Here is a 72,089-nt window from a genome sequence, read left to right as displayed (position 1 = left end):
TCTGGGTCACATCACCAGGTAAGCCACCAAGAACAGTAGAGATACTAGCTTAAGGTCAAAGAAATCTGAAAAGGATAGTAGAGCAGGGAAACAGTGAGTATCAGTTGTAGCCTATAGACCAACTACAGTGGTGGGAGCTATAGTTCCTCTCATTAATTTTACAGGATTAAGAGCCCCCAGAAACCTGAAAGATCTGCTCCCAAATTTCATACAAAGATATGTTTCTGAGTGGCACAAGGGGTGGACTCTTATGCATGCTGTGACTGTTACCTATCCCCTTTGGGGATGAAGGACTTACTCTTCCACCTTCTGGGAGGGCTTCATATAGAGGTCCTTCAACAGTCAGCCCTAACCTGGAGATGCGTGTTAAAGAGATCTGCTTCACCCAAGGCAAATTCACTTCTCAGCTGGCTCACATTCAATGATTAACCAATGTGAGAGTCTAAAGCTGAATTCCTCACCCCAACTCATGACAACTCTGAAGGACCATTCAAGATTCAGATCTCTCGATGGGATTCACTGAGGCCTTTGTGGAGACCCCAACACAGTCCACTTTCTCCTTTCTCCAATCCTGCTTCCTCTCCCTTCTTTCCATAAGTGTTAGTTCCAGGAGCACCTTTAATAAATCTCCTGAATGATAACCTTTATCATAGAATCTGCTTCCAGAGAACTCACCCTATGACCGATACTAACTGTGGGACATGAAAACTCAGCCAGTCTCAGAGAAACAGGAAAAAGGAGAAAAAAAAAATGGAACCTAGAGTTAGTAATCTACTGGAAGAAGAAAGTAGAGTAGCCAAGGAAGTAAGTCAATCTGGGAATTGTTCCCCTACATTATAACAGCTCAAAATTTATACCAAGGAAGATTCCACTTAAGAGTTAAGAATAGGGCTTCCCTGGTGGCGCAGTTGTTAAGAATCTGCCTGCCAATGCAGGGGACACGTGTTCAAGCCCTGGTCTGGGAAGTTCCCACACGCCACGGAACAACGAATCCCGCGAGCCACAACTACAGAAGCCTGCGTGCCTAGAGCCCATGCTCCACAACAAGAGAAGCCACCACAATGAGAAGCCCACGCACCGCAACAAAGAGTAGCCCCCACTTGCTGCACCTAGAGAAAGCACACACACAACAAGGAAGACCCAATGCAGCCAAAAATAAATAAATAAATAAAAATAATAATAAAATAAATAAATAAATTTAAAACAAAAAAAAGATTTAAGAATAACAAGAAAGCATTTTTCCATCTTCTCCCTTCTTGTTACACTGAATAAGAGTTCATTGGGAGTGTTGGGAAAATGACGGAGTCTTATCTCACACCTGATTGCCCATATATTCATCTAACTATCTGCCTGAGAGATAAAACAAAACAAAACACCAATTCTGTGTTGTACCAAGAGGAAAAAGAATGCACAATCCAACACTGTGCTATTAAAAAAATAATTAGAAATAGTTCCAGTCATTTCCCCTAAGTGTGTGTGTGTGTAAAAAAAAAAAAAAAACTAAACTAAAACAGATTACATCTTGAGGCAATATTAAATGTATAAATATAATAAATTTTCCAATTTCTCTGTAAGTGAAAATAATTCTAACTATCCTACAGAAAGCTCTTACTTGATGGACATTAATCTCAACTAAGCAATAATGATTTGTGCTGTAGGGAACTCTGGCTATCATGAATGTGTTTGCTCATTAAATTCCCATGAATGCTGTGAAGTTTATTTTAGATTGCATTTGGATTCCAGTGAAATAAATTATAGCATATTAATATGGAAAACGAAGTTTATTTTCTCTAAAAAGTTTACTTGTTTGGTACAAAAAATATTCTACAATTCAGCTAATAAAATTTTATTGTAAACTACAGACTAAGAATTTTAAGGAGATTTTCTTTCTTCATATTTTCCATTTGGTATTCCAAATAACCTTGTCAAGACAGAATAGTTTAATTATTAAAAAGTTAATTGAATCTAAAATTTATAAAGTAATTAAGAATTGAATAAGCTTCCCACGTGAGACTCTGAGAAAAATACCACATAAAATTTGACTTGCATTTTCTGTGGTGTGTTAGAAGATGTAAAAGACAAAATATATAATGTTTTTTAATATGTGGGCATTTGTATCCATGGTGTTCAAGCCCAGGAGACATATTTGCATGCTCCTCTATATATTTAGTTTTGCAGGAAGTGATTCTTGGGAAATGGTAGAGATACTGTAAGGGTGACAAAGATTGTTTTACACTATAAACTTGTATCACAGGGTATCAGAAGTAATTAAAGGGGATACTATATATAAGATATCTGACACAGGTCAATAGTCAATAAAGAGTGATTGGTGTTATTATGGTCAAAGTAAGGAATATCTTGAATGGAGAAGAGGGCTTTTTTTTCTTACAAGAACACATTAGATTTAATTTTAAAAAGTTAGTTTAGCTACTTGGCTTCTGCTTACGGAAAGATGGAAAGAACAAAACTCCCACTATTTTGACAAAAATAATAAAAGATAACTTACAGGTGGTGCAGTGGTTGAGAGTCCACCTGCCAATGCAGGGGACACGGGTTCATGTCCCGGTCAGGGAAGATCCCACATACTGCAGAGTGGCTGGGCCCATGAGCCATGGCTGCTGAGCCTGCGCATCCGGAGCCTGTGCTCCGCAATGGGAGAGGCCACAACAGTGAGAGGCCTGTGTACCACAAAAAATAAATTAATTAATTAATTTTTAAAAATAAAAGATAACTTACAAATTCACAACTTTTCTCAAAGAGCTTAGGTCACAGGTCAACAAACTAAGCTGAAATCTAAGGGAAAGTCAGGTGCCTCAAATGAGTGATTAGACATGAGCACTTGCTTACTGGTGCACCTGCCACTGGACACCAGCATGAAGAATTTAGCTAAAATTTTAATAAAATACTAATGGCAAAGTGTAAGTGATTGAGAGAATATTGAATTCCTGGAAACAGAAGATAAAAGAGGAATTTGTACCCACTCACAGCCATGGATCTTACTAGACACTCACAGGAACAGCTGGGGACAGGGCAACTACAATCATGCAGGCTTAGGGGAGAGGAGCAAACAGCCATGGGCAGAAGGGCACATTGCTCATCTGCAACCTTGTCTACCCCTGCTATAGATCAACCTTTGGGAGAAGGGCGAAAACACTGTCCTTTCAGCCCCTGGTGAACAACCATTGCAGTTAGGGAAAGGGAAGAGTAAAATACTCTCTGTCCCTGGGGGAGGGGCAGGAATATATGTTGGGCAAAGATTTGCAGCTGGAGACGGGACAGAACCACTGAGAAGACCCACCCTCAAGACCCAGCTATACAGCACCTGTCTAAGGCTCAAGTTAATCAGAACAACAGAGAACAACCCCTCTACCATCACCACTTATTGCACGAAGTTAACAGGAGTCAAGTATCGATTAACAGTGGTTTACTACTGGGAGGGGGGTAAAAGCATGGAGAGAAATCCCCTCTGATGCACAGGGCAGAGAAGACTTAAAGCTGGGAGTGGAAAAGACATCAAGAAAATACCTCAGAAAACCAGCCCTACTCAAACACAAGGTAATGCTAGAGAAATTTGAAGCATGTGGTGCACTGAGGATAACCATAGAAACAAACAAAAAAAACAAACCCAGATCAACTACTGATTAGATTTCCTAACTACTCCAAGAAAAGTCCACAGAAGAAATGGGGTTACAAATTATTTACCTCTATCTCTACTGTCCTGAATAGAATGTCAAGTTTCATCAAAAAAATCACAAGATGTGCAAAGAATCAAGAAAACAAAAACACATTGTTGAGAGGCAAAGCGATCATCAGGACAAGATTCAGCTATGACACAGATACTGGAATCATTAGACACAGAATTTTTTTTTTATTAAAGTATTCTTTTTTAGAAGATTGGTTAAAGATGGCGGAGTAGAAGGACGTGCTCTCACTCCCTCTTGCGAGAGCACCAGAATCACAACTAACTGCTGAACAATCATTGACAGGAAGACACTGGAACTCACCAGAAAAGATACCCCACATCCAAAGACAAAGGAAAAGCCAAAATGAGATGGGAGGAGAAGTGCAATCACAATAAAATCAAATCCCATATATGTTGGGTGGGTGATTCACAGACTGGAGAACACTTATACCACAGAAGTCCACCCACTGGAGTGAAGGTTCTGAGACCCACGTCAGGCTTCCCAACCTGGGGGTCCGGCAACAGGAGGAGGAATTCCTAGAGAATCAGACTTTGAAGGCTAGCGGGATTTGATTGCAGGACTTTGACAGGACAGGGGAAACAGAGACTCCACTCTTGGAGGGCACACACAAAGTAGTGTGCTCATCAGGACACAGGGGAAGGAGCAGTGACCCCACAGTAGGCTGAATCAGACCTACCTGCTAGTGTTGGAGAGTCTCCTGCAGAGGTGGGTGTGGCTGTGGCTCATCATGAGGACAAGGACATTGGCAGCAGAAGTTCTGGGTAGTACTCCTTGGAGTGAGCCCTCCCAGAGTCCACCATTAACCTTACCAAAGAGCCCAGGTAGGCTGCAGTGTTGGGTCACCTCAGGTCAAACAACCAACAGGGAGGGAACCCAGCCCCACCCATCAGCAGACAAGCAGATTAAAGTTTTACTGAGCTCTGCCCACCAGAGAAAAACACAGCTCTACCCACCACCAGTCCCTCCCATCAGGAAACTCGCACAAGCCCCTTAGATAGCTACATCCACCAGAGGGCAGACAGCAGAAGCAAGAAGAACTATAGTTCTGCACCCTGTAGAACAAAAACCACATTCAGAGAAAGATAGACAAGATGAAAAGGCAGAGGGCTATGTACCAGATGAAGGAACAAGATAAAACCCCAGAAAAACAACTAAATGAAGTGGAGGTAGGCAACCTTCCAGAAAAAGAATTCACAATAATGATAGTGAAGATGATCCAGGACCTCAGAAAAAGAATGGAGGCAAAGATCGAGAAGATGCAAGAAATGTTTAACAAAGACCTAGAAGAATTAAAGAACAAACACCTAGAAGAATTAAAGAACAAACAAACAGAGATGAACAATACAATCACTGAAATGAAAAATACACTAGAAGGAATCAATAGCAGAAGGACTGAGGCAGAAGAACGGATAAGTGACCTGGAAGAGGGAATGGTGGAATTCACTGCGGCAGAATAGAATAAAGAAAAAAGAGTGAGAAAAAAAAATGAAGAAAGCCTAAGAGGCCTCAGGGACAACATTAAATACAACAACATTCACATTACAAGGATCCCAGAAGGAGACGAGAGAGAGAAAGGACCCAAGAAAATAGTTGAAGAGATTATAGTCAAAAACTTCCCTAACATGGGAAAGGAAATAGCTAATCAAGTCCAGGAAGTGCAGAGAGTCCCAGGCAGGATAAAACCAAGGAGAAACATGCCGAGACACATAGTAATTGAACTGACAACAATTAAAGACAAAGAAAAATTATTGAAAACAACAAGGGAAAAATGATAAATAGCATACTAGGGAACTCCCATAAGGTTAACAGCTGATTTCTCAGCAGAAACTCTAAAAGCCAGAAGGGAGTGGCATGACATATTTAAAGTGATGAAAGGGAAGAACCTACAACAAAGATTACTCTGCCTGGCAAGGATCTCATTCAGATATGACAGAGAAATCAAAAGCTTTACAGACAAGCAAAAGCTAAGAGAATTCAGCACCACCAAAACAGCTCTACACAAATGCTAAAGGAACTTCTCTAAGTGGGAAACACAACAGAAGAAGAGGACCTACAAAAACAAACATATAACAATTAAGAAAATGGTAATAGAAATATACATATTGATAATTACCTTAAACGTGACCCATATATATGTTGTCTATAAGAGACCCACTTCAGACCTAGGGACACATACAAACTGAAAGTGAGGGGATGGAAAAAGATATTCTATGCAAATGGAAATCAAAAGAAAGCTGGAGTAGCAATACTGATATCAGATAAAATAGACTTTAAAATAAAGAATATTACAAGAGACAAGGAAGGACACTATGTAATGATAAAGGGATCAATCCAAGAAGAAGATATAACAATTATAAACATATATGCACCCAACATAGGAGCACCACAATACATAAGGCAACTGCTAACAGCAATAAAAGAGAAAATTGATAGTAACACAATAATAGTGGGGGACTTTAACACCTCACTTACACCAATGGACAGATCATCCAAACAGAAAATTAATAAGGAAAGACAAGCTTTAAATGACACAATAGACCAGATAGATTTAATTGATATTTATAGGACATTCCATCCAAAAACAGCAGATTACACTTTCTTCTCAAGTGCACACAGAAATTCAATTCTACAGGATAGGTCACAACTTGGGTCACAAATCAAGCCTCAGTAAGTTTTTAATAAATTGAAATCATATCAAGCATCTTTTCTGTCCATAATGCTATGAGACTAGAAATAAATTACAGGGGAAAAACTTAAAAAACACAAACACATGGGAGCTAAACACTACATTGCTAAATAACTAAGAGATCACTGAAGAAATCAAAGAGGAAATTAAAAAATACCTAGAGACAAATGACAATGAAAACATGACAATCCAAAACATATGGGACGCAGGAAAAGCAGTTCTAAGAGGGAAGTTTATAGCAATACAAGCCTACCTCAAGAAACAAGAAAAGTCTCCAATATAATCTAACCTTACACCTAAAGGAACTAGAGAAAGAAGAACAAACAAAACCCAATGTTAGTAGAAGGAAAGAACTCATAAAGATGAGAGCTGAAATAAATGAAATAGAAACAAAGAAAACAATAGCAAAGATCAATAAAACTAAGTGCTGGTTCTTTGAGAAAATAAACAAAATTGATAAACCATTAGCCAGACTCATCAAGAAAAAGAGGGAGAGGACTCAAATCAATAAAATTAGAAATGAAAAAGGAGAAGTTACAATGGACACTGCAGAAATACAAAGCATCCTAAGAGACTACTACAAGCAACTCTATGCCAATAAAATGGACAACCTGGAAGAAACGGACAAATTCTTAGAAAGGTATAACCTTCCAAGACTGAACCAGGAAGATATAGAAAATATGAACAGACAAATCGCAAGCACTGAAATTGAAACTGTGATTAAAAATCTTCCAACAAACAAAAGTCCAGGACCAGATGGCTTCATAGGTGAATTCTATCAAACATTTAGAGAAGAGCTAACATCCATCCTTCTCAAACTCTTCCAAAAAATTGCAGAGGAAGGAACACTCCCAAACTCATTCTATGAGGCCACCATCACCCTGATACCAAAACCAGACAAAGATACTACAAAAAAAGAAAATTACAGACCAATATCACTGATGAATATAGATGCAAAAATCCTCAACAAAATACTAGTGAACAGAATCCAACAACACATTAAAAGGATTATACACCATGATCAAGTGGGATTAATCCCAGGGATGCAAGGATTCTTCAATATATGCAAATCAAGCAATGTGATACACCATATTAACAAATTGAAGGAGAAAAACCATATGATCATCTCAATAGATGCAGAAAAAGCTTTTGAAAAAATTCAACACCGATTTATGATAAAAACTCTCCAGAAAGTGGGCATAGAGGGAACCTACCTCAACATAACAAAGACCATATACAACAAACCCACAGCAAGCATCATTCTCAATGGTGAAAAACTGAAACCATTCCCTCTAAGATCAGGAAGAAGACAAGGATGTCCATGCTCACCACTATTATTCAACAGTTTTGGAAGTCCTAGCCACGGCAATCAGAGAAGAAAAAGAAATTAAAAGAATACAGATTGGAAAAGAAGAAGTAAAACTGCCACGGTTTGCCGATGACATGATACTATACACAGAGATTCCTAAAGAGGCCACCAGAAAACTACTAGAGCTAATCAGTGAATTTTGTAAAGTTGCAGGATACAAAATTAATCCACAGACATTGCTTGCATTCCTATATACTAATGATGAAAAATTTGAAAGAGAAATTAAGGAAACATTCCCATTTACCATTGCAACAAAAAGAATAAAATACCTAGGAATAAACCTACCTAGGGAGACAAAAGACCTGTATGCAAAAAACTATAAGACACTGATGAAAGAAATTAAAGATGATACAAATAGATGGAGAGATATACCATGTTCTTGGATTGGAAGAATCAATATTGTGACAATGACTATATTACCCAAAGCAATCTACAGAGTCAATGCAATCCCTATCAAATTACCAATGGCATTTTTTACAGAACTAAGACAAAAAACCTTAAAATTTGTATGGAGACATGAAAAACCCTGAATAGCCAAAGCAGTATTGTGGGGAAAAAATGGAGCTGGAGGAATAAGACTCCCTGACTTCAAAGTATACTACAAAGCTACAGTAATCAAGACATTATGGTACTGGCACAAAAACAGAAATATAGATCTATGGAACAGGATAGAAAGCCCAGAGATAAACCCGTGCACCTATGGTCAACTAATCTATGACAAAGGAGTCAAGGATATACAATGGAGAAAAGACAGTCTCTTCAATAAGTGATGCTGGGAAAACTGGACAGCTACATGTAAAAGAATAAATTAGAACACACTCTAATGCCATAATACACAAAAATAAACTCAAAATGGATTAGAGACTTCAATGTAAGCCTGGACAGTATAAAACTCTTAGAGGAAAACATAGGAAGAACACTCTTTGACATAAATCACAGCAAGATCTTTTTTGATCCACCTCCTAGAGTAATGGAAATAAAAACAAACAAAAAAATGGGACCTAATGAAACTTAAAAGCTTTTTCAAAGCAAAGGAAACTACCAACCAAAGAAGATCTACAGATGACCAGGAAGCACATGAAAACCTGCTCAACATAACTAATAATTAGAGAAATGCAAATCAAAACTACAATGAGGTATCACTCACACCAGTTAGAATGGGCATGATCTGAAAATCTACAAACAAATGCTGGAGAGGGTGTGGAGAAAAGGGAAGCCTCTTGCACTGTTGGTTGGAATGTAAATTGAATTGATTTACAATGTAAATGTAAATTGATACAGCCACTATGGAGAACAGTATGGAGGTTCCTTAAAAACCTAAAAATACAATTATCATACGACCTGGCAATCCCACTTCTGGGCATATACCCAGAGAAAACCATAATTCAAAAAGACACATGAACCCCAATGTTCATTGCAGCACTGTTTACAATGGCCAGGCCATGGAAGTAACCTAAATGCCCATTGACAGATGAATGGATATAGATGTGGTACATATATACAGCGGAATATTACTCAACCATAAAAAGGAATGAAATTGGGTCATTTGTAGAGACGTGGATGGATCTAGAGACTGTCAGAAACATATGGACACCAAGGGGGGAATGTGGGGGGGAGGGGTGGGATGAATTTGGAGATTGGGATTGACATATATACATTAGTATGTATAAAATGGATGACTAATAAGAACCGGCTGTATAGAAAAATAAAATTAAATTTAAAAAAATAAAATAAAATAAAAAATAAATTAAAAAGTTAAAATAAAAATGTATTCTCTTTTAGATTGCTTATTTGTTTTAAATTAATTAATTTATTTATAAAAATTTCGCTGCCTTTGGTCTTCGTTGCTGCTCGCAGGCTTCTTCTAGCTGTGGCTAGAGGAGGCTAGTCTTCATTGCAGTGTGCAGGCTTCTTATTGCGGTGGCTTCTCTTGTTGTGGAGCATGGGCTTCAGTAGTTGTGGCATGCTGGCTCAGTAGTTGTGGCTTGTGGGCTCTAGAGCGCAGGCTCAGTAGTTGTGGTACATGGGATTAGTTGTTCCACTGCATGTGGGATCTTCCTGGAGCAGGGATGGAACCCGTGTCCCCTGCATTGGTAGGCGGACTCTTAACCACTGCACCACCAGGGAAGTGCTAGACACAGAATTTTAAATAACTACTATTAATAGATTAAGACCTCTAAAAGACAAGATGAACAAAATGGATGATCAGGTGTGTAAATTCAGCAGAGATGAAAACTACAAGAAAGAATCAAATGAGGGCTTCCCTGGTGGCGCAGTGGTTGAGAGTTTGCCTGCTAATGCAGGGGACACAGGTTTGAGCCCTGTTCTGGGAGGATCCCACATGCCGTGGGGCACCTGGGCCCGTGAACCACAACTACTGAGCCTGCGCGTCTGGAGCCTGTGCTCCACAATAAGAGAGGCCGTGATAGTGAGAGGCCCACGCACCGCGATGAAGAGTGGCCCCCGCTTGCCACATCTAGAGAAAGCCCTCGCACAGAAACGAAGACCCTACACAGCAAAAATAAATAAATTAATTAATAAACTCCTACCCCCAACATCTAAAAAAAAAAAAGAATCAAATGAAAATCCTAGAATAAATAAAAAGAGCAAGAAAAATGAGGAATGCCTTTGACAGGAGTATCAGTAGGTGGGCATAATGGAGGAGTTAATCAATAAACTTGAAAATAAGTCAACAAATTTACTCAAAGTGACACACACAAAAAACAGTGAAATTTTTAAAAAGAAGAAAAGATCATCTAAGACCTGTGAGATAATATCAAGTCACCTAATGTATCAATACATGTATTTGGAGCCTCAGAAGGAGAAGAAAGAGAGAACAGGCAGAACAAATATTTGAAAAAATAATGGCTGTGAATTTTCTGAAAATTAATGACAGATACTACACCACAGGTCCCAGGATCTCAGAGGATAAAGATAGGATAAATATCAAAACAAACCAAAAAACAACAAAGAGAAATTGGTGTATTCCTCCAAAACAAAGAGAAAGAAAAAAATCTTTAAAAAGCCAGAGAAAAAAGGCACATCATATATAACATTATAGCAGATATTACACCAGAACCTATGCAAGCCAGAAAACAATAAAGTGACTCTTTAAAGGGCTGATAGAAAAAAAAAAAAAAACTTTCAATGCAAAATTTTTTACACAATGAAAATATATTTCAAAAAGAAGAAAAAAATAAAGCTTTTTTCAGATAAATAAAAGCTGAAAGTACCGTCAATACTATTCAGTACTACAAGAAATGTTAAAGGAAGTTCTGTAGGCAAAGCAATATGATATAAGTCAAAAACTTGGATCTATAAAAAGAAAGGGAGAGTGTTGAAAATGGAATAAGTGAAGATATTATAAAATTCATTTTGATTTTTAACTGCTTTAAAAGAAAACCTCCAAAGCTAAAATAACTAACAAGATATTTTGAGTTGATAGCACATGTACAACCAAATTATATGATGATAATAGTATAAGAAATGGGATGGAGGAATTTGGAGCATACTGTTTGTAAAGTTCTTCTCCACACCTGTATAAGATGATTTGAATGCATGTTCTAATTAAAGATGTATATGTAAACCTGAAGGCAGTCATTACAATTTTTGGAGATGTAAATAATAGAGAAGATTAAATGGAATCCTGAAAATTACATATTGTATAAGCTAAAAGATAGCAGAAAAACAGATAAAATAAAGAAAAAATGGAACTAATAGAAAATAGCAGCAGGATGGTAGATTTTATTCTAACCACTTTAATAATAACATTAATTAAAAACAATCTATACAAGCCAATTACAACACAGATATCAGGTTAGTTGAAAAAGAAAAATTCAACTACATGCTGTCTACAAAAATGCACACTAAATATAAAGACATAGGTTCAAAGCAAAAGGATGAAAAAATTCACACTGTGCAAACACTAATCAAAATAAAGTTGTAAAGCAATATTAATAAATGTTTTATAGAAAGGGGGAAAACTATACAAAAGATTAAGCATTTCTACAATAGTAGTATCTTATAGTTTGGTTGATTACATGTGTAGGTAATTAATTAATTACCTGGAAATTAATAAAGTAGAAAAAACCCAGAAAACTACTTGAGCAATAATGAGGGACATATATAAAATGCAATCTAAGAATTTTGAAGTACCTAATTCTGTTTACAATATGTTTTGAAAGACACAGGTGGTTTCAGGGATTCAGGCAGTGAAACCAGGTAACTCAATCTGCTAGTTGATACCCTCTTCTAAATATTTCCTGCAAATCTTTTTCCAAGAAAGAGGAATGAAAAAATTAGAAACAATAACTTTGAAGATAGTGTAATGAAAAGGAACCTCCAATTGCTAGAAATACAAGTATTTATTGAAGAACTTCACTCTTGAAATAACTTTAAATATAGCATACTGGTATTTCATTGGTAGCACTGTTTGTATTTCACAAGTTTGGGCGTAGTATGTGATTAAATGAATTTGATAATCCAAAATGTGAAACATTAGCGTTACTTAAATACCTGAAAAGAAGGAAGAAGTGGTGATGCTGAAGTTATTTGCATCCGAAAATATTTCAAATATGTTAAATATTTGAAAATAATACAATGTGATAATATAATATATGCTATACTAAAGCTTGGGAAATAAGTGGAGAGTGGAGAATCTTATAGAATATCATCACACAATACTATCTCTGACTGTCAAAACCAGTCATGGCAAAGATAAAACTTGTTTTCCACTTCAGCAAGTGGAATTCCAAGTGACTTTCAAAGTTCAGTCAACAATGTATTATTCCTCCTTCTGGTATATAAGCAGGAACACATGTTAGAACACACACACACGCACACACACGTATCAGAATGTTTTGCTCTTTAAAATTGTGATTCATGGCAGCTAAGTGGTTTTATTCCTGAGAGCAATTCAATTTATATTCCATTTGGCGAAATTCATTTTGAAGTGCTGAAACAAAGCCAGTTTCAGTTTGGACTGCCTCTAAGCAAAGGGAAAAAAATCACAGCTACTTGTAAAGCATATAAGATTGAAAAACAATAAACAACACTAGTTTGCAAGTTTAAAGAAATTTTTTTGCAAACAATCTGGATAATTGGCTCTATTGAAATACCTCCCAAATACAGCACATTCACACTATTTTATTTCGTTCTAATCCTGCAAATAATAATAAAACAGAAATACTATAAGTTAATGCTCTATTGGAATGCTGCTGATGAAGTACACAAACAGTGGCAATGTTCCAAAGGTACATGTGAATTAAAGCCATATGCTTCCACGGAAAAAGAAATAAAACCTTAAGATTTGCTGTCTCTTGTTGTGACTTAGCACAAGCTTGAAGACATACCATGTAATTTTTTATGGGAAACAGTTGCTTATCATTACCTAGATTTCAATTTGGTATTAAATCCTGTAGAAGCATAAAGAAGGACTACTATAGCAAAGATCTAAACTGGAGACAATCTAATATATACCCTTTTAATCCAGTTTCATTCATGAACATTCAATAGATGAAGAGATTTTGGTCTCCAGTGTTATTGATTATCATCAAACATTATTGTTCTTAGGAAAAATGAAAGCTGTCAAAGATAACGAACAGCATAAAATTTGATTCTCTGGAGAGCAAGGCCATCAAGGCATTACATTAGTGTTTATTTCTTTTTTTAAGTGTAAAACAAATACGTAACATTAAGATTGAAAAATACTAATCTTTAGCACCGTTGAGAGATATGACAATAGAAAGGGTTTTTTTTTTTTTTTCCATAACATACTTTTGAAGAAGATGACCTCCAGGAAGTTACAAGGCCTTAAGAGTTAGACCTCATGTCCCCAAATTCTCCCTTTCATGTCACCAGAGTAGAGGCCACAGACTTAGGGATATTGCCCATTTGCCCCAGCAGATGGGATTTCTGAAGTTCAAAAGCTCAACGTTAGGAAAGATTCTGGGGCATTTTGAATTTGGCAGGCTACTACTAATAAATTAATCCAATTTCCAGATTTTGTGCTTTTATTTATGCCTCACTTAACTGAAAACACATAAATTCAGGTTAAGTCTTCAGTGTTCCCCAAATTATTGCTAAAAATCAACTGACATTTCCAATACAGATTTTGTTGTTGTTCTTCAAAGCTATACTTGTATTTCTAGAATTGTTTGCTGTTGTTTTAAGGTGTTTTCACTGGTCTTCTCTATATGAAGGCATTATTAAGTACCATTTAAACATATAATGCTCTCATATATGATAAGTAGATTAATTATGCTTAAATTATTCTGATAATGCCTTCATATAAAATATATAATGTATATAGGTAAAACACCTCTTAATTCTCTATTAAAATATGCTGAAATTTATTACCAAATACATTTTTATTTGGATCTAAGATATTTCTACAGCTCACAAGTGAACAAATATGTCTATAAACACAAGTAAGGCAAATAAAAATAAAATAAATAAAATAGAATATTTTCCCAGCCAAAGACTCTAAACACCAATATATAGCCCAATAAAATAATTAATTATCTTAAAGTTTAGTATAAGAATAACAAATAAGACTGCTTCAAGGAATTTGGCTCAATGATTTATCAAATAAAATAACTCACATTGAATTTCTTATGCAACAATATTTAAGAAGCAATAGTATATTAAATATGCAACAAAGTCCAAAGATATTTTCTACCACTGTGACTTACTAAAGATAAAATTTCTTACATCAAATTTAAGAAGATTTGTTATTTTTTTGTTTTACTAGGATTCTGATTTGTCTAGGTTATTTTAATTTAATTTAAAATAAAGTACTCACTTTATAACTAGCATTATACAGATTTGCTGAGACATATGGGAGCATATGGCATAATACTGTCTACTAAGCTGCCTAATATCAAATTGAGAAAGTCTTGGGTCCCTGAGTTCTTGGTTAGATGATAGATATGTTTACTCATTCCCCCCACCACCAAAAATTGAAAAAAAAAATTATATATATATATATATATATATATATATATAACTGAATACTGCATACAGTGACAAATATCCTAAAATGTGAAGCAAATATTAAAATAAACATTTCAAGCTCTTATGTAAAATTGATCAAAATAAACCTGAAAAAAATAAAATAACCACATAATAATAATATACTATTCAATAACATTATGTTTAAAAACGAAAATACTTTTTGGAATAAAGCTAAGAATCAATTAATTAAACTTAATGCATGTAATTTATGTATATCATTCAGAAATTTCCCTAATTGAAATCAAGTGCTTTCCTTCAAATGATCTTTTTATTAAACTAACAGTATAATGATCTCAACTCATTTGCTGATTTAGAAGGCTAATTGGCTAATTGTATTTGATTCAGTTACTATTTAGCAAATTTTCACTCCCACACTGAACTACCTTCATGGGAGAAGTGCACTTTCCCATTCCATTGATATTGGGCTAGACCACGTGCTTTGGCCATAAAGTATGGGCAGAAGTGACAGTGTGCGTGACAATGTGTGTGACAGTTCTGAGCACTGCTTGTTTCCACTCACCCATCTGGGAGCTTCTAACTTCCACTGTATGAAGCCTATGACTTGGGGAGCCCCTGCCTCCCACTGAGTTTCGCTCAAGCCAATCAACACACACATGAGTGAAAATACTTACTGCTACATGCCTTGAGATTTCTTTTTTAGTTGTTTCTTATGTAGCAACAGCTGACCAGTACACTAACCAGAAAGTGCAGTAATAATTAAGATATCATTCAAAACAACAACAAAATATATAGTGTTTACAAATTAACTTACAGAAGGATATATGAAAACCCAATCAGAAAGAACTTTTTAATGTAAGATCAAAGATGATGCTCTGAATAAATGAACAGCATTACATACTCTTGACTTAAAATTGTAAAGATGTTAATTCATCCCAAATTAAAATGTAAATTCAATATAATCTAAATAAAAATTCCAGTTAAGTTTTCAAGAAACAAGATAAAATTATTGAAATGTTTATAACAAAGAATACCATTCTGGCAATAAATAAATCAACCTTTTAAAAAGATTAAAGAACAGAAAAATATATTAGTTGAAGAAAACAGAGTTTAGAGATATATCATTGTAAATATAACAACATAAGATAGAAATGACATCACACATCAAGGCAGGGAGGACATATTGTTTAGTAGAGTTTGGGAGGGGGTGGAAAGAGTGGATGAAAAGGGCTCCCTGTATGGAGAAAAATAAGATGAGATTCCAATCTAACACTAAATAGAGTGTTATATATGTTATATAGTGTTACACTGCACTCTAGACAAAAAAAATATTGAAGTGAGAAAAGTAAAAATATAGAGTCAATAGAAGGAAACACAGAAGGCCAACATGCACAAAGTGCCATTCAAAATCAACTGTAATCAGAAACATGTATATTAAAACCAGATCTCATTTTAAAATATTATACAGGAAAAAATGAGAAAGCTGGACTATTTCAATTATTGACGAGAATGTGGTAAGATAAGACCCCCATACATTGCTAGTGGAAGGATAGACTGGTACAACCATACTGGAGAGAATCTGTCATTACTTCGGCAAATAAAGTGTAGACACAATCTATGATAGAGTCTTTCTGCTCCTATAAACTTAAAGTACCTCTCATACAAGTAGGTAAAGAGAATTTGCCAGGATATCTACCACAGCATTATGTGTAGCTGGAAGTTAGAGGCAACCCGGCAACTAGGAGAAAATAATAAAATGTCTGGATGAACACATGAGTTTACACAGCAAATAAAAGTAACAGATAGATGTACAGGTTGCAATATGCATGAATATTGAAAACATTGTGCTTAATTGAAAAGAAAATGAGATGTATTTTATAATAACATTTTAAAAAATCAAAATATCTGCACACAAAACACATATTTTGTAAGAACACATACACTGGGGAAAAAAAGGTGTATGTTAGAACACAATAATATGGTCGTTCTAGTTATCTTTGCTGCATAGCCAACCACCCTAAAACTTAGCAGCTAAAAACAACAACAGTCTTTCATCTTGCTCACAGCTCTGTGAGTCAGGATCTCAAAGCATAGCTTAAGTAGGTGACACCTGTGCCTACTTGGTATCCAGAGAGGGCATTAGCGTTATTATATTAGTAGCTGAGACCAAGACCTATTCTTTCACACTTCTGACACCTTGGCAGGGACACTAGAAGTCTTGGCTCAACTGGGATGCTCTCCTGCTAAACTGTACACTCAGAGCCTGTCTACGTGGTTCCTCCAGCAAAGTAATCAGATCATGAGAGCAGTACTCACTCACTGCTGATTATAGAGGAAGAGAAATGGGAGTACAGAATAGAGATAAAAGGGAATATGAACATTAAATAAAAGGGTGTCTAGGGCTTCCCAGGTGGCTCAGTGGTTGAGAGTCCGCCTGCTGATGCAGGGGACACGGGTTCGTGCCCTGGTCCGGGAAGATCCCACATGCCGCGGAGCGGCTAGGCCCTTGAGCCATGGCTGCTGGGCCTGCATGTCCAGAGCCTGCGCTCCGCAGCGGGAGAGGCCACAACAGTGAGAGGCCCGCGTACAGAAAAAAAAAAAAAGGGTGTCTAGAAAAAAAAAGATGATCATGTGCCATGAGCTGAGGGGTATGTGTCTGATATTAAAAAAAAATCGGATTCAGATTTTAAAGGATGGAGAACCCTAAAATGCTGTGTTTGGCTTTAGTCTAATCAGTTCTTTAGGCCCATTCTTTTTTGCCTAAATATTATGACCAGTATTACCTTGGTAATCATAATACATGTTTTAATAGGATAGCATTAGTCAGGATGACAATGTCTCCTTAAATTTTCCAGATTGAAGGAAATATTGCAAAATCTTAATTTATGTTAGATCTGAGTAGTGTTTATATGGGCATATGTGATATGATTTTAATAATTTCCTACTCATTAGAAATATTTCATGATTTAAAAAATAACATCTATCACTACCAAATTGTCACCTGGGAAAAAATTCAATACCAACATTTTCAGTGGGTAAGCAACTTTAAAATTCTGAAGGAAAAATGGCTAATTCAGTTAAAACTGCCTAAATCTAAACAGAGGCACAGCATTTTATAAACAAAAGCAATATGCACACTTATTTTCTTCAGCTTAACATGGAATGCAAACACATACCATTGTTATGGATTTTTTTCTTTGAGAAATAACCGTTTTTTTCTTTTTGAGGAAGATTATAGTTTAAAGATAGCACTCTATAAAACATGATTTCATTGCTGAATCTAGGATTTTGTGTTTAAATGTTAAGAAATTGTAACAAAAGTCTAAAGAAGGCCTTTATTACAATGATAGACAATTTTTAGTCAATCAGAATATATGTATCCAACACCTACTGTATTGAAGGCAATTAAAACAGCCTCTGGAATCTGTAACCAACTAACAATATGATGTTAGGGAATTTACTTATCCTCTTCAAGTCTCTACGTAATAGGAGTTGGGCTACAACATCCTAAGGTCTTTTCCACAAAAAAAGTTTGTTTCACCTTTAATTAAAAAATCGTGGCAGAACTAACAGTAAAATTAAAGGTAGGGCTTCCCTGGTGGCGCAGTGGTTGTGAGTCTGCCTGCCGATGCAGGGGACACGGGTTCGTGCCCTGCGCGTCCAGAGTCTGTGCTCCGCAACGGGAGAGGCCACAACAGTGAGAGGCCCGTGTACCGCAAAAAAATTAATTAATTAACCATTAGTCACAAATTAGATCATCATGTAATAAATGTATATTATCCCAGTGGAGGGTATATAATGTAGGGGAGAGAAGGTAAAAATTGACCTAGAACTTGAAAAATGGTGTATTTGAATAGGTACAGAGGAAGAATACTTAAAGTTAAGTAAATATCATGAGAAAGGCTAAGGAAACAGGAATGAAGAGTTGCCTGGGTAGAGTCAATAAACCAACTTTGAGCAGGCAGAGGATGCAACTGGTAGCTGAATCCTACCTTTGACTTTGTTGGCAAGCACAGTAGTTTTCAAATATTTGCTACTTGCCCACATGTTCAAAAGAGAGAGAGAGAGAGAGAGAGAGAGAGAGAGAGAGAGAGAGACTTTACCTAGCTCTCAAAGTATCTGAAAAAATTAGGCTTAATTCCCACATGTCAAAAATCTGCTGGCACTAAACAGAGGCTGTCCACTCTTAGATGGAGCATTCACTCTGCAGTTGTCCACTATTCCCACCGATTTTTATTACACTCCACAGGTTTTACATATCTATAAACCCTGAGTAGCCCTATAGAAATTTCAATATGTCAAATCCATAGAATAAGTTAATTTTTAAGAAGTTATAGCTATTACAATTGCCAGGCTATAAAATTTGAATTTCATCTTGTGAGATTTTACTATATACATTTTTTTACAAAAGGTTTATGCTTTGAAATATGTTTTTTGAATATTAAAAATAGTTCCAATCATGTCCCTGAAGATGCTAGAATCAAAGAAATCTACTCAGGAATCAGGAAAAGATCGAATCATGAGCCAAGAAGGAATTTGGTTTTAGAAGATCATTGCTTTCTTAGAGGTGGGAGAAAAATTTAACAGAATAGAGTAGTAAAAGGCACATTTGGGATGAGGCTGAATATCAGAGTAGATATAAACTCTATCTACTCATGTTTCTAGATTAGAGATTGGATTTTTCACAAACTACTACTCTGATTGAAACTGAGCAGGACCCTGTGGGGTCCTTTCGGGTACAAATCCTTTCCATGTCCCCAATTTCTTTTTTGTAGGAAATAGGCTTCATTCAGCCTCCTTGACCTTCCCTGAGTTCCAATGGGCAGATTCAAACAGTTGCTAATCAGGGAAGAAATGGAAAGTAGAAACAAGGGAGGAGCAGTCAAGAAACCATAGTGCAGAAATGAGGGAGGGTCCTGGTTCCCCCTCCAGGAATATACCTAATAGAGAATCATTGAGTTCTTTTTTAGGAACCTGCCTGCTCCCAGGCTGAGCATGAGTCCTGGATCATCACCTTGTTACCTCACCACCAATCTATCAGAAGAAAGTCACATACCCTGCAACCTTCACCCCAAATTGTGCCTATAAAAAGCTCTCCCCACAAACCATTGAGGAGTTCAGGGTTTTTGAGCATGAGCCACCTGTTCTCCTTGCTTGCCCCTGCAATAAACCTTTCTCTGCTGCAAACTCCAACATTTAGGTTTGTTTGGCCTCACTGTGCATTGGGCCCACGAACTTGCATTCAATAACATTAGTAGATAGGGTATTTGGGAGGTGACTAGGATTATTAGTGCCCTTATAGAAGAGGTCTGAGAGAGCTCCCTTGTCCCTTCTGCAATGTGAGACTACAACAAGAAACCTAGGACCCAGAAGAGGACCCTCCTTGGACCATGCTGACACCCTAATCTTGGATTTATACCCTCCAGAATTGTGTGAAATAAATGTTTATTGTTTTTAAGCCACCCAATCTGTGGTGTTTTGTTATAGCAGACTGAATGAATTAAGACAACTATTAAATTTTCATCTTCCATAGTAAAAATCAAAAGTTAAGATACAAAACTAATTTTAAAAATTAACATAAGCATATTACTTAGGAATTTAGAGCAAGCACAGCAAATGCAAAAGGAAACAATTAAGAGTTGAAGATGGTCACCTCCAGGGTTACTTCCAGGGAGTGGTAGAGACAGGAGGGGAAAGGAGTAGTGGAGAACGATGGAACAAAGAATAACTTGTTTATTACTAAAAGCTTTATAGAAATATTGTCATTTAATAACATTTATATATGTAACTTTAATAAAATATAAAAGTCATAAAATAAAAATTTATCATATAAGCACTTACATAATTTGGTCAAAAGACCTTATTATCTTCTTGATAATAAGGTCAAAAGACCTTATTATCTTCTTGATGCTGTATGAGCACGTATAACCTTAAAAAGTCTGTACCGCTTTCCCAACACCCTCCACCCCAGAGACCCTCAACTACAGCCAGTTTTCTTTTGTTAAGAAACAAAATTCAACAGAGTAAATCTAATTGGTTTTATTCAACGATTTATGAATCAGCAGTGTCCCATCTAGCAACTAGAAGGGCACTCCAAGGGATTGTACAAAATAGAAGGTTTTTATAGGAAGAAGGGTGGGGTTAGGGAGCTGAAAAGAAAAGAAAGGATTATTTTTAGGCCAGGACATCTTACTTGGGGGGAAAGGACCAGCAAGGGTTTAATCATGCAGATGGTCTCTTCTTCCTCAGGGATGGAGAGGGCCCATGTGACAGATCACCATGTTGGTGCTTACCAGAAAATACGAAAATTGTTGATCAAGATTACATTTCTGAGGAAGGTGAAAACCTTAATTAAGTTAGGTATTAAATCTAGATTTTAATGTGGGCTTTTAGCGCAAGTGACGCCATTGTGGGTCTGTGGTTTTTCTCTTTAATGGGTTAAACATACTATGCCCTTGCATGATTTCATGCCACTACAACATGCTTTTCCTCTCTTATGTCCTTCCCTAATATGCCTGCTGGAGAACTAGTCAATCTTGAAGACCCAGCTCAGAGGGTTTCTTCTTTAGGAATTCCTTTTCTCCTCCCTGACAACCTCTAGAAGCACCCTTTTTATGTAACATGTGTGCTTTGAACTCATAGAAGAGGTGGAACTTTTTTCCCTCTACACTCCTAGGTTCAACAGCTGGGCCCTGAGAACCAAACTGATAAAAGACAGATTAACAAGAGGGGGAAAAAAAAGTTTAGTTATGTGTATATGCATGGGAGTTTCAAAAAGAAATTAGAAAAATGGAGGAGTCCAGATGATTGAGACTAGTACACCATTTTAGGCTACAGAAAGGAAAAGGGGTTTGGGGCTTTGGGGTGGGAGAGGCAAGTTATGGGGAGGTGAGGGGAGAAAATGGGTGGTAAGTAACTGTTGTTATGCAGGTAGGAGCCTCTCAGGTGGTAAGTGTTGTCTCCAAGAGAAGCACTCTTCCTGGTACAGAGAGAGATTTACAAATGGAAACTTATTTTACTACTAATGTAAAGTTCCTTTACAAAAGAGGAAATTTATGCTTTATTTTTAGGCAGTTAGCAGGGAGGTAGAGCTTTTCTTGCACCTGTGGTTTTTAATGACCTTTAGCTCAACATAATCCTTATTCCAAAGTGGCATATTTGGGGTGGCCTATTCTGGTCCTCTTCAAACTCTTGATGCTCCCCCTGACTCAATAGCTGATTCTCCATAGCCATTGTTCTTTAAAATGAGGGAAATGAGTTGAGATGCTGAATGCAAATTCATCACCCCTATTGGACAAACGATTCTAAAAGCATTTCTACACAGAGATTCAAAGCATCCTTTTCACTGTTAAAAGCAGTGTTTGGGGCTTCCCTGGTGGCACAGTGGTTGAGAGTCCGCCTGCCGACGCAGGGGACACGGGTTCGTGCCCCGGTCCGGGAAGATCCCACATGCCGCAGAGCGGCGGGAGAGGCCACAACGAGAGGCCTGCGTGCCGCAAAAAAAAAAAAAAACAGCAGTGTTTGTTTGTTTTAATAGGTAGAAAAAGAAACCGAGCTTTGTTTACGGAAACATAGGAAAATTATTATTATTCTTTGAATATTGCTATGTTAAACCTCTTATTTCCCTACCCATGGGAATTCCCTGGCCATCTAGTGGTTAGGACTCTGTGCTTCCACTGCAGGGGGCATGGGTTCGTCCCTGGTCGGGGAACTAAGATCCCTCAAGCCTACCTGAATTTATTTCATGCTATGGATAACATTTTTTGATTAATCAAAGCCCAATTATCTCACTTAGGAACACATTTATCAAGATTACTAAAAGAAAAATATGTTATTTTAAATCCAGCTATTTTCATTTTTAGCCTGCTGAGTCTAAATGACTTTGTTTCAGTGATGTGCTGATGACAGCTATTTGCTGGTTCAAATTTAAATTTTCTTTGCCTGGGCTATTTAAATTATAATTGGCACTGACAGCCAGTGGTCACAAAGAGACCACGGTTACACAATGTGCATTCTTAGCAACAGAAAAATAATGGGAAAAAATTACTATAGCAGAAACACCAGGGAACAGACTTAATACGGTCTGATGAACATCTAGAATATGCCTTTAATATGACAAAAATTATACCTTGTCTCAATAGCAATATTCATCAGTCTTATTACTCCTACTGGTAAGATGACAACTAAACACTGCAATAATAAGAACAATCTCTGAAGCGTCATTCTTCTTTGTGATGATCTAAATATAATTTATTGATTTTGTTTTTGTTTAGATGGGTTTTGCCAGTACTCACTAAGCACCTAGACTGCTCTGAATATTTTGCATAAGATAAACTTTCAAATATTGCAGTAGAAACTGTCGAGTTTTCTGTTTCCTTTCTCTTTGCCACATACATTTATATTATGCTATTAGTCATTTTAGCTAAATATTCAGTTGTAGTTTGGTATATGCAATCAGCTGTGTAGAATCAAAATTTCTCTATTCATTTTCAAGTGATTCAGATAAATTTAATGGACACAACACATATGTAAAATCAGATTGAAATTTTAAAAATCCTTTACCTCTTGTGAAAATAAAAGTGAAAAAAAGATGAATTAAACTCTAATTGGTGAACTTTGTTTGGGCCAAAGTTATGCCCCTTCATTACAAACTGGCAAACAACTCTACCAGTTCCATATGAAGGGTACCAGAATATGTTACCCCAAAACATGCCTCTTTGGCATATGGATTTTTTGAGCTAAGGGCCATGAAGAAGAGGTGGATGCAGAAAAAGCTCTAAAAACAGTACCTAAGTTTTTCTTCAGTAAAGGAAATTTACATTTGTAAAGGTATCTCTCTCCCTCTCCTAGCCTAGAAGGAGAAGAACTCTTAATAACTTACTAACGGAGAAGGCACCAAGTTAAATCTGCAAAACAAACCTTACTAAAAAACCAGTCTTTACCATACTCTTCCTGGTCACCTTCCCACAACTTGCTTCCTCCATCCAGAAGTTCCAAACCCCTTTTCCTTTGTTTAGCCTAAGACTGTATTTAAGCACAACGCTAACAACCCCTTTGGGTTACTCATCACCACATGCTCCCATGAGTATGTGTAATGCACGTGTTAATAAAATTCTGCTTGTTTTTCTCTTGTTAATCTGTCTTTCAATAGTCTAACTTACAAGGTCCCAGCCAGAGAACCTAAATTGCGTACATGAAAAACATATTTTTTCCCTCGCTTACACATACTCCTAGTTGTTAAAATACACCTCCCTCCAATGTTTGTCCATGCACAATGTCCATGGACAATGTTTGTCCATGTTACATACCCCAGATGCCAAATCACATATCATTAGTACTGAGAATTTACTTTTTGTATTTGGATTCAGGCTAAAGACATACACTTTAGCAAAATAAACCTTGCAAGCTGCTTATGGTCAGGGGACAGATCTTCATTTGTATTCTAAAGTGCCTAGCACGATGCAATAAATACCTGTTAACGACTGTGGTAGCAGTTATCTGAAACATGATTGCAGGATGCATCAGTTAATGAGAATTTGGGGAATTGTTAAAATAGTATTTTTAAAAATAATTATTTTTCCTTAGGACAGTAGTCCTCTCTTATCTGTGGTTTCGCTTTCAGAGGTTTCAGTTACCCCCAGTCAGTTGCAATCCGAAAATATTACGTGAACAGTTTCAGAAATGAACATTTCATACGTTTTAAATAGTGTGTCATCTTAAGTGGTGTGATGAAATCTCTTGCCATCCCATTTCATCCCGCCTGGGATGTGAATCATCCCTTTGTCCAGAGGATCCCACCCATTTTTCACTTAGTAAACATCTCAGGTATCAGATCAACTGTCCAGGTATCACAGTGCTTGTGTTTAAGTAACACTTATTTTACTTAATAATGACCACAAGGTGCAAGATGAGTGATGTTGACAATTTACATATGCCAAAGAGAAGCCATAAAGTGCCTCCTTTAAGTGAAAAGGTGAAAGTTCTCTATCTAGTAAGGAAAGGATAAAAATCATATGTTGAGGTTGCTAAGGTCTATGGTAAGAACAAATTTTCTATCTGTGAAATTGTGGAGGGGAAAAAGAAATGTGCGTTAGTTTTGCTGTCACACCTCAAACTGCAAACGTTACAGTGCAGATAAGTGCTTAGTTAAGACAGAAAAGTTGCCAAATTTGTACAATAAGATATGTTGAGAGAGAGAGAGAGCACATTCACATGATGTTTATTACAGTATATTGTTATCATTGTTCTATTTTATTATTGGTTATTGTCGTTAATCTCTTGCTGCCTCATTCATAAATTAAACTTTATTGTAGGTATGTATGTATAGGAAAAAACATAATATATGTATAGAGTTCAGTACTACCTGCAGTTTCAGGCATCCCCTGGGGGTTTTGGAACGTATGTCCTGTGACTAAGGGGGGGACTGTTGTATTTATTGAATAAATTCTATATTGAGATATATGAATGTTTCTAAGATCAATTTCTCACACAGCGAGATGATACTACAGATTTTTTAAATACAGGCCTACTTATAAAGCTATTTCAGTAGGAGAGTAGAAGGTAGGTTTGTCCAAGACTATGGTTAGAAGGCCATTTCAGGAGGTCAGGACTGAGGAATCAGTCCTGAATTGATTTGTGGTTCCTGGAAATAAAGGAAAGAAGCTTGACAGAAAGGCATACTCACAGGTTATCTGCTAACACAGGCAGAAATTAAGCTATATATTGAACATTAAAGGAAAACAGATTCTTCATTTTGGGTAAAATAATATGTGAGTTTATCTTACTACGTTTCCTTCTAGTTAACATTCTCAAGGACCTAAAATCTCCTATAGTTGCACTTGTAAATGTGGTCCTGTGAATTCTGTCTTTACATGAGATTTAAGTGAATAAGACTCTACTTTGACATTACAAGTTCACTCCCTCCTAATAATATACTATTACTACATTTTGTTTCAGTGAAAGCAGCATTAGGTTAATGCACAATTATGTGAAATGTGTAAGAGATATGGTTCAGTAACTACAACATTTCCAACTTCCATGCTTTGTCGTAGGCAAAGTGAACAAAATAGCAGTAGCATAGCCTCATGTTTAGATGTATTTTTAGATGCAATCATAAATAAAATAATTTCAATACACTAAGAAATAACAAAACATAACTATTAGAAGTCTGGGAACACACCCAAAGAGATACTATCTCTTTAACTTCCCATGTTCATGATTATATAGTCAGAAAATTTTCCAAGAATATATCACACAAAAAAGGTTATTCCATCCATCTTTCTTCTTTTGCAGGCCATTACTTTAAAATGAGCCATTCGCTCTGAATTACAGGTTAGGTTTTGTTTCCTTTTTAATGCCATTTTGATAGTTTAATATCCAGAAAAATAAAAAGGATGATAGATGAAACAGAAAAGATAAAAGACAAGTGCTTTACAAATGCTTTCCCATAATCTGTTTTTGACTAAGGACTTAATAGAGTTTATTTAATTAAATTGGATCAGAGCCTTTATTTAAAGTAACATATAGAGATTTTTAAGATAGATTTGAACTAGGTAATTTAAATAAATTCTGATTTCCCTCACCAAAAATATTTTCCTCACTCACATTTCTCCATTGCGTTCACACACAAACCCTAACTGGCTGACTCTTAGTTTGCTTTTCATAATATATTTTTTATCTTACTTCAATGTAAGTACTCTTTTTTCAGAGACACGGCGGAGCTTATATCCTATTTAAAAGAAAAATCTCATGTGATCACACTCAAGCATTACGCAGGAGAGTAACGTCTCTTAAGAAATGATATTCTCGGGCTTCCCTGGTGGCGCAGCGGTTGAGAATCTGCCTGCTAATGCAGGGAACACGGGTTCGAGCCCTGGTCTGGGAGGATCCCACATGCCGCAGAGCAACTAGGCCCGTGAGCCATGGCCGCTGAGCCTGCGCGTCCAGAGCCTGTGCTCCGCAACAAGAGAGGCCGCAACAGTGAGAGGCCCGTGAACTGCGATGAAGAGTGGCCCCCGCTTGCCACAACTAGAGAAAGCCCTCGCACAGAAACGAAGACCCAACACAGCAAAAATAAATTAATTAATTAATAAAAACTCCTACCCCCAACATCTTAAAAAAAAAAAAAACAAACAGAAATGATATTCTCCCACAAAAGAACAGCCTTAAACCAGTTTATGCTCAGTCTCATCTGTAATTACTTGAGTCACAAGCGTTATACACCCGCTCCCAGCCCCTCTTTCACCTCTTGGTGATTCTATTTAGCAACAGCAAGCTGTTTTCAGGAGGACAAAAGCTCGTTTTAAGGGTTTTATAATTAACAACTGCCTGTTGAGAATATCATTCATAAAATGACAAAATTACCCACCCTTGGGAGTATCTACCATTGCCATGAAATTTTACCCTATCTGTCTGTGCAAAAGGAAAAAAAAGCCTGACTTGTTCATTCATTTAATTAAGATTTAGTGGGCACTTACTATGTGTCAGGTACTATGCTAGGCAAATGAGAAGAAAATGCACATACTAATATCTGAAGCCCAACAGGTCTAACATTAAATCTTGATTCTGATATTTATTAACTGAGTGTGTAATAAGGAATGTGTCTGATCTTTGTCTCTGGTTCTTGGAAGGTAGCCTCTAAACCCTTGGAATTTCCTGAGTGATAGGAGTGTCTCTGTTATTTACGGTAGGCCCCTAGGACCACATCTGAAAGTTTACACTGACCAGGGCCCCTAGAAAGGAAAGTGGATGCTAATGAGATGTCTCAGGTGTGGAGCTGGCCAGGCCAAAAACAAAAAAAGAGAGAGATGGGGTTTTGAGCTACTGTGATATCAGCCTGACCTCTAGAGTGGCTGGATATTGAGTTCAACCATTTGGACAAAGATTCAATCCATCCTGTCTAGATAATGAAGCCTCAATAAAAACTTCTTGGGTTGGCAATATTGCATGCATGTGTTGCCATACATTGATGCCAGGAGGATAGAGCATACCTGATGACTCAGAAGCTTCACATTTGGACCCTTCTCAGTCCCAGATTCCACCCTAGGCATCTGTTTCGTGTGCATCCTTTGCTTGTCATAAACAGGACTGTGAATATCATAGGTTCCAGTGATTTCTGTAAGTCCTAGCAAATTATAGAAACTCTCTGTGGTTTTGGGAAACTGCCAAAGTTGCAGTTGGTGTCAGAAGTCTTCGGAAAAAGTGGTCTAGAGGACTGTACCCTTAACCTCAAGTTTGGCTAATTCCAGGTACTAAGCAAACTTCTTTGGCAACTCTCTTATCTTTTGAAAGTATTTGTCTTCATATCTTTAAAATATGAAAAATATCTTTACTGGGTTGTTGTGAAGATAAAATAGTTAATTCTATAAAGTATTTATCATATGCCTTGCACATAATAGGTGCTCACTTAAGGCTTTAATTATTATTGGATAGGAATTTTTAAAATCCAACATAACACATTATCTTACGAATGAAAGACTCTTACTAAAAATCTCTCTTATAGCACAAAAGCAAAGGATGCAGCAATTTCCATGCATCAGATCTTTGACTTATCTTGTCTGTTTTCAGATATGAGAACTTCATCTGCACACATCTCATCACCAGGGTCAATGACTTGAATATCATTAAGAGTCTTAGACCTATGACTGATGTTTTCATCTTAATTTTTGAGACATTAAAAAAAAAAAAGGCATGAGAATTACAGGACAGACCTCCGGTATCAATATTTAAGATTTAACAAAAAGGTAAATTACTCTGGAAAGTAATAGCTGAGAAACTACTGTGGCAGAATAGAAAATTCAGTAGATCAGAAACACAAGACCTCGCTCTGAGCCTTGATTCAAACAGGATATCTTTAGTACTGCCAGCTCTGTGACACTGGAAATCACCCTTCTCCATCTAAAAATACAACTGTGATGCCAATTATCAGAGCTGAAGTAAATATTAGCTAAAGTGGTGCATATAACAGAGTATCATAAACTCTAATTATGTTTAATTTAAAGTAAATAATTATTGATTTGGACACATAAATATATTCTAATATGAAGGTAAAAATAATTTTGAACAGTGAGAAACCTAATTGCCTGACTCAATAAGAGTAAGAGAATTGGCTAAAATAAAGTTGGCATTGAGACATAAATCCCTACGGTTGTACTGGTGTAATTCAAGGATTAATCCCAGAGTATCAAATTAAAAAAAAAAAATGGCCGGCTACAGGACAAAGGTGCCCACAAACATGTTCTAATTAGTCTGCAGAGTTTAAAAAATTCCTTTTTAATTTTGGTCATATTTGGCCCATATTCCCCTGTGGCAACCGTCAATCAGAAATAAATGCAGTCATGTCCCCTTTAGTTTTCCACTGTTTTCACTCAAGCCGAATTTCTTTATTTATATCACCGACCTAGCGCCTATAGGCATGTGAGCCTCTGACTCATTTCATAGAGTTGAATAACTTGTAGAATCAGGGTCTTTGTGAATGGTAAAGACTAGGAGATAGATGTGAACAAGGAAGACAGAAAGCAAGATGGGATATCCAAGGACCTTTGTTGAGAACAAAATGAGTCATAGGTCAGCGAAAGGCAAAGTAGGCAAGAGAAGGAATTCAAGCGCAAGCACCTAGGAAGCCTTGCAATGCAACGCCGTATTGGCCCAAAGCTCTTGTCATATCTGCAGAAGAGCCCAATAGCCATGAGTTTAGCTTGGCCTTCCAGGAAGCCTCCCAGGAGGACAAAGCTTGGCAGACAGCTGCAGCTGTGATGGGCAGGTCTTGATTACCCTCCATCCCCCAGAGCTGGGAAATGTAACATTTCTGATTTTGCATTTATGAACACATCTATCCACAAGCCCCCACCTCAATTCTTACTGAAATATAGAAAATAATCCCTAAATTATTCTGACGATGGGTGCTTTGACAATCAAGAAAAAATTGAGAATCAGCATGCATACATTAATACAATAAAGGAGGCCAAGAAATCATCCTTTTTATTCAGGATACTGAGTGCTACTGAATTCCTGCTCCTACTTTAGGAAATATTCTAGCCCTCCATCATCTTAGGAAATTATAAGCAAGAGCTTATATTATGATAGAGAGAGAAACGAAGACATGTCAGGTGGGAATAATGGTGACTAAATATATATGATTTTAAACCTGACTGTTAGGGCTGTATTAGGACATGTAGGGAATGGGGTGAGGCACTGTGGTGGTTCTGCTTCCCTCTCACTCACTGCCAGAGAAACGTGGGGAAAGCAGTGTTGAGCTGACTGTGTGTACATAGGCCCAGCTGGCAGATCTGGTTAAAGATCTGTATTTCTGAGGTAGGTGATTCATAACCATAAGGTTATGTTATATTGTAAGAAAAAAGAATAGCAGAGGCCAACATTTGAGTTCCTTCACTCATTTATTCATTAAGTAATTTATCCAAGAAGTATCAGCTGATAAACTAGTACTAATTTGCTATCCATTTTAAGATTTACAAACTTTAAGAAACTTAAAATTCACTAAGAGAGGACAGGTATGACTAAAAATCTATGAAAACTTTTCTTTTCTTTTTTTTTTTCTTTTTGGCTGCGTTGGGTCTTTGTTGCTGAGCACGGGCTTTCTCTAGTTGCAGCCAGCGGGGGCTAGTTTTCGTTGAGGTTCACGGGCTTCTCATTGCGGTGGCTTCTCTTGTTGCAGAGCTCAGGCTGTAGGTGCGTGGGCTTAGTTGCTCCATGGCATGTTGCTCCAGATCTTCCCGGACCAGGGCTCGAAACCATGTCCCCTGCATTGGCAGGTGGATTCTTAAGCACTGCGCCACCAGGGAAGTCCCTATGTAAGCTTTTTGTAATAAATATCTAAAGAGCATTGCTGGCAATAAGTGTTATAAATTTCCAAATAAAGAAAAAGCTGTAGAATTTTGCAGGTGCATCCTGGAGAAAGTGAAACTGGAATAATGAAGTACTAGGGTAGCAAAAGGAAGCAGAGGATGTGATAACGCAAGCCTTTGCTTAAAACTCCTTTAAGATTTTCCATGATGAAGCAAGGGCTCCATAATGAAGCTGATGCTTTAATTATTTGATCTAAATCTTAGTGGAGAAGCAAGGATTTGCAATGTAGAGATAGAGAGAATTTTAAGTAGAAAAAATATAAATACATAATGCTTCATCAACTTGTACTAGAATAAGACATTTAGATTTGAAAGACAACTACATAAAAGGAACTCTGAGTTATTTATAATACAGAGAAGAACAAAAGATCAGAAACCGAACTACAAGCAATGGCTGTTGAAGCATGGACATAGAAAATAATCTAGAAAAATTCAATTTAATTTCAAGTGCAGCAGGATCGTTGGAGGAGAATGAGAGCTGAGAAGTTTTTTGTAACTCATGAGGATTTGGGTGATGGCGGAGAACACATTTCCCATTGAGTGATGAAGAGGAACGCCAGATTCGCTCTCAGAAGTGAATCGGTTGTGAATGAATGGAATCAGAAGGTATAGGCATACATGTGAGCAGTATTAGTATTAAGAAAGAAGCAATGGTAAGATTGTATTACTAATTCAGTATTTATTGAACAGTGAAGGTCAAGTTCTGAGAGATGAGGATACAGCTGATAAACAAGACAGTAAAAGCCCTTCATACAAAGGTGCTTAAATTTGGTGAAAGTCCTCCACTTCATGAAAACAGAGAACCTACTCATGTTAAAAGTCAGAAGGAGAGGAATAAAAAGGGAACAGTTAATATCTTGAATAATGCCTGACCAGTAGGATAGGGCTCCTGAGACAGGCACTGGAGGAAGATCGAGGGAAGAACTTGAGGGATTAGTCCTGATAAGGACAAGGGTCATTTCTTCTTCTGTCTAAAACAAAGTTTAGTCCCTTTCTTTGTAATATTTCCCACTATATATTATACCTTATTCTATTTCTTGAGTGTCATAGTACATTTATTCCAACTCTTGTTATTGTGTACAATTATCCTTCAGGAATCACGTACAGGCAGACCTCATTTATATTGTGCTTTCTTGAACTTTGCATACATTGCATTTTTTTTTACAGATTGAAAGTGTGTGGCAACCCTGTGTCAAGTAAATCTGTTGGCACCATTTTTCCAACAGCATTTGGTCACTTTGTGTCTCCTGTCACATTTTGGTAATTCTTGCATTTCTTCAAATTTTTCACTATTATTGTATTTGTTACGGTGATCTGTGATCAGTGATCTTCGATATTACAATTGCAAAAAGTTTAGGGCTCACTGAAGACTCGGATGATAGTTAACAACTTTTAGCAATAAAGTGCTTTTTAATTAAGGCGTATACTTTGTTTGCTTAGACATGTTATTGCATGCTTAATGGACTACAGCATAGTGTAAACACAACTTTTATACTCATTATGAAACCAGAAAATTCATGTGACTTGCTTTATTGTAATATTCACTTTATTGTGGTGGTCTGAAACTGAACCTGTAATATCTCTGAGATATATTTGTAAATAGAGATTCTGTAGTTACAAACATTATTGTGTTAAATAAAAGTCCAAATTGCTTACCTTACTTAATTAATGTACATGTTGAGAATAAAAATATCTGCATATGAAGTTTCTAGAATAATTTCACTTGTCTAGATTGGTTTCTCCCAAATGACTCTGCTAATTTGATTTTTCATGATGAACTCTTGGTAGACTATATATAGTCTACTATATATAGTAGACTATATATAGCAGTCTGCTATATATAGCAGACTATATATATGATCCTTAAATATCAAAGTAGAAAGTTTATCTGAATGTGGAATCTATCCTTTTAAGTTTTCATTTGGTTTATTAGATATTTTTAGAGTTATACATACATATATTTTTAGGGTTGCACTTAGTTTTTAGGTCTTAAGTTATGTAAGAGCTCATTCTGTTGATTTTTCTAATTAGACTATTTTCTGTTGAACTATTAATTTTCCAAATTTTCTTTCTTATTATTTTTCTGTGAGTAATTTCAACTATTTATGGTTTCACCTTTGTTTTTACCACTAGAGTTGAGTCAGCTTAGATAGAAAGCATAAGGATGTATTTTATTATTTTAGAACTTCCATTTCTGTCTGAAATGTTGCCAAATGACTCTTTTTCATGCTAAAAACAAGCATGGGAACTAATAGCTTTCAAAGACAGACTCGGGAACATCTATGAATGACAGTGAAACAGAGTCACAAAAAGTTAATTATAACTTATTATAACCTGTTATTTATTTTAAAATTGAATACAGAATTATAGGATGTCCCTTTAACAGTGATTTTCCTGGGTTACCTTAGAGCTAAAGGGGATAATTATTATATTTCAAGAAAATTTATTATATAAAAGCTTTCTTCTGTCCAATTGATATAAAACAATTCACTTTGGATTCCATATATAAAGAGGCTGTAGTCTTCCAGGTGACCATTTTCTTTCCTACTTCCTACTTTTCTATTGCAGTTATGGTACACAACATGAAACAAAGAACATCAAATAGATTTCCGAAATATTTTAATTAAAAATGGCATCCCAGGAGAAAAGTATGTTTAAATGAATTACAAGTTTTCTGCCCAATCTTCAACACTGTAACTCGAACTAACAGCTTCTAAAGAGAGAAGGCACATGAACAATATTCCTTTTAGCAGATTACTAGTTTTGTTCCAAAGTTTATTGACTTCTTTTCCCAAAGTTACCAAGTTATAGGCAAAATGTTTTCAAGCCTCCCTTGAAGGTGTAGCCATGTGACTAAGTCCTTCAGTGGAATGGGAAGGAAAGTGCTATCTACAATTTTCACATTGTTTGCTTAAAAAGAAATGACTTTTCTTGGAGGTCCATTTTTGTTCCTTTCTTCTCACTGAACAAGATGGAGGTGCCAATGGCCCAGGTGTAGACAGACATAATACAATGGAGAAATCTTGAGATCCTGAGTGACCTTGTGGAGCAGAGTTGTTCCAGAAGCCTGAGATGCCAAACTGTTACATCAGAGGAAATAAATTTCCACTTTGTTAATCCATTATCTTTGGAATCTCTTTACAGCAGCTCATATTCTACCTTGACTAATAGCACCATAGATCTTAATGATTTTATTGGAGAATGCTATCTTCTTCAAAACAATTTCAACTCTGTTTCTTTCTCTGTATCACAAATAGTAACTATACTAATTCAAGATTTAGCTGGTAGTTCATAAACACTCAAAATATTAATTTTAAGATTATATATAATCTAAAGTTTCATAATTAAATTTTTCATTATAATTTATTACTATATATAATAATATATGATATACATTTATTATCATATAATCATTATAAAACTGCCATCAATGTCATCATAAAATAATTATCTTGCGAAATTCTCTACAGTTGCATGAAACATGTAGAAAAAACACAAAGACTCTACATAGACTTCTCTGTACAGCCATTTTATCTGCTTCAAGCAGTGCCCCCTCCCATTCCTCTATGCTGCAATATCATTTATAGCCTTCAGCTGGAGTACTGAAGAACTAAAATTAAAAATCCTACACTCCTTAATATAATCTAAGTCAAAAACTCTGGAGAATGATTTGCTTCCCAAAGATTAACTCTCTTCCTCTCTATACAGTTATTTGCCTTTGTTTTCAGTGTGACTTTTTTAGGTTAAAAGGCTCCTGGATAGACAGCATTTTCAGAAGTCTGAACACTAGAAATCTATTACATGCAAAACAATTTCCTTGTCCTCAAGGGGCTAACAATATACATAGCTTACAGAGTCTCCCTATAGTTCTCTTGATTCCTAAAGTTCCTTCTTCAAGAAACTATTCTAATTAGACGAGGTAGGGTGTGTTCAGGGTGGTAAGGCCGTAGAGAAGAACCTATTCTAATTAGATGAAGTTATTTCAAAGTTGTACTTCTCCATTCGGTATAATTAAAAATAGTTTCTAATAATTTGATAGTACAGTATAGGCAAAGCACTAGAGAAATTAGAAAAAAAAAAAAAAGAAGAAAGGGATTAAAGAAACTGGGTCAGGATTTCCTGAAAGCAGTGGGGTTTAAAATGATTCTAGCAAAATAAGGAGAAAAATAGGACTTCCCTGGTGGCGCAGTGGTTGAGAGTCCGCCTGCCGATGCAGGGGACACGGGTTCGTGCCCCAGTCCGGGAAGATCCCACATGCCGCAAAGCGGCTGGGCCCGTGAGCCATGGCCGCTGGGCCTGCGCGTCCGGAGCCTTTGCTCCACAACAGGAGAGGTCACAACAGTGAGAGGCCCGCGTACCTACACACACACACACACACACACACACACACACACACACACACAAAATAAATAAATAAATAAGGAGAAAAATAGGAAAGTAATTCCTCATAGGGGAAATAGCATGCGCTTTAGGAAAAATATTTTCAAAATTAATGGAAAAATAACACGAACTTAGAACATAACTTAAAACTGGAAAATATAGGACTAATTTTAGCAAGCACTTAACAGATTTCAAAACATACTTCTGTGCTGAACATCTAAACTATTTCAACATAGACATAAAATAAATTTTTGAATATGAATTTTTTAGGTTTGGATTACACAGTCCCAATCAGTAACAAGAAATCATCGTTGATTAAGACTGACAGAAATAAAAATTTGAATCGTATATATATGATATACAAGCTGTCATCAACTTTTACTAAGTGAATGCTAAATCACTCAGAATATTTCAAAGCAGATTTTTTTTTACATATGGTATATCATTTGCAATAAATAGGCTGATACACAGAATTTCCCTGATGGTATATGTGTGAAAATGATTTCAGTGCTATAGAACTCCTAAAATTATCTTTCTAGAAAGGAAACTCAATACAAGACATAAGCAAATTAGCAGAAGCCTGCGTGTTCAGACCAAGAAACCTGGCTTTGGACAAGAAGGGGTTTTAGATAAAATGTCAAGATAAAATCGTAATTGTTGTTTCTCTGTTTCTTCCACCTATGCTGACCCATTGTCGTCACATATAGCTTCAAGGTTTTCAAGGATTCTTCATTTCTTATCCTGACTATTGCTTTACTGCCTGACTACTGTCCTTTCCTCAGAAAAATTTGCTCTTATAATCAGATCACGAGAATGTGGTGATCAACCTAAAATATTAACATCTGAATATTCTGCATTATAAACCTAGGATTCCAGCCTTTAAAACCTATTCAAGGTTTAATTGCAAGATTTTGTTATTAAAGTATTTCTGTCAAACTTAAATTTTAAGCCAACTTTTTAAAAATTAATACATCTAGACCCCGGGACCTATTAATAAGTATAGGCTTGTCAATGATTCATATATTTACATTTCAAGGGGTTCCTTGGGATACTTCAAAGAACAAGTCTTAGAGACAAAAAGACCAGAGTTTCAGTCTTAGCTCCAATGACTAGCTGCAGTTACTCATACAGCCTACAGGTACCCATACAACTATCTGAGACCTCAAGAGTAAAATGGAGGGTAAAATCACCCTTTGTAATTAAAAGAAAAAGCATTTGTAAGGCAAACAGAACAATAGGATAATTGACACAACTAACACACAATAAATATTAGCTATCCTTCTCTTCTATAGAGAAAAATTTATGCTTTTCTTTATTGTTTACTTTTTAAATAATTTTGGTATCGTATCATCCAAATTTCAGGTTGGAAATCCATGGGTTTAATTTTTTTTTAACTACTTTTATTTACCAACACACAGGTAATAAAACTCAACACACACACAAACACCTATTCAGTCTACCTTCAGTTATCACTTTAGGACATTAGTCACATACAGGTTTCCTCAGCTATTCGAAAGTAGAGTGTTCCTATGAAACCTTTAGTAAGCCAAAATGACATAGAGCAAAGAAGCCATTACCTTAGGATACTAAATTGACATAAAGCAGATGCTCACAGACACAGTTCAGTGTATTGCGGCCTGATGCTGACATGTTGAGTGTAGTTCCTGGAGAAGCTTGGGGGTGCCACTCTCAGGGCTGCTCAGGGTTGGCCACGCCTCTATGATGGCTCCCAGCAAAACAAACACTGAATACTATTTTCACTTTTTGCCTTTTTATCAGACAAACAAAAATCCTCTTTGGATTTCTTTTGGTTAAAAAAACAGCTACTAATACAATACGTCCCTTACATACGAATAAGCTCCACTCTCAGAGCACGTTCATAAGTCCAATTTGTTCGTTAAGTCCAACAAAGTTAGCCTAGGTACCCAAATAACACAACCGGCTATATAGTACTGTACTGTAATAGGTTATAATACTTTTCACACAAATAATACATAAAAAACAAACACAAAAGATAAAGAAAACACTTTTAATCTTACAGTTCAGTACCTTGAAAAGTACAGTAGGACAGTACAACAGGTGGCATACAGGGGCTGGCACTGAGTGAACAGGAAAGAAGAGTTACTGACTGGAGGAGGGAGAGGAGGTGTGAGATGGTAGAGCTGAAGGATTGACAGCAATAGGAGACGGAGGGCAAGCTGCAATTTCACTCACGCCTGACGTGGATGGCACAGGTTCTGGCTCCTTGCTGGAACCAAATGCATGTTCAACTTTGAAAGCTCAAAACTTGAAAGTTAGGGACTTACTGTATAGGTCTTTCGTAAAAGTGAAATGGCATAAAGTGAACTTTCAAAATGCAGGGGCTACTTGTATTCCACTGACATTGACATTTGCAAATAACTTTGAAAATTCTCATTTGGAATTCCCTTTACAGTATTGTTTAAAGTTGTCCAGCAGTATTAAATATTCACATTTTATGGGTAGATTTTTTTTTTAAACAAGAAATAGCCAGGAGTCACTTAGATTAAAAGGAAAGAATTTGATGAAAAAAAATGCCATACTAATTTGTTAAATATAAGGTATCTAAAATAATAAAGTTGAGCTATACGGACTATAAATTTACTTCACGTACTAACTGTATTGATAACTCTTTTTTTAATCATATAAAATCATATGAGATGTATTTGCTTTTGCAAAACGACAAGTCTAATGGTATGAAATTTATTTCACAATCACACAGTTACCTTAGAAACACCTAGGGATATGTTATTTATGTACTAATTGGAGGGATATAAATAATCTGGGCACCCCCTCAGTCTCTGAACACCCCGTAATTTTGAATATGTGCCTGTGTAGTAACTGTGGTTGTAGCCAAGCAAAAACAGATGATAGAAGAGGTAAAAAGCACAGTTGTTGGGATCATATTGGGGAAAATTCCCCTTTTAAAGGTAAGAGGGGATTCTTTGCAGTCTGCTTCAACAAGTATTTATGGAGCATCTGCTCAGTGTTCAGAACTGTGCTATTTGGCACTATTTCTGTTTCTAAACTTGGATATTCCAGTTCAACATCTTTAACTGTCAACGAGAGATGTTTAGTCTTTCCTTGGGAGTGTCAAGACATTGCCAAATTGCTTGAAACGGTATTTGCACTTTAAGACAGTTTCATTTCTGTTTGAGTAAACCTCTATTTTACAAAGCCACCACTTATCAATTTTTAAAGGCTCTCTCTATGTTACTTGTAAATCATAAAACTATAGCAAATAAGTCATAAGCATTTCTATAACTTGATTTGTAACATGTTCAGTGGGATAACTTTTAAAACGTTTAATTAAAAACTTTTTAGATAGTAAGAGCAGAGGGTAGTGCATACCCTATGCCATGAATAATAGCTGGTACATAAATAAAGGCATTTAATAAATATTTCTTGAACTGACATGAACTTACCATCAATTCAGAATGAGTTTGAAATAAATGATAATTCTAAGAAAATCAAATGCCGTATTCTAGAGTAATATTTTAAATCTAGCAGACAAGGGAATAAGAGAAACAACAATCACATCTAGGATACTGTGTATATGATAGAAAAGGTCATGTGTACACACAAAAAAGAAAGTCGTTTTATTTCCCATTTACTATAGGAATCCTTCAAGAAAAGTCTTTTCTCTTCATCTGAATGTGCCTTAACAAAAATAGGTATTATATCCATAGGATCTGGGGACTTGTGATTTTTGTGGAGATAGCTTGGTTTGCTTTTTATGGAACACTTCTTCAAGTTGTGCTTTTAAGAGATTAAAAAAAAAAAAAACCACGCAGATGTTATTTCGAGAAAATCCGGTGAAAATCTGAACAGATCTATGTAACTCTATTGAGGTATCCAATAATTTGCCGCAAGGAAATAAATTTCAAATTTTACATTAATACAGTATTGGATGTAGAATAAGGTGTAACACCCAAGGTGAGAAAAGGAGGTTACCACACTGGCCAGAAAATCACTCAACGTAATAAGGGACACTAAGTTTAAAGGCCATCCGAAAGATGACTAAGTAATGAATGTAGTGAGAAAACCAACACACAGTTGGCCACTATTTGGCCTCTTTTGTCCGAGGGGAAAGGACTACCTTTTACCATGTGCCATGGCTTGATTTACATAGAGATTAAAATTTCTGGTGAAATCGTCTTTACTTTGGGGGACTTAATCACACGAGGCATGAAGGGCATTCTGTCTCATTACCTCAAAATGAGGGAGCACTTGTTATTTCTGTGCCATATAATGGAAAATAAGATTAAATTACAAAAGACTGACAAATCAAATATTATAATATTTCTGCTTTTAAAAAGATACATTAAAAAGCACCATCACGCTATTTCTTATCCAGGATCATTCCACATTTCAGTTGGGACACAACTTAAAATAGCCTGATCTGAATTCAGAAAGGGATGGTGAACACTGTGAAAACAACTCTTGTGTTCAGTGTATTGATTCCTTCAAAATTCAATCTTTCTGAAAAGCACTCATGAATAGTGAATTTCCTACTGCAATACATACGACATAATAGTCACAAGGAGCAAATGTAATCCAATGAGCATTCCAAGATTTTAACAGAACACCCAGCACTGTAATAATTAATTATCACTACTGGTAAGCAACTGTCAATACAATTGCTATATTAACAGCTGTAGCGTTATTAGGGCATGCTGTGGATTAAACTACATTCCATCTCTTTCTGTTGCTCCTTCTTTTACTCTCAAGAAAGGACACTTGAATGAAAGTAAGAATGACATTATTTTAGGGTGAGCTTTAAGTTGTTTTTGAATAGTACTTGTAAGTATTTTAACTTCTATTAATAACATATTATTTGTGACACGTGTCACAGAAGATAAAAACACACAAAAACAGTATGCCATAATGGGAAAGTTGAAAGTCAATGCATTTCAGTCAGAAATATTGTTCATTAGATAAAAAAGTTGTAATTACAACAAATCACATACAGCTGGGATAAAAGTGTCATTACGTCTGTGAAAATTAGCTGGTCCACACTTAAAGCAATTTTGATCATTGCACAGTGGGACAGTGGTCAAATTTTCTATCAGGAAGAAAATTCTACACAACATTAGTCCATATTAATCTAAATTTGCCCAAAATTGTTTCTTAATTTATTTTAAACATAAAGAAGCTGATTTAACACATTTGGTCTTGTGTTATCAGATACCATTTCTAATACTGAGATTTCCATTTGCATTACCTGGGTTAATATAATGTCTAGATTGGTTATCTTTGGATGGTAGGAATATGTATGACCTTTATATTATCTGTCATGCTTATCCAAACTTTCCAAGTTTTGTATGAAAAATATAAATATTCATTACTTATAACATATTAAAATAGATTTATATATATGCATACACCTACGTATATACATACATATTTATATGTTATGTATATCTATATGTATAAGTATATATGCATATATGTAGGTGTATGCATATATGTATATACATAAATTATATATTTATAAATAAATATATATGTATATATATAAATGGTAATCAAATGAAACACTAAACGAGACCATTTTTAAAATACTGGAGAGGAATAATGTATGTTGAAAGCTGATAACTATTCTTACATTTATTCAAGTGGGATAAGCATATTTTCTCCCTCCTTGGAGATCGAAGCTATTGATATTAGTGAAACTATTGAATACAATGAATTATCACAGGCTAAAGACCAGGAAAAACTAAATAGCAATCATGTTTTCTACATATAGCATGAATGAGTGCAATTTATTTGTTCTTTAAGTAGTTGTAATATCGGGGTTAGGTTAGGAAAAATTTATGATACTTTAGATATAATAGGAATTTGGGAAATAAGTAATTGTTAAATACTTTAGTTTTCATAAGACTGCTTAAAAATTGGGAGGCATGAGTTCTGAAAGCAGAAGTACAAGAAAAATGAACTTGACCAAATAACGTACTTATTCTGGTCTTGGAAAGTATTCCTGTAGTGTAACTTGTTAAGAACCACGCTCTTTTCTGCTTGATAGACTGCACACAGTAAAACCGCACTTGCTTGAATAAATTTTTTATCTAAAGGCTTAAAGCATAATAATTAGACTAAAACACATTACATTTTCCACCATTGTACTTCATAGGTAATGCTGATTCCAGTTGGCATTCATTACGTAGGGAGAAAATTGTGGCAATTATTGAAAATTATTGGGTTTTAAACACAGTGTACTCAACTCTTTCCTCTCACCCTCCTCAACCATATGCAAATTCTTTTTATTAGGAAAATAACAAATTATGTTGCTTCAGCTCCAAGGAAGCTAGATTTTGGAAAATAATGATTTATATATCTTTTTATTGCTGTTTGTCCCAACGAAGAATACAAAATACACATGCATTGGTTTTTTTTTTCCCAATCTGAATCATAGTTTTCACTTGCTTAACATACTCCATATTTGACTATCCTTACAAATATTATTACTCATACCCTACCTCCTCCAAGAAGTTTTTTCTGATTTCCCTGACATAACTTCATATTCTTCTCTATCACATTTTCACAGTATCTGTTGTGGCCCCATCAAGCCCTTACAGTCTGCCTATTAATATTGTCATGTGTATGCAAGCGTCCCTCCTATAGTGTGAACTCTCAGCAGGACCGAGGCAGGTTCATCTCTGTCCCGAGCACCACCTACACCGACAACTTACACACGATTGAGATTCACTGAAAAAACAAAGATACCTTAAGCTTAATGACTCAAACAAAAATACCTTCCTCTCCTTAATAATTCCACAAAAAGAGAATTTGTCATTTTCGTTGTTTATTCATTCTGCTTTATTTTGTTTGAGTCAGAGACAAAGGCATATGGTTAGATGAGTTAAAATGTTAAATTATGGATCATAACATATATTATATTGCAATTTTGCCAGAGATTTATATCCTAATTAGATTTAACACTTTCTGAATCTTGTTGCTTTCACATGAAAAGAACTTGTCAAGAATGAATATGCCATTTGGCAAACATACATATCTCTAGCTTACTATAAAATATTAGTGATCCTAATTAGGTTAGCTATTTGAAGCAAGGACTCATGAACCCTGATGTCAATTAATTTACTTTCCACTCAGTTGAAGTGAGTTATTCACTAGGTAATCTGAATATAGCTTAATGATTTTTTGTCAGGCCAAAATGAATTGTTTATGTCCATATCTGAGAAACGCATGAATCCTAAATTCAAATATTTCCTAGGGAAGTTAGGATGGGGCAAAAGTAAAAGACATTGTCAGATACAGGTTGTAAAATTACTACTTAGAGAAGCATAAGCCTTACTTTTATTTGCCCAACTACAGCATGATAAATTGATGTTGTGTAGCGTAAAATAATTTGCAATTAACTTTGGTGAAAAGACATAGTAGCTGTAAAATATCAGTTAAAAAATGGAATTTTAAACAAATTATTTTTTCCAAAACTTAAAAAAATCTCAGCTTGGGTGGGTAGGTATGTACAAATACTACATCCATCTCCATAATTTAATATAAACTAAATAGAAGTTTTAGGTTATTATGACTACCTCCTGATTATACAGAATTTACTATATAATGGCTTGTTCTACAGCTAATGGTTTTAAAACACACAGGCAGACCACAATCATGAACATTGATATTTCGATGGATCACTGTGCATTTGCATATCCCTTTACATTTAACAAGCCAATTTATGTGATGTTCCAATGTTCTTTTCCCATGAGAAAGCAAGGAAGTTGCCACGTGGAAAAAGGATATAGTGTTGGTTCGAGTGCCACACTTCTGCTTGACAATTGGATGTTTTCCAATCCTATAAGTATAGCTAATGACCTTTGCTAACATCCTGCCTCATCCTGACATCTATTACCCTGCTTTACAAGGGAACTGGCAACACAGACATCAGTTAGGGTATCCATTGTAACTCAGCAAGATTAGGGGTCAGAAAGCCCCTTGGGGTCTCCAAAGTAACAGATTTCAAAACAGCTGTTCAACTGGCATACATTTTGGTTTGTCCTACAACAACCAAGATGGGGTTATTAGGCCTTGGTGTTAGTCTGAACCTGTGAAAGATTTGGGATGTGAATTCAGAATTGGGGTTTGAGTACCAAACTGTTGACTTCTAAATGCCCAGTCAGTCCATAGATTATTGCATTTTTTATTGATATTCTATAATTGTGCCTAAGTATGCATTTATAGACACAAACAAGGATTTCTTACCATGTAGAAAGCATGGATTTCTTTTGATTAAGTCTCAGGAAATACTGGATCAGGCCATTGACACAGGCTTTTCTGTTTATGCGCTGGGATAAGGCTTTGTCCATTATATTTAAATGATTCATTTAAATGTTACTTCAGAGCAAATAACTTGTGTGTCAACCAGTTAATGAAATCCACCATTCCACAACGTTTTCCACTTCTATGTCTTTGCTTTTAGCCTTTCTCTTTACCTAGAATTGTCACTGTCCTCCCACAGTCATCCACTGAAGTCCCATCCCTTTCTCTTAAGGTGCCATGAATGTTCAGATTACCATTGATTCGATGCAACTTCCTGAATTGTCATAGTTAGATGCATTCCTTCTCCTCTGTATGCACATTTTAAACTACTTAAGAGGTATGAACTGCCTTTCATCAGAGTAATTTTACTACTTCTCCAGATTATAAAGTCCCATCAGTGCTTGAATCGTGTCCCATACGGCTTGAAATCTGCAATAGGTAGCAGAGTGTCTGGTATAAAATATGTGCTCAGTGAATATATTCAAATAAAATATTATTTGAAATCTTTCTTTAAAAATAAATCATAACAATCTGAAAATGGATTTTACTCTAGTAGGGTTTTTGTTTTCTTTGATGCTAGGTAATGAACATACAATACAGATTATAATAGTAGCAATCAATACTTAGCATATTGCCTACAAATCACAATTGAGGGTATTTGAATCCTCTGGGAAAAAATGGTAATGTTGAAACTAAATCAATAAGCTATTTAATATCCATTACCAGGACAATGATATTTTTAATTTAGCATGTGGTTTAAGAAATCTGACTCACATGATTTATTTTCAAAGTAGAAAACTAAAGGTACTCACACTGATCCCTTTGTTATTTAAAAATATAACCCTCATGATCTGGCCAAGGCTCTTTTATATATATAAAATAAATCATGGCACAGAAGGCCCTTCGTACTAAAGGCAGGGTAAAATATGCATCTCTGTACTTATCTATTAAAACAGGAAAGAAGGAAACACAATATCTTACTGGCTAGACTATCAGATGTTGGTAAGTGTCAAAAAGAAAAATAATATTCAAAAACGTCACCAATAAAAAATTGATAGTAATAAAAATAAGATATGTCATTTTTATTTTGTAGTATGAAACCCTTGACACTTTAGAAGATTAAGATAAGTATTTTTTATTTTTCAAATATTGCAAGAATAACATATAGGAAAGGGAATTCTTTGTAATGAGGTTTTTATTTACTTCTGATTTAACATGTCCTTCCCAGACCTGACTGATTTGTAATACCATCACAGTTAGTTACCAAGGGAGAATAGTTCATTCTGCTCGTATAACAAAGAATGTGATTTTTTTCCCTTTATATTTCATAGAAAAGTATGTTATTGTTTTCAAATGTGAATTCATCACTTTATTAATTTAATAGCCCTTTAATTTCTAACCACTGGGGGGTAAATCATATGCTTGACAGTATTTCTATCTGTCCCTAATTATGCTAGTTAATTATATTCTTTAATATAATACCATCATCACAATATCACTGAGATATAACTAAAATCACAGTTTATTCAAAGAATTCTAAGTACATTCTGATTAGAAAGACCATTTGTAATAAATTTTAGCAGTAATTCCAGGAAATGTTCAAGACAAATGATTCAAGATGATTGTTCTGGCTAAAGTAGAGGTCCTGATAAAACAGAAATCTTCAGAGATGCAAATTATCCATTAAGATAAAAAGTCACTTAACGATCTATTTTGATTTCTTATTGTAAAGGCAGGAAAAGAGAAAGAATCTGTACATCCTTATCTTTGAAATCAGAATTTAAGTATGGATGCTTCATTGAGTATTGTCTGTAGAATAGACTCAAAAGTTAGAGGTACAAAGTGGACTAGAAAGTAAACTTTTAGAAGTTCCAGTTATTATTCCAAAAGAGAATTCGTAAATTTTCATCACGGACTATGACGGTATGAGCTATATAAATCAGACTATTTAAGTTTTCCAACTTCCCAGCTTTTGTTACTATTGATAATTGTAACAACAACAAAAAAAGGATGTATGGACATGGCTTTGTAGGAGAAATGGATACTGCCTTAGTAGGGAGAACACCAAAGAACAGAGTGGATGTAAGAAGCTTTAGAGGCAAGGAAAAAAGCTAGCTGAGGCTACAAGGAAAGATAGGACAGGATGGAAAACTGGTCTGAGCCTTAGGCATCACCTTAAGGCTGCATAATACAGATGCTCCTGTGACTCCCCATCAAGACAGTGTCCTGTGGTTCTAATTATCGGCACTACATGTGATATTTGCCAAATTTAGTCTCTAGTTTGTAGTAAGTCATTCATTTATTCATGGAATAGATAATTAATGAGCCTTAACTCTGGGTCAGATGCAGAGGATATACAATTTATGAGCAAAACAGACATGATCTTTTCTCTCATATTTTATTGTCTCCAGTGAGAAGAAGAGACAATTAAACCAGCAATTATAATGATGTATGGAAAGCATTTTGATAGAAAAAACAAGGAAAGGGTGCCTCTAGCTTCCTTGGTCAGAGAAAGCTTTCCAGAAATAGTCATATCTAAACCAGAATTGAAGTGAAGGAATTAGTTAACAAAAGAAGGAAGTCCATTAGGGAAAGAGAAGCAGCCAGGGGAGAACAGTCAAAGTAGAAAGAAGAATACGTGCAAAGATCTAAAGAGGAGAAAACGCCTCATTCAATAAGCTAACAGAAATTCAGCATTCATAGAAATCTAGGGAAGGGTCAGGGAGGGAAGGGTCTTGCTAAGAGTCTTGGCTTAGTTCTGCGGGAAATGATGTCATTAATAGACTTTTTCTGCTGAGGAGTAACCTGATCACATAGTTTACGTAAGAAATATGTATTAGCTCTCTATCGCTACATAATAAATTTCTACAAACTTAGCAGTGTAAAACAAAGCACACTATTATCTCACAGTTTTGTGGCTCAGAAATCCAGGTATGACTTAGATGGGGCCTCTGCTTAGGGTCTCACAAGGCTTCAATTAAGGTGTGTTAACATAAACAAAGTGGTGATATCCCATCACATTTGCCGTATTCTTGTTATTCATATCATTTACCCTGTTATCATGAAGCAAGTCACAGATCCCACCAAACTCGAGGTGAGGGGATTATACAAGCTGCAAACACCCGGAGGTGGAAATCATGAGGCAACCTTGGGTTCTGCCTTCCAGAAACTCACTCAATTGGAGGGAAAAAATAATGGAGACATGGAGTTGAGATGTATAGTTGATACTAACCTACACAAAGACAGGAGAGGTGAAGAAAACTTTATCAGATTCCAGAAATTTCTACCATGTGGAATGGATAAAATATCATGATTGAACTTGGGGACTGACTAAGAGGGAAGAATCTAGGATGATGCCCAGATTGTACATCTGGACAATTAGGTGGGTGTTGATCACTGAGATATGAGACAAAAAGGGAGGAAGAGGTTTTGAAGGTCTTTATGATGAGCTTAGTTTTCAACATTTTGAATTTTATTCTTTAACACTGTCAGTTTGAGCTATTAACTATAGGACATCCAAGAGGTAAAGTCTAGAGGCAGTTGGAAATATGAAAATAATAGGTAAAGAGAAAAAATTTAGTATATTTTTTAAATACTAAAAACAATTTAGTATTTTTTTAATCATAGTTTTATATGCTTTCTAAAAGAGTGACAATAATTTATCTCTAAAAGAGATAATTCTTTTAACAGGCAAAAGTCTTGGTTTGGTTATCAGTTAAGAACAAGGGGCTTCCCTGGTGGCTCAATGGTTGAGAGTCCGCCTGCCAATGCAGGGGACACGGGTTCGTGCCCCAGTCCGGGAAGATCCCACATGCCGCGGAGCAGCTAGGCCCGTGAGCCATGGCCACTGAGCCTGCGCATCCAGGGCCTGTGCTCTGCAACGGGAGAGGCCACAACAGTAAGAGGCCCGCGTACCACCAAAAAAAAAAAAAAAAAAAAAAAGAACAACAAGGACCATTAGGTATAGCCAAATAGGTGCCATTTAGATGACTAATAATAACAAGAAATTTGGAGTTTTCTGCTGGTACCTAGAAAAAGAAGCAATGTCCTGGCATAGAAGATCAGAAAAAGGTCCAGAAACAGTAAAATCCCAGCAACATAGTTGGGGGCTAGAGTCCATGATAAATTCCATGATAAAAAGTGCATTTATAGAATCTGTCATGTGTTATTTTGTATTTTAATTGGTTTCCTTTACCTTAAAAACTTCATTAAAGCTTGTCTCATGTATTAGCCTTGGTTCAGCAGAGCTCTGTGTAAGAAATGGCAGAGAGGGCTTTATCTTTCATGCATAGAGAGAAGAAAATAATCTGAAAAACCACAAGCAACCAGGTGAAAAGAGAGAAGTTGTAACAGCATGAACTGAACAGAATAATGTGTGCTCTGAAGACAACTTATACCCTTTCATCGGGAAGGAAAGGCAGAGTTTGGCAGCTGTAGTCTAGTGTGTGGAATGGGATTTGCAACTTTTTCTTTTGTTTTGTTTTGCTATTAAAGGAAAAGGTGACTAATAAAAGTATAGGACTGAGGAGAAGCAAGTAGCAGACATTTATACATATATAATCAATGCCAAGTGCAGCTCAACAACCCCCTGCTCAATAGTTTTTTCCAGCTTTACTTAAAGAGCTATGATCGACATACGACTTTGTGTAAGTTTAAGATATAATTACTGTGTGGATTTGATACTTATATATTGTAAACTGATTACCAAAGTAGCATTATTAATACTTCCATCATCTCACATAATTACCACCTCTTTTTTGTGGTGAGAACATTTAAGATCTACCTTCTTAGCAATTTTGACGTATATAATACAGTATTGTTGATTATAATCACTATGCAGTACATTAGATCCCTAGAACTTATTCATCTTATGACTTGAAGTTTGTACCTTTGACCAACATCTCCCCATTTCTCCCCCCCCCCCCCCCCCCCCACCCCCCTTCCCCTCTATGAGTTCAGCTTCTTTAGATTCCACATGTAAGTGATATACAGTATTGGTCTTTCCCTGTTTGACTTATTTCACTTAGTATAATGTGCATATATTTCATCTGTATTGTCACAGATGGCAGGATTTCCTTCTTTCCCATCACTAAATAACATACCATTGTGTATATATATACCACACCCTTATCCATTCATCCATAGATAGACACTTAGGTTGTTTACATCTTGGCTATTGTGAATAATGTTGCAATGAATATAGGAGTGCATATATCCCTTCAAGATCTTAATTTCATTTCCTTTAGGTATATACCCAGAAGTGGAATTGCTGAATCATACGCTAGTTCTATTTTTAATTTTTGGGGAAACTCCATGTTATTTTCCATAATGGATTTACCAGTTTGCATTCCCACCAATGGTGCAAAAAAGGGTTCCCTTTTCTCTACATCTTCACCAACACTTGTTATATCTTATCTGTTTGATGATAGCCATTCTAACAGACGTGAGGGGACGCCTCATTGAGGTTTTGATTTGCATTTGCCTGATGATTAGTGATGTTGAATATATTTTCCTGTGTCTGTTGGCCATCTGTATGTCTCCTTTGAAAAAATATGTATTCAGTTCCTCTGTCCATTTTTTATTTGGATTGTTTTTTGATATTGAGTTGTATGAGTTAGTTCCTTATATAGTTTGGATATTAACCCCTCATCAGAAATATGATTTGAAAATATTTCCTACTATTCTGTAGCTTTCCTTTTCATTTTGTTAATTGTTCCTTTTGCTGTGCAGAAACTATTTCATTTGATGTAGCTCTACTTGTTTTTATTTTTGTTGCTTGCTTTTTTTTTTTTTTTTTTTTTTTTTTTTGCGGTACGTGGGCCTCTCACTGTTGTGGTCTCTCCCATCGCGGAGCACAGGCTCCGGATGAGCAGGCTCAGCGGTCATGGCTCGCGGGCACAGCCACTCCGCGGCCTGTGGATCTTCCCAGACCAGGGCACAAACCCACATCCCCTGCATCAGCAGGAGGACTCTCAACCACTGCGCCACCAGGGAAGCCCTGTTGCTTGCTCTTTTGATATCATATCCAAAACATCATTTCCAAGACTAATGTCAAGGAGCGTCTTCTCTATGTTTTTTTTCTAGGAGTTTTATGGTGTCAGGTCTTATGTTTAAGTCTTTAATCCATCTTGAGTTAATTTTTGTGAGTGACGCAAAGCAGGGGTCTAATTTCATTCTTTTGCATGTGATTATCCAGTTTTCCCAATACCATTTATTGAAGAGATCATCCTTTCCCCATTGAGTATTATTGGCTTCCTTGCCAAGTATTAGTGGACTATATAATGAGAAGTTTATTTCTACCCTCTCAACTCTGTTCTATTTGTCTATGTGTCTATTTTTACAACAGTACCATACTATTTTGATTACTATAGCTTTGTGGTACAGTTTGAAATCAGGAAGTAATATGCTTCCAGGTTTGTTCTTCTCTCTCAAGATTGTTTTGGCCATTTGAGGTCTTCTGTGGTTCCATACAAATTTTAGGATTGTTTTTTTCTGTTTCTGTGAAAAATGACATGGGAATTTTGATAGGAATTGCACTGAATCTATAGATGGCTTTGTGTAGTAGGGACATTTTAACAATATTAACTATTCTGATCCATTAACATGGGATATTTTCCATTTACTTTTGTCTTCGATTTCTTTCATCAAAGTCTTATAGTTTTCTATGTATAAATCTCTCACCTCCTTGGTTAAATTTCTATGTATTTTGTTTTGTTTTTGATGCTATTAAATGGGATTGTTTTCTTTCTTTTTCAGATAGTTTTTTGTTAGTGTATAGGAACACAACTGGTTTCTGTTTGTTGGTTTTGCATCCTACAACTTTACTGAATTTATTTTTTAGTTCCAACAGATTTTCAGTGGAGATTTTAGGATTTTCTCTATTTAAGATTATATCATCTACAAACAAAGTCAATTTTACTTCTTCCTTTCTGGTTTGGATTTTTTTTTCCTAATTGCATTGGCTGTGACTTCTAGGACTATGTTGAATAGGGAAAGTGAGGATGAGTACTCTTGTTTATTCCTTAACTTTTAGGAAAAGTCTAACTTTTTTTTTTTTTTTTTTTGCAGTACACGGGCCTCTCACTGTTGTGGCCTCTCCCATTGCGGAGCACAGGCTCCGGACGCGCAGGCTCAGCAGCCATGGCTCACTGGCCTAGCCGCTCCATGGCATGTGGAATCTTCCCGGACCGGGGCACGAACCCGTGTCCCCTACATCGGCAGGCGGACTCTCAACCACTGTGCCACCAGGGAAGCCCAGGAAAAGTCTAACTTTTCATCATTGACTATGACAGTAGCTGTGAGCTTGTCATATATAGCTTTTATTATGTTGAGGTATGTTCCTTCTATACCCAGTTTGTGGATAGTATTTGTCATAAAATAGTTGTATTTTGTCAAACACTTCCTATGGATCTATTTTTCTGCATCATATGGCTTTTATCTTTCATTCTATTAATGTGGTATATCACATTTATTGATTTGCATAGGTTGAACCATGCTTGCATCCCAGGGGTAAATCTTACTTGACTGCAGGGTATGATCTTTTTAATCTGCTGTTGATTCAGGTTGCTACATTTTGTTGAGAATTTTTATATGTACATTCGTCAGGGATATTGCCCTGTAGTATTGTTTCTTGTAGTGTCCTTATCTGACTTCAGTATCAGGAGAATGCTCATCTTGTAAAATGAGTTTGGGAGTGTCCTCTCCTCTTCAATTTTCTGGAAAAGTTTGAGAAGTGTTGGTATTAATTCTTCTTTAAATGAGAGCAGGGAAAGCATCTAGCCCAGGTTTTCTGGGGGGCGGGGGGGATTTTTGATTACTGATGCAGTCTTCTTACTCATTATTGATTTGTTCAGATTTTCTATTTCTTCATCATTGGCCTTGGTAAGTTGTATGTTTCTAGGAATTTATCCATTTCTGGTCAATAGTAATCGTAAGATGCCATTGATAAGGTATCCTGACATCAGAAGTGGGGAGAGGGCTTCCCTGGTGGCGCAGTGGTTGGGAGTCCACCTGCCGATGCAGGGGACACGGGTTCGTGCCCCGGTCTGGGAGGGTCCCACATGCCGTGGAGAGGCTGGGCCCATGAGCCACGGCCGCTGGGCCTGTGCGTCCAGAGCCTGTGCTCCGCAACGGGAGAGGCCACAACAGGGGGAGGCCCGCATACCGCAAAAGAAAAAAAAAAGAAGTGGGGAGAAAAGAAAGAATATGCTTTAGAATCAGTGCATTGGTAAATAGTAATCTGCTCACTACTGGAAAGAGTAAAAGAGATGAGAGCTGGTTGACATTCATTTCTCTAACCCACCCTTTTGTAGAGTCCCCACTGTTCTCAGCTTTACCTGGCTTCTTTGGGTAGAATCAACAGAGCTATCAATACACTTAACATCTTGTGAAGGGGGGTGCCAGAGGAACGTTGGGATTGCACTGGTGCCTCTTCTCCAAAGCTAATGCAGAAATTTGAAAAGCCAGCGATTTATAAAAATTCAGAGGGCCTCTAATTAAATGAACTTCTTGCCCTCTTTGTCATAATCAGAGAAAGTCCTACATAAATAATTGCTCTAATCATCCAGGAATAGCTGAAGGTAGAAAGATAAGTTAGGAAACCTACATTTTAATTAATATTGCATTTGACTTTTGCTATATAATTTTGGTAGTTTTATTAAATAGAGTATGAATTTCAAAGCTCAAAGTTTTCCAGAGGGGTAGCAAACTAGAACAAGAGTGACCCTAAATAGTCTGTTACTTCCATCCAGCTTTAGAGTAAATAAGAAGGGTAAACTGGAGTCAATATGTGTTTTTTCCAGCTCTTGGTCAAATCCTAATCATTATAGTATCCATTAATAAAAGCCACATGACACATATTTGAAATTATTAAATCTTATCCTATGCATGATCTCAATTTTTCCCATTCCAAATTGTATACTATCCTTAATAACACACCAAGCTTGTATAATTGAAAGAATGAATGGAGCCTTAGCCTAAGTAATCAGAAGTACAAATTAAAACAGATGCACATGATGTGCTTTAAATTTAAAAAGGAGAAAAAGGGACTTCCCCGGTGGTGCAGTGGATAAGAATCCACCTGCCAATTCAGGGAACACGGGTTCAATCCCTGGTCTGGGAAGATCTCACATGCTGCAGAGCAACTAAGCCCATGCGCCACAACTACTGAGCCTGAGCTCTAGAGCCCACGTACGACAACTGCTGAGCCCGTGAGCCACAACTACTGAAGCCCACACACCTAGAGCCCGTGCTCCACAACAAGAGAAGCCACCTCAAGGAGAATCCCACGCACCACAATGAAGAGTAGCCCCTGCTCGCCACAACTAGAGAAAGCCCGCACGCAGCAACGAAGACCCAACGCAGCCAAAAATAAATAAAAATCAATCTTTAAAAAACAAAAAAAGGAGAAGAAAAGAAGATGGCTCTAAAGATGAATTTCCAGCTCACTTGAAAGTAAACACTGACATGTAATAACTGAAAAAAATACCCCCTTTCACCTCCTCCCCAGAGTGCACTCCAAGTATCTCATAATGCTAGATTAATAGTTTTAAAAGAAAAAAGACTATGTTAATAAGTCATGATCAAAACAAGATAAATATCTTTGTAAATAGGAAGAGGAATAGAAATGCAAGTTAATAAACAGTCTTGTGCTGGGTGGGAGAAGTAAGGAAGAAGCATCAGATGTTTAGTAGCCTTAGGTTAAGTGGACTAAAGAAACTACTCAGATGCAAGGACTACAAACACACTTACTGCTTGAAACTAGAGACCAGGTACAATTCCCCTCTTATGAAAAGATTCTAACAGTTGATGAGGGGCTGTCGTTTAGAACAAGTACAATGTCTAGAAAGGTGGGAGATCAAAAACAAAACCCTTCTACCAGGAAATGAGCCAATCCACCTGTTGACTTGGTAACTAAATCTGTGATAGTTCCAGAATCACCCAGACCAGAAGTCTCAGGGCTGCCATACTAAGACTTGGTCCTTGAAAACTATTTTAAAGTATGTATTGTTAGGACCTTCACTGAGGCAAATAAAAGAACATCTAGAAAATGAGCAATAAAATTGAAACAAAAGGAAGTGGAAAGTTTTTTATAAGGTGGATATTGTATTAAAACAGTAAATTAGAAATCTTGGCAAAAAAAATACACTCACTGAAGTAAAAGAACACATTTAGAATTATAAATATTAAGTAGGAAATATTAGTTTATATTAATTTTCTATTGCTGTGTAACCAATTACCATAAATTTGGCAGCTGAAAATGACACACATTTATTATCTCACTGTTTTCATGGATCAGGAGTCTGGGCAAGACTTACCTAGGTCTTCTGCTCAGAACTCCTAAGAGTGCTAGCAAGGTATTGGCTGAGCTGTGCCCTCCCTGGATTTTGGGCCTTTGTCTTCAGCAACAGGTGGTTGCTGGAAGAAATTTTGTAGTTGTAGGACTGAGGCCCTCAAATCCTAGAGGTTGCCCACATTTCCTTACCACATGGTCCTCTCCATAGACATTCAATAGCATGACAGTTTGCTTCTTCAAGATCACCAGGAGAGCCTTTCAGTGTAATCTGCTAAGACAGAGTCTATATAATACAACCTCATCAATAGAGTGATGCCCCATCACTTTTGCCATATTCAGTTGGTTAAGAGGAAGTCTTAGATTCAGTCCATACTTAAGGAAGTGGCTCATACAAGGGCATGACCCATTGGGATTACCTTAGATTGTGTCCACCATATATTGATATTAAAAATTAATAATTAGAACATATTACCCTGGCATTTTACCAGAAAGAGAAGAAAAAGCTAAAACCTGTTAAGAAACAGAAAGAAGGTAGGATAAAGAATCTCCAACATGTTTCTAATATAAGTTCAAGATGAAGATAGCAAAAATGACAGAAGGAACATTTTTTAAAAGTGGTAGAAATTTTTCAGGAATTAAAATAAGACAACATAATAAAAAGTAGTCCTTGATTTGAAAGTGCAGAGCAGAGTGAAATAAAATTTCCACCTTAACACAGCACAGAGATCTGGAGAATGTTAGGATAAGAAGAAAATTTTCAATTCCACCAATGAGAAAAGAAATATTGTCTTCAGACTGACAGGAGCCAACTTCTTACCAGTGACAATAGATTATATAAGGCATTGGGCTAAAATCATCAATGTTCAGAGAGGGGAAAAACTACTAACTTAGAGTTATATAAACAGTTAAACTATCCTTTGAGAATATGAGAAAAGAAATTTTCATACAAACACAATACAATCTCCAACTAAAAAACTGCTTAAAGTATATAGTTCAACAATGAAAGTAAAAGAATGTATTAAATGGTTATACATAAAGTAAAATAGAAATTGAGAAATATATGTTGGTGAATTTTATTACTATTAATAATAAAATAGAAAATAAACATACGTACAAAGAATAAATCAGAGTATGTTTCTGCATTCATAATTTTAAAATGCCTGTTCCCTTACTAAATATTTCTCCATTTCCTTCCATCATCTCACATTTTTCTCCCTCCGATTTCCCTTTCCTTCCTTTTCAACTCCTCTGAAACTTACTGCTTCTGGTAGGAAGCAAACCTGGGTTTCTTTTGGCATTCAAGACATGAATATGAAGGCCAGGATAGGGACTTCCCTGGTGGCGCAGTGGTTAAGAATCCGCCTGCCGATGCAGGGAACACGGTTTGATCTCTGGTCGGGGAAGATCCCACATGCCGCGGAGCAACTGAGCCCGTGTGCCACAACTACCCATCCTGCTCTCTAGAGCCCGTGAGCCACAACTACTGAGCCCGTGTGCTGCAACTACTGAAGCCTGGGCGCCTAGAGCCCATGCTCCGCAACAAGAGAAGCCACTGCAATGAGAAGCCTGCGCACCTCAACAAAGAGTAGCCCCTGCTCGCCGCAACTAGAGAAAGCCCACGCACAGCAATGAAGACACAATGCAGCCAAACGAAACAAACAAACAAACAAACAAACCCCAGGATATCTAGCTTCCTCTGCTCTGAGACTTAATATTCATATTTAGACCTTTGACCCAAGTGAGCAAAACTTGCCCTAAGATAATGAGACACTACCAAAAGAAGTTAAGACCAAGAGCAAAGACAGTTCTGTTCTGGCCATAAGAGATGAGTCTTCCCTTGTATAACCCATTTAAACAGTTTAATGCCCCTGCTTCATAGAAACTGGATAACTAGGACATGCTTTCCAGACAAGAGAATTTTTTACCTTACATACTTTTCATAATTATATTATAATGCATAGTTTTTGTTTTAGGCTTTGCTCTATTTTCATTCCCTTTGCAAAAAAAATGAGCTAAAATATGGTACCTTTAAAACTCGTACTTAACTCATGTTCATCAGCTATTTCAGTCCATACTACACTTGCTTTATTGATTCCACTTGATCCTTAACTTACTCACTTGTTTACATCCCAAATTAGGACATAAGATTATGAACCAAATTTTCAAACTCTTTGTTCCAAATCAGAATTCATTAACAACTGGAATTCATTAGTTCCAGATCCAAATCACTGGCCTACTGGACTAATGTCGGTTTTTATCTTCTTTCTCCTAATATCAATGACAAGAAAACTAATATATTCCAACATCTTCTAAGTTGCAATCAATAAATGTACAGTTAACCTAAAGTACAATATAATGACGGAGGCTCCAAAGCCAATTGTTGAACTGAACCTGGGAATGACAAGCAAATTAATAACCAGCCTGTTGTGTTGGTACCAAAACACTGATGTTGAGAGATCTTTCTAAGTGTCAGCAAGAATAAAAGTATATGTTAAAAAGCAGATTCAATTTATACATAATTTGAATAGGATTAATGTTAAATTATTTTCAAAATGAATGGTAAAATGAAAAAGTTAAGAATGCACAATTGCAGTAAGGTTTTGCCTATGGGTATGGCTCTATGAGAGAAAAGTGGATATTCAGCTAGAATGAGCAGTTTATGACTTTATCAGAGAACATGTACAAACACCTCAGAAATTAAAGCTTTATATCATTCCCAATAGCCTTTCAAAGGATATGAAATACAAGTTATACATTTGATCTGTTCATTCTTACAATATTTACTTAATAAAGAAAATATGATATCCTTTACTATCCAATTTGTCTTCTCTCTTTAACACTGTTCATAAGTTATCTTACAGACAAGGGTATATAATTTATAACATTTTAATTAATTGACTAACTAGTTACAGATTTACTCAAAACCTATTGCCCATTAATTAAAATAGGACACCAAGAGTAACTTAAATGAAAATAAATGTAAATAAAAATATTTCAAATATAAAACTGAGAAATACAATGGAAGTCAAATTACAAAGACTAATAACACACAGAAATATGTCAATAATTCATTCTAGCTGGTCAAAAGCTCCCCTCTCAAAACATCTGACACATCCTTCATATGGCACCAAAGTGACAGAGTCATATGGAAAATAGAATAAAAAATTAACAATGCTGTATGTGCTCAAAGACTTAGATGAATGGTGCAACTTTTAGCAAAGCTGGTGAGCTCTGAAAAAGAATAAAGATTCAAAGAGTTCTTTTGGTTTCTTTATGTGCAAGTGCTTTTTAAAAGTACTAAAACAATCACAGCATAATTTATCTTTCCCAAAAAGGGGGAAGTTCCAAAAACCCTCAAGTGTAGAATATAAGGGTATCAATAGATCCTATGTCATGTATAATATGAAATATTTACAATTTAGTGGAACTGGCTTTTTACAGTGTTCAGAAGTAGATTATTGCAGTTAGCAAAATCGTAATGAAATAGGCCTGGCCTTTGTGGATAACAACAACAACAAAAGTCTTAAAAAAATGATATGCATTTAAAAGAGGCCATCAGATAGAATGTCCATCAGGGATTTGAGCTCCCTTTGGTTCTCTTTACAAGAGATCCCAATCTTAAAACCAGGATTTGGGGAGTTAATTGCATACACTAAGAAGTCTGACTGGATGTACGTACAAGGAATGTGAAGTAAGCTTCATTGCTGGGCATTTTTCTTTCCCAAAGTCTCTGAGTGGTTTGTTGTTTTGCTCCATTTTCTCCATTTGTTATGTGGTTTTACGAGTGTGCATGGACACACACCTGCACCCAATTTGAGTAACACGAGCACATGGCTTCGCTGGCAGAAGAAGTAAGAGACACTGGAATGCACAGAAGGGTTTTTCTCAATGCCAGTTGCCATTTTTTTTTTCTTTGCTCTCTCTTCTTTTTTGGAAATAAAGAATACTTAAGATTACAGAGCAAAGCAAGAGAGACAAGATTTGGGTTTTTTTTTTTTGCAAGTCCCCACTAAAACCTGAAAATAGCAATGATAATAATGATTTATATTTACATAGCTGCCATCCAGCCTCCTAAATCTTTAAATATTAAATTAAATGACTCAGATTTTTAAATAGTCTTATATGGTAGGTACATGTCAGCTCTTATTTTATAATAGGCAGACTAATGCACTATATATCTATCTATATCTATCTATAGATAGATAGATAGATAGATAGATAGATCTTCCCTGGCATAGCATTTAATCAAAATTTTCACTTCTCAACATTTCAGAAGTCAACAGGAATAGCTAAGAATTGAGGACTGTTAAGTGTTCAATATATATTTTGCAAAGAAACAAAACAGAAGAAGCTTCTAGTTCATCACGAATGTAAATTGATATTTGGAAAATGTATGCCTATAATTTGGAAAATAAAAACCACAGATAGATAATGTTTTTGTGAAATATGGTAATAACTTATAATTACCCATTACTGATCAGAGTTCACCTTTAATTCAATTAAACATGTTTCTGGAGTGTCGAGCTCTGAATCTCATATTGGACATAGCCAATGTGAGCCATATATAGACAGATAGAATATAGATCTATATATATGTATATAGACAGATAGATAGAATATAGATCTATATATATGTTTCTCCCTTCCATTCTCACGCAGCAAATGTGAGCCTTCAAGAAATACTTATGCAGAAAACTGCAGAATTTCAAGCAAGTGAAAAGATTTTGTGACTTATACATGATTCTACTTTGGAGAATTTTTAACCTCTAAGACCTTAAGTCTTTCATGGTCTGGCTGTATAACTGGCATATGTCTGTGCCTATAACATTTTTTTAAGTTAAACTATAAAATAGAGTTGTCTATGAATTTTTCACATCTAACTTTCTCATCTTAGTAAAAATTAGTCAAAATTATCATCTACTTAAATTATCAAGATAAAAATCATTATCATATATTTTGGGAAAAGAGACAATAATGACGTATCCTAGTATAGTTTCATAATATGGAGACAGTAAAATCCATTGGTAGTCTGTTGATGAGGACAACATGGAGTCAGCCTGGTTTGGGTTCCTTCTAGATTTCAGCACATATAACATAGTAGGCAAATCTCTAAGCCTGTTTCCTCCACTATAAAAGAGACACAAGTGTTTCACAGTGTAACTGTGAAGACCAATTGACAGAACATATAAGAAGCATTTCAGGACTTCTCTGGTATATATAGAAATGTATAGGGAGAATATATATATATATTTAAATATATAAATTTGAATATGTAATGTATATAAATATGCATAAAGGATATATATAATATATTGCATATATAAAATATGTGCGTGTATAATATAAATGTATACATAAAATATGTACATATGTGTGTATATCTATATATCTATATGTAGATATTTCTCTCTTTCATTCTCAAATTCATTCTTCAAACTCTCCAAAATCCACTTTACCTCTCCAAATCCAGTAAGAAGTTATGAAGTCCCTACAACCTTCCAGATATTATAAGGATGGAAAAGAAATATTATTTATGTTCTCAATTTTCCAATATTATTGAAGAAGCAAAGAATACACACATGAAATATTTAGAGAGCACCATTTAATACCATTAAAATTTTAAAATTCAACAGGTGTGGTGAGGAAACATATGACTATCTGATAGGGGAAAAATCAGAATAAACTGGAAGTTTGCTGGGAAATTCTAAAGCAGGATTGCCTAGACACTTGAGAAACAGCTTTATTTTTCAATCTCATCTCACCACAAGGCTGAATTCCATCAGTTCTAGCTTATTACATTAGTATTACTTTTCCCTTGCCCTATAAAATCCATCATGATCTCCAGAAAGCTTGAGTTTCCTCCCATCATTTCTCTGCTTAAGAGCCTGATCGCCTAGCTGTGTGCATGTCTAAATTACTTTTTGCCACTAAAGCAAAATCTAACAGCAAAACACAATTTTTGGAGATGGCCTAAACTTATAAAATAGGCTCCACTTCTAACAATGATGTGACAGCTATAGTCTTGGCCTTATCAGTGGTGTATGGTATCCAGTAGGATCAAAATAAAGAAGTATTAATAAGAAATGTGTCGCCCCAGTAGGGCTGGCAATGAACAAGTAGCTTAGCATTAGTCTCCAGCTGGACACAGAACTAATGAAATTTGCTGAGGTAGCTCTCTATCATAACTATATTGCCAGCCTCAAGGCTGATCCAGCAAAAGATTTATTTTTAATGTGCTTCTTTTCTACAGTGTAAACTATTTCAATTATACAAAGAAAAAAATGTTTCTTATGATCAAAAGCTAGATACAAATTGATCTAAAATTAATGTGAACTGATGTAATGTACTCATATACTAATGTACTAATATAATATAAAATCATTACTGTCTATAAGATGCCATGGTAGACCCTAGAGGAAATACAAAGCTAAGACTCAAATCTCTGTCCACTTTGCAATAAGGAGTCGCTATTGTGAAATTATAACTATAATTTAAGCCACAGTATAATAAATGGTACTGGAGCATACAAAACATTAGAAAAATAGAAACATACTCATTCTTGCTTTAGGGAGAGTGGAGGATTCTATGTGTTAATTGCCTCCTCTTTACCCTGTTGGTGAAGGAGGGATTCCTGCCCTAGGGTCCTGGAGATGGCCAAACACACAGCACCTAACACTGTGCAAATGAGATCAACAGCAGCTTATTAGTCACGTACACTCACAGCCTGTAGGAAGGAGCAGATTACACAGCACACAGGGCCACATAGGAGTTGCACTCAGGGACATAGTAAGTAATTAAGGGCCATGGGAGGCAGGTTTTATAGTACCAGGAGGGTGAGATGCCCCATGGTTCCTGAGGGAGGATGTTACTGGCTTGTTTGAATAATCCCATGAGTTCGCAGGGAACTGAAACCAGCTACTCAGGGATAAGCAGGAACTGTGCCTGGTCCCCCTGAGCAGGGTTGTTTAGTGAGGGGACCTTATCTGTGGGAGAAGGTGGGGAAGGGGAATTGCAGATAGGCTATTTGAGGCCCTCTCCATTTCCCCAGATGTTAAGGAAGCACATAATATTAGGTCTTAATTTTAGAGCTTACCCCACCATCAAGGGGGTAGAGTCAGAGAAGGCTGCATACAGGGGGTTACATTTGAATTCCTAAGTTGGATCTTGATGGGTGGATGGTAATTTAACAGGTAGAGATGGAACAAAGTGAGAAACTACCTTAATCATATACATTGAAGATGGAAAGAGAAATGTTCAAGAAAGTTAATTTTTTATGAATGTACATTTCATCCTAGTAGAAGAGACTCTGATAACATTCTGTATATTCTTCCAATTTTAGTATATGGGCTGCTTTCATGAAAAGATCTCCTTTTCATGAAATACAGAGTGTAAGAGAGTAAGGGACAAAATCATATGTGATTTAATGCCAATATTTGAGTTACGGTGCAAGCCCTTATGAAGGTAAAATATTTTGCCTGGGAAGCATGAAATGAAAAATAATGTCTGTTAAAAATTCTTTTGACTATCTCTTCCAACTAAGCCTCAAATCTTTATGATTATGGCAACTTTGTGGATTAGACCTAAAAGCGTAAAATCTTAGAGCTGGAGACCACATTTATTCTAATCATCCTCTTACCAAAGGATCTTGACTTGCAAATCATTCCAGTATCAGGAAATGCACAGTTTTGAGAGACAATTCATTTCATTCCTAGGTGCCAAATTGTATCCTGTGTTGAACTAGAGTGTTCCTTTTCACAACTTTGTCTATTGATTCAAATGTGCTTTCTCAATCAACATAGTCTGTCCTATACATGACAGAGAAAATGAAAAATGGCTCTGGCAGCTGACAGCTAAGCTCTGATGTTCCCTAAGGAACATAAACATGGTCACAGGATATGAACAACATAAACAATGTGCAAGCAAGGCATGCTATGACTGTGATGGAACAAGACAGAGAACATGCCACTCAGTGACCACATCTGAAATAAGATAGAGACAAAGACCCTGCAGCCACAAGACTAGCTAAACATACCTTTCTTCTTACTAACATGAGTGACTACTGCTTCTTTACCAAAGACAACTCTAACCCCACTTCAGTACCCCCTCCTTCTAGTTAAAAGTTACCAAGATGCCCCTACTTGTAGACAGCACCCAAAACAGAATGAACTCAGCTTCCTTTAACCCTGTTTAGAATCAGCAGCATAACCCCAGATCCTGTAATAAGCCCCTTCCTACTGCCTATTAGCATGATATCCCATGGTCCCTATATGTGCTTTTTCTCTTGCTGCAGAAACTTCGACAACAGGTGCATCCCTGGTGGTCTTTGACCAGTGGGCTTTAACATCACATTACACTGTTTGACTCCATCATGACAGAGAGAATGTATGAAGTGTTACAGTGGAATTGACATACTCATAGGAGTCAAAGAGACCTAGGTTCTAGTCCACTTAGGTGGGATACCTTGGGAAGGTCACTAAACCTCTCTACGCCTCAGTGTTTACAAATACGAAATGAGAGGGTTAGGTTAGACTGATGATTTCTGACCTTTGAGGCTTGAACCACAGGGACCACGAGTTACTACAAGGGGTCCTTGAGTTTATATGGACAATAGATTTCAATAATCAGTGCAATCAGTGTGTATTAAAAATACAACCACTCTTATATGAGGATATTTAAAAGGTTTAGACTTTAAAAGAAATCTTAATATTTGGTATTGGAAACCACTGGACTCCTTCTGAAAGTTCATATAATTGTAACTTTCCCAGTGAACACTTTAGCACTGATGAAACCATCAAAAATTCTCTATGTCACCTTAGAAAGTAAAGAGTGTGCAGAAGAGGCTACGGACTTTCCATAGGGAGTGGAAGATGAAGTGTCACTAGTAGTCTAAGTACCTATTATAAAGCATAAAGCAACTTGAGAAAAAACTACTGATATGGTGCCCATAAGAGTTTGAGACCCTGCCATGATGCACACTGTACAGAACTTCACTTGTTTCCCAGTTATGCTTGGGGATGAGAACTACTGAGACTAATGGGTGAATGAGTTCTGTGGTTAAACGCGAGATTCTGCCCTGGGTTGTTAGCAAAGGGAAGTCTCCTTCAGAGGAGTTAATTCAGAACAGTAGTGAGCTGTAAATTTTTTTGATTATAGGCATATATATAAATTATTAAGGTTAAATTCTAAAAATCCCCATTTTAACCTTGAATTAAACTTCTCATACAATACTTTTATTTTTTCTTCAGATTCTCAAGCTTTCAGCCATCATTTTTTTGTGCACTACATTATGAACCTAAAAATTGTCTCATGAATACAGTTTTTGTGCTATATTTAGCAGAAGGATACTTCCTGTTCTTCCTCTATAGATATTCCTCAATGAGTGTAGTCTTTACTCGTTGACACTGTGACTAGTCTTTCTTCAAACACAGAATCAGAAAAAGTTTCTCCTTCTTTTAGGGAAAATGGAAATTTATTTGATTTATGTGAATATATTAAAAAGAACTTGAATATAAGTGTCTGTCTTTCAGACCATTATGAGTTTACCCTGATTATTTTTATTTTATTTTATTTTATTTTGTGGTACGCGGGCCTCTCACTGCTGTGGCCTCTCCCGTTGCGGATCACAGGCTCCGGACGCGCAGGCTCAGTGGCCATGGCTCACGGGCCCAGTCGCTCTGCGGCATGTGGGATCTTCCCGGACCGGGGCACAAACCCGTGTCCCCTGCATCGGCAGGCGGACTCTCAACCACTGCGCCACCAGGGAAGCCCTACCCTGATTATTTTTAATCATTTAAGTGCTTTTGCAATGGAATCTACGCTGGCCATAATCTCTATTTGATTAAATACAAAATATCTACAATTTTAACTATTTTAATGGAAATATGCTTGAGGTTTAAAAAAAATACACTGCTTTCATAAAAATTCGAGAAATAGGCCTGAGGTTAAGCCTAGTTCTATACTAAAAAATTTATTATTAATAATAATAAATTATTATTTTTTCAAGAAATTATGACAAGGATTAATGAACTAATATTTGCAAAGCATTTTGAATCTTCAGAAAAAATATTAAAAAGACAATTTAATTGAATATTTTAAAAGCCAAATTTTTAAATTAGTTTACTAGATTGAATATCACCTGTAAATACATATATTATATATTATATATGTATAATTCATAAATATATATGTATCTGTGTGTGTCTATGTATGTAGAACGTTGAAGAGGATGCAATGAATTGCAATCTAACAAGAAGCCTACCAGAAATATTAACTTAACTACTATATATATATGTAAACTGGTTTTATTCTTATCTGAGACTTATGCTCAGCACTATCCTTAGGATTTGTTAGAAGAAAAATGTATGAATGAGTAAATTAGCCCCCTCTTATCTTATCATATCTCATCCTTCAACTTCACATTGAAGTAAAGTTCATATGCAGTAAATGACTTCTAACTCTGTGTAAATTTTGCTTCTCTTATTATTTTACTGAAACTGTTTTGAAGTTCACTATCACATTCCAGTTACCAAATTCAAAGGTGTTTTATCATTGCTCTTCATGCTGTACCCCTGGAATAGCTGGACTAATTTACCATTATATTCTTTTAAAAATATTCTGTCCCTCAAACCACGATATCTATTCTCACATAGTCTTATAAAAGTTATAGCCTTTTCAATTTTTTCTCTTAGCTTCTTGTCTTCGGAATGTAACATTTTCTCATTCATGTATTTTTGTCTCCTCCACTTTTCATCTTCTTCCCCTTGAAGGAGGCATCTGCCATAAAGTTACATCCTGATAACTTCAAATCTATTTCTGCAGCAACAGTCTCCCTTTGGAATTTTTGTCAATGGCCCACTGCTTGTCCATCCCATCATTTGCATGATTTCTTAACATCTCAAATCTGATTTATCCAGACTAACTTTATCATCTTTACCCTAAAACTTTTTACCTTGTGACTTACACGTATTTGTTAATAGCATTACAACCACCATAATCACACTCAGGCTTAAACACTACAGTGTTAAGACTTTGAAACCACATGTCATTCTATTATCTTCATGTAGGCTCATGGCACAAAATTTAACATGGTCTATTACAGTAGCTTCATGTTCCACTCCCAATCTATGCCTCACACTGTTAAGAGAAATCTTCCTCTGTACAACTCTAATTGGCCTTCCCAACCACTCAAAAATGTTCAGTGGCTCACATTACCACTGAGTAATGTACAAATTCCTTTGTTGGTCCTACTTGACATGACCCCAAACTGGTTTTCTTTCTTTCTTTCTTTTTTTATTTCCAGTATTGTTTACAATTACTTTCAAATACCTCACACAACAACTTAATGAGACTACCTGGTGGACTCAATATGGTCTATGCTTTTCTTTCTCTGTGAATTTTTTTCATGTGGAATTAAATTACTATACATAGAGCTAAAATTGGAAGAAATTACCTCTGTATATTTTAGGCACAAATTCTAAAATATATAAAACAGATGAATCTTATTATCTCTTCTCTTAATGTATCTAATAATTTGTCTCTACATTAAATTAATTAAATGCATATTGTATTATTTTGCATTAAAATCCATGTTGTGTAACAAATCACCACCAACATACCAGCATAAAACAGCACAAATTTGTCATCTCACAGTTTCTGTAGGTCAGAGTCTAGCACATCATGAATGAATTCACTGCCCAGAGTCTCACCAGACTGAAATCAAGGTGTTGGTTGGGGCTATGGTTCTCATCTGAGGCCCTGGGTCCTCCTCCAAGCTCACTGTGTTTGGGCAGAATTCATTTCCTTGTGGTTGTAGGACTGAGGTCCCTATTTTCCATTTAGCTATTGACTATGCACACTCTTTTCTCCTAGATGTCTCCTGCAGTTTCTTGTCATGTAGCTTCCATAGCCCATGTCAGTGTGGATGGTTGCTTTCTTCCAGTCCAGCTAAAATGTGTCTCTGACTTTCCCTAATGCAACCATCTAGAGAAAACTCTCTGCTTTTAAAGACCCACATGGATAATCTCCCTATAATAAAATCAGCTGATTTGGGACCTTAATTACATCTATAAAATCAACTCATAGCAGTACCTACTTAGCATTTAATTGAATAACTAGGAGAAACTGTATAAACACCAGGGCCTGGGGCTCCTAGGGAGCCCTTTAGAATTTGTCTACCACACATGCCTACTACTTTTTTCAGTGCTGTTGACATATTTCACTATTATAGGCCAATAATCCTTCAGAAGCAGTCAAATCTGTTGACTATTTGCTGGTAAAAGGAACAGCAACAAAAATTGTTGACTTTGGCTCCATATTCTCCAAATTTCAAGTATAAATACTAATTCTGAATCCAGTAATTCATGTCAAATGTGGATATATATGGTCCTACTAATTTATTTGGGTAAGATCACTACTTTGTGATATTACTCAAAAGCAAATTGCTTTGGGAGCTATACTGAGGATCTTTAACGATTGAAATGGGCAATTGACAACACCTGCTTTTAAATTTCTAGGCCAGCTTTTCTCTTTCATTCTGTATGGAGCAGACCTTGGGATCAAAATCAAGAATTCAAGTAGTTTCATCTCTTTGCAGACAGTTTTGGACTCACAGGCATAGCCTTCCATGCAGAATTTGGACAGCCCTTTGAGTCAGGGTGAAATATGTGTTAGGCTCAGTAACACAATAGCCAATATAAACTGTATCCCCTTATCTTCAGTCAAACTTCTCCAGAATGTCAACATTTCAGAGCTTGTCAGAGAAGCCAATCCCAGATTGGTTGCCTTGTGAATTCCTGGAATCCAGGGACCAGATCTAAAGCATTTAAATCTTCAATGACTTAGCCAATCCTAATAATAAATAAATGTTCAACTGCAATATTATATTTGAGTAAGGATTTCTAAGACCATGCTTAGCTCCTTAAAGAAATGGCTTTACCAAGATTAAATTCTATATATACTAGACACAAGAACTACTATAAGAAGAACATTTCTGCATCTTCTCAAACCTGCACTGAACTATCTTACCCATTATATTTGTTGGTGTCCTTTATGTCAGTAGCCATGCAATATCTTTCTCAATTAAGTATTTTATAAAGAATAGCTTTTGTGACAGTTCAGTTCAGTTCATCAAACATGTATTTAAGGCCTAAGATTTAAGGAATTTGGCCAGGCCAAAGTGATACAATTATGGAAAAATAATTGTTTATCTTAAAAGAGTTTAAAGAGTTTAAAGAAATATGAATTTCTTCTTACAAGAATTTTAGTGACCTGACTCATTGCTCCTTTATTGATTAATTGATTGATTTTTACTTTAAGAAATATGGGGCTAAATTTTATATTCTCTCCAGTAACAAATTTCTAGGAGCATTTTTGTCTATTTCTCTAAATAAATGGCCTCTGATTTTGTTTTTAAATCTTTTAAAGAAAGTTTTTACTGTTTATTTTTATTGTAAACTGCTTCATTATTTCTTTTTTTACAAATAGGTGACATTTTAAATGTAACATTTGCAATAGTTAAAATTTATAATAATATTTTCTTTTCAAATTTTTTATCAAATCATCTTTAGGCATTGAAAACATTCAGAACTATTACCATAAAGAATGAAGGGCCTTTTATAAGAATCTAATTTTCTAGTTTTTTTAAGAAATTTTATTGTAAAAAAATTCTTTTAAAATTAAATAACGTCAGAAGATCAAACAGATCAGTGTTTCCATTTTTCCTTTATGATACAATTAGAGTTATGAAAACTCATAAAAATTAAATAACTGGTTCAGAAATACACTACAAATCTTTCTTATGATGCTCACATCATTTAAAAAAAATAAAGCAGTATATTTTCTAAAATGGCTTCATGTAAAAATGGAAGGGAGAGGAAATTGATATTTATTGATAAATATAATTGGATAATTATATAAATATAAATATAAAAGGATAATTGATATTGTTTCTACAGACCAGACTCTGTACTAAGCATTTTACTTAGTTCATCTTACTTAACTCTGTAGGTGATTAGACAGGAGAGTAACATTTGCATTCTACGTTCCAACTATTGAGTTAGGCAATTATGATGTTGTGATTTATAATCAGAAATATGTATATTTGGTCTTATTCCCCTATTCCTGGTGCATAGCTCATAAAACTCTTCTAATTTTCTATGTAAGAGGCACAGGAGCATCTTTTGCTAAAATATTTAGTTTATTTCCAGTTCCTGAAATAGCTCCATAGCATAAAGGTGAAATGGGTGTTCTTTTGTTATTCATAACAAGCCTCTTTCAGTCACACCAGAGTTTATGTTAATGAGGTGACTTTGGAAAGCCCCTAAGGATGGGGTCCAGGTGCCTAGGGAACCACCAATGTGATTAGACGTTTGGAGTTTTCAGCCCCATACTCCCCACTTCCCCCAATATATTTAAATACTTGTATCAGTTAACACTTAAGCAATTTCATAAGTTAATTAATCCCATTTTATATATAGGCATACCTCGAAGATAATGCAGGTTTTTTCCAGACTACCACAACAAAGCGAATATCTCAATAAAATGAGTAAAACAAGTCACACAGATTTTCTCATTTCCCAGTACATATAAAATTTATGTTTACACAAAACTGTAGTCTATTAAGTTTGTAATAGCATTATGTCTTTTTAAAAAGCACATACCTTAATTAAAAAATACTTTATTGCTAAAAAACGCTAACCATCATCTGAGTCTTCAGTGAGTCATAGTAGTAACATCAAAGATCACTGATCACAGACCACCATAACAAATATACTAATAATTTTAAAATTTAAAATATTGCAAAAATTACCAAAATGTGACACAGAGACATGAAGTGAGCAAATGCTCTTGGAAAATGGTGCCAATAGACTTGCCTAACCCAGAGTTGTCACAAATTTTCAATTAGTGAAAAACAAAATAAAGCAGAGCACAGTAAAACACGGTTTGCCTGTGTGGAAAAGATGAACCTCAGAGAAGTAACTAGTAAAGGTTATAGAGATAAGAGTAATGGAGTTAAAGTGTGAAGCCAGGTGCAATAAGGAGAATTTTGAGATGATCATCATTGAGCTACACCTTGTACAATTTCTTCCCCTTAAGTGTGAGAGGGACCTACAACTGTCTTTTAATGAATAGAATGTGGCAAAGGTGATGAGACAGCACTCCTGTGATTATGTTATATGTCAAAGGTGAAGGGATTGGGCAGATATAGCTAGAATCCCTAATCCATTGACTTTAAGTTAATTACAAGGGAGATGCCTTCAAAAGAGGTAAGAGACAGGAGGAAGCAGCACAGGTGCTCTCTTCTTAGTCTTAAAGGAGAAAATGGCATGTCTGGAGAGGGCTATGTGACAGGGAACTTTAGCCTTACAACCACAAAGAACAGAATTTTGCCAAAATTCCAAGACCTTGGAAGAGGACACCTGTTCGAGGATGAGTTTCCAGTCCTGGTGCACACCTTAATTTCAGCTTCAAGAAGCCCTAAGTAGGGGACCTGGCTAAGCTGTATTCACACTTCTGACCCATAGAAACTATGAGATAATAAATGCATGTTGTTTAAGCCACCAAATTTGTGATAGTTTTTTATGTAGCGATAATAAGCTTATACACCCAATCTGACTCATTTAGACTTCTACAGTTTTTCCATTATATTATGGTGTATTTTCTTAAGACACAAGACCAGTGTTATAGTTACTTAACAAGAGCTATTTTTCCACCATTCTTTCTTGCTCTCATAGCATTTTCCCAGCTTCCCTTGCAGGTAAGGTATGGGAATATGAATACACTCATGTTGGTAAGACATAAAGGGAAGTAATTTGGGAGGCATCTGTAAAAATTTTCCTCCTTGATGAAAGAGAGAGACATATGAGGAGAAGCACCATTTGCTTCTTCTTACCTTTGATGTGGCCGTGAAAGGACTCAATGTTTAGATGTGAAGCTACCATACTATGAGTATGAGGAGAAAACCAAGACTGGCCAAGAAGCTCCCATCCCTGAGCTACTAGGCAAACACGTTGCATTATAAGAAAAAAATCCCTAATATTTTAGTCTCTGATGCTCATCAACATAGTAGAGACTGGATGGTAAATCATATTTGCAACTGAAAGTATCTGTATGAGTCAGGCTTCTCCAGAGAAACAGAGATGTGTGTATACGTATAGAAAGAGATTTATTTTAAGAAATTGGCGGATGCGATTGTGGAGTCTTGGTGAAACCAAAATATCATGGGGTGTGTGAGCAGGCTGGAGACTCAGGAAAGAGTTGCAGTTCAAGTCCAAAGGCACTCAGTCGTAGAAACAGGAAGAGCCGATGTTGGAGAGGAAGTCCAAGGGCAGTCAGCTGGAAGATTCTCTCTTGCTCTGGGGAGGTGAGCCTTTCTGTTTTAGGCCTTCAGACTGACTGGATGAGGTCCACCCACATTATGGATGGCAATCTGCTTTACTCAAAGTCTACCAATTTACATGTAAACCTCATCCAAAAACACCCTCACAAAAACATCCCAGCATAATGTTTGACCAAATATCTGAGTATCATCTTCCAGACAAGTTGATACAAAAAATTAATCATCACAGCAGCCTAACTGCTACAGAAAAATAAATATGTCTTGTATGTTTTATCCTGATAATAACTACCAACTGCATGGGAAAATAAAATTCAGCTTTGACAATAAACTTAGCTGTCATTCATTAAGTGCTAATTTTATGCCAATCATTACCACAAATGCTTTTTATCAATTATTTTACTTAATCCACATATCAACCTTGCAAGGGATTAAAAATATTTTATTATTTATTCAACAACTATTTAGCACTTACAGTATGCCAGGCATGGTTTGGGGGCTGTGCACACAGCAGTAAACAAGACAAAGTCCCTGCTCTCATGGAAGTTATATTCGAGTGAGGTAGGACAGACAATAGACCAATAGACAAACAAATACGTGACATATGTTAGTTAGTGATAAGTGCTAAGAAGAAACTAAAGCAGGTAATGACATAAAGGGTGAAGGCAGAGGTGGTGTATTTTAAGGAAATGGCATTTTACCAGATACAGAAGTGATGTGAGGGCATAGCTATACAAACATCTGGGAAAAAATGATACAGGTAGAGCCAAGAGTAACTGTCTCAAAGTAAGAATGAGTTCCAAGTGTTGAAGGAACATGAAGAAGGCCAGAAATTATTAGAATAGAATGAGTTTGGGCAAAAGAGTTAGGAGATGATGGCAGACATAACCAGAACTAAATTATACACGAATACACCCATTGGAAAGTTTGGGACAGGAAACTGAAGTGATCTGATTCATGTTTTAAAAAGATCACTCTGTCCCCTGAGTGGAGCCAGATTGGAAGGGGGCAAGAGTGGAAGAAAGGATGACATCAGGAGTCTAGTGCAGTGATACAGGACTTGGGTGATACTGGAGGTGTGGGACCATGACTGTTATTGACCTCCTTTCATAGGTGAGGAAACTGGGCTTGGGAAGCTTGAGAAAATTATACAAGGTAACACAGCTTATAAGTGGAATAGATATATTCAGAAATAAATCATCCTGAACTCAAACATTCATGTTATTTCCATATGTTTTCTTTTCTTGCTTTAAAATAAATAATTAGTAAAACTTCTGTTGTACAGGATTAGTGATGTTCGGGGGAAGTTGTGCTATGTGCTATTACACTTGAGGAAAAAAATGACAGGAAAAATTTGGCAAAACAAAAATTATAAAAGAAAAATAACCTAACAATAAAGAATCTCTTTTCAAGGCAAAATGGATTAGAAGGACAGTGATATTTTCAGATCTTCCTACAATTCCAGTTGGTAGGAGAATGTTTTGTTTCTTCTTGGCCAAGATCATTGAAATGACGTCATTTGAGGAAGAATTTAAGAAGGCATAATTGGCTCACATTTAAACTCTCATGATATGTAAACAAAACATTGCTGATCACCTTGTAAAAACATAGTTTGTTCACCCCCTTCCTTTTTCTATCTTTATAATAGAAAGAGTTGTGAAACTTTTCTGAATATTACTCACAATGAGAAATACTTTTAAATTATGACCCAGTGAGCAAACTCAGGCGCACACACAGGCACATGAATCCCCATGAAACAAGCGTTTCAAAAGATAGCATTTATCTTTACTATTTATGATGAACTCTGGAATGTTTGATTCTATTTCATTTTTGAATGCTGGATGAAAATCACTAAACTGATTTCAATTGGCTGATCAATGTACCAGAGTTTCAAAAGCATTGGGGTTAGAAAGTAGACCAGAAGAAAACTAAATATTTAGCTTTGTCCCCATTCATGTCTTTTCCAACGTAGGTGCAGGATCATCACACAGTTATGCTGAGGCCAACCCACAGCCCAAGAGCAACTGAGTCCATAGTCATGAAAGCAGACACTGTCTCTGAGATGCTCTCCTCCCCCTTTCTGACCTCTTACAACATTCCCCTTTGCCAACACGTAGCCTTTAGAGTATGGCAGAGTTAAGGATCTCTGGCTGAAATCAACAGTGGATGTAGAGGCAGGGGCTCTTC

The sequence above is a fragment of the Monodon monoceros genome, unplaced genomic scaffold (assembly GCF_005190385.1).
Source record: "Monodon monoceros isolate NGI ecotype Baffin Bay Population unplaced genomic scaffold, NGI_Narwhal_1 Super_Scaffold_20, whole genome shotgun sequence".
NCBI classification, from domain to species: Eukaryota; Metazoa; Chordata; class Mammalia; order Artiodactyla; family Monodontidae; genus Monodon; species Monodon monoceros.
Note: the sequence above shows the minus strand (reverse complement) of the source record.